Source organism: Protopterus annectens, chromosome 17.part0, assembly GCF_019279795.1.
Source record: "Protopterus annectens isolate FY-2018-M chromosome 17.part0, PAN1.0, whole genome shotgun sequence".
In the NCBI taxonomy this organism is placed as follows: domain Eukaryota; kingdom Metazoa; phylum Chordata; order Ceratodontiformes; family Protopteridae; genus Protopterus; species Protopterus annectens.
In genome coordinates this window covers 718,794,221-718,866,309 of record NC_056751.1, presented here as the reverse complement: position 1 = coordinate 718,866,309, position 72,089 = coordinate 718,794,221, and positions in this window count along the sequence as shown.

Sequence of the window (72,089 nt, the reverse complement as noted above, 5' to 3'; positions counted from 1 at the left end):
GAACTCAGATGGGGGTGGCTCAGGCTTGAACCCTGTACCTTGGGTGCAGGTAGCAAGAGCCTGCATTCCCTACCCACCACCATCTGTGAAAACTTTGCAGATTTTGCCTTATATATTTATTCTGTTCTGTTCCTCATAAAATCTGTGGATTTTTAATTCAGTACATAGTTGATGGTGCAGTGGTAGCATTGCTGCCTCACAGCTAGAGGTTCTCTAGTTTGATTCATGGCTGGGGTGCCTTCTGTGTGGAGTCTGCATGTCCTCCATGTGTTTGTGTGGGATTCCTCTGGGTGCTCTGGTGTCCTCCCATGTTACAAAGGCATGTGTCTGGAGTGTTTCTCCCTGGGCCTCTGCTGAAAATTGGCTTTTGCTTCAAGTCAGACTTTCCTGGTTAACAAATATTAAATAAATAAAAATGACAGGCATTTGAATTTCAGACTTCATATTCTTCCGAAAGTACACCGTAACACAAAACCTTTTATTCTAGCAATTTTCTAAGTTTATAAGATGAATATTTGAAATCTGTCTCTATTTTTGGGACTGTATTCCCCCATTATTGGCTTCGTCCAGGTTTTTTGTGCTAAGGTTGAGAGCTATGGTGAGAACTGAATTTACTGAATATGTTTGGGGGCTGTATTCCCCCATTACTGGCTTTGTCCAGGTGTTATGTGCTAAGAGGTTGACAGCTATGGTGAGAACTGAATTCACTAAATGGTAGCCATTTACGTTTCAGTCTTCCTCTCTTTCACAAAACAGCTGATATGGCATAGTAGTATGTTGCTCTGACTGTTTTGCACAGGGTCCTGGCTTCAAGACTTGGTAGTGAAATGTATGGTAGTAACAGAGCATTTTATTCTAGCAACTTTCCAAGATTAAACAAGCAATGTTTAAAATATGTCCCTGGTTTTGGGGCTTTTGTCCCCCCCAATAAATTTTGGATTTTTCCAAATTTCTTGTGCTGGAAAGTTGAGAAATACAGCTGAGTGTCTAGTAGGTTTTACAAGGAGCTGAGAGCTGCAGGGGAAGAAAAGTTTAGTGCTGCTTATGCTGATTTGGCTTGCAATGTTAATAGTACAACAGGTAGTGCACTTGCTTTTGATGCAGAAGGCTGTGGGTTCCACTACCACATTATGTAGATGCATTGCTGATGCTGTGTTGTAAAGAGGGTGGATGCTGCAGTCCTTTTTGGCAAAGATACCTAGTATCTATGAAGCTGTTATCAGTTTTTCATCCATTCTCTATTGCAATATTGCTACCTTATCATTTTTTAATGTAACATAGGCAATTTATTCCTCAAGGGCAACAGGCACTTTATTCGTAAATGAAACAATGAAATATAAAGTTGCTAGCAGCAGCCCCTTCATTAGTTTCAGATCTATTTCATGTGGAATTATTTAGATGACATTTACTTCTTCAGAGATTGTGCATATTTACTGATACTGGTGGATTGTTGAAGTTTGAGTAGACTTTTATGATGGAAATGTTCTAAATTGGGCAGTTTTGTCATTATTGGTGCATGCATTTTGTTTCATTGTTTACTGGAAAAATGTTCAAAACAATACATTTAAAATGCCCTCTAACAACTGTACTGTATTATACAAGGAATGTTATTTAAGACAATCAGGAAGGAGTATCAAAGAACACATGTACGTTTCATATGCAAGGGGCCTATGATTTGAAAACAGCCCAAAGTTAATCTTTATCTGCCACTCACAAAATGTATTTTCTTTGAATGTGGGTTTCAATGCTGATTCAATGAATGTGAGTTTCAAGGGCAGAGAAGTTTTAATGCTAAATCTATTTTCATTGTGAAACTTCATTGCTTTGTTTAGCAGGTCTATTAGTGTTTGTGCTGTAAAATGCAAAATAAAACTTTCAAATTAAATCCAAATCATCACAGAAGTAAAGCGGTATGCATATTACAGTGTTTATGGTAAATGGGGTGAAATAGCCAAGTAATGGAACATTGGAATGGCTGCAGGGGGTGGCTCCATTCAACCATGATTTTATGAGAGGGGGAAGGGCGGCAAACTCAAAGACAGCCCCAGCTGAACTATACCTCTGAACTGTCCAGATTTCTTGCAGAATGAATAGATTTTTGCTTCTTATTTTTGGTTTGTTCCTCATAAAATTTGTGGTTTTCTGTCAAATCATTTAGGAATTAAGTCACTAAATAAGGACAGATCTTGAGTTTCAGACTTCATAACCTTCAAAAAAATGCATGCTAAAGCAAGGCCTGTTATTCTATCAACTAAGTTTATACAAGAGAAATTTTTAATACTGTTTGTATGTTCCCCCAATATATTTGGCCTTATCCAGATTTCCTGCATTAAGAGGTTGAGAGGTTCGTGCAAATAAATCACTTTATAGAATTAGGAGTATCCAAACGTCTCAACTGTCCCCAATTTTGGCTCAAAATATCACTCTCCCCTAATAATTTCTCTCTGCAAAATAGCAATTTTGGAAGAAAACGTGGAGGGTTTACAATTACAAATAACTGTAGTGATAAGCGTTATAGATTACTTTTATTTCAGAAATGCATGTAGATGCTCTTATTTTGTCAGTTGTTCAAGTTAACAGTACTAATATTAAAAAAGTGTCCCTTTGACAGGTTCCCAGCTGTATTGTGTGGCAATTTTATATTTTTGCATCACATTTTTGGTCCATTTTTCATAAAATTGTGGTTTTCTGGCAGATTAGTGGCAAATCATTAAAGATTGAAGTTAGAAAATAATGACAGACATCTGAGTTTCAGATTTCATATCCTTCAGAAAATTCATGCTAATGCAAGACCTACTATTCTATTATCTTTCTAAGATTATAAAAGCAATATTTAAAAATTGTCCTTATTTTTGGGCCTTTGTCCTACTTCTATGTATGGCTTTGTCTAGATTTCTTGCTCTGAGGTTGAGAGGTATGACAAATGTGTCAGAGCCATCACCATCAGCCAGAGACATTTCAAATTGTGGCATACTTGTTGCACCCCACTCCCCCATGTAGTGACTCCGGATGTGTCCAAGCAAGGCAAGGAGCAGTTATGCAGTGTAAGTGTGCAGAGTATTCCCCCATCCAAGGTACACTTAAGTACGACAGTGGCTTTTCATCTGTCCTTGATTTTGCAAAATGTTCTGATTTTCATATTACTGTTGATTTATGCTTATTATTCAGAAAATGCATGCTGTTGCAGTGCCCTGTTGCTCTGTGTTTAAGTAGCTATACTTTAATGACCATCAGCTAAGCTTGTCTGAAATTGCAAGATGCAAGTAAGCTTTAATAAGAATGGTGCACATACATGTTACCATACGCACACATACAGCTTTGCTAAGATGTGTTACAACATCTGGAAGCTATAAAACCATTTAAAAAACTCCCACCCTTCCAGGGTAGCAATTAGTTCACCACTAAGAACAATACAGTAGGATTCCTAGTCCTGTTTTTCACAGCCATTTTGTCTCTGGCTGCGACTAGAATTGTAAGACACAATATTTATGGCCTAAACCAGGTAATTTAATTCCAGATTATTTTTCAAAGTTACCTGGATTGAGATTAACCTCTTCTCTTCCAGCATCCTCTGTTACAATATATTCATTTCAACAGTTACAATACAGTCTGACATATAGGTGCATTTCTGTTCTGTCCAGCAGGACCCGCTGTTAACTACAAGGCACCATTTATTTGTAACTGGTAAATTTAATCTGTTATAAAGAGCTTTGTATTTGAGGTATACTAAATACCTTAAGCTGACAACGTTAGAATGGAGGCCATTTTTTACCCTTACTTCAGTCATATATATGCACACCACAACATTTTATTGCTCAATAATTCTAGACAAAGCCAAAAATAATGAAAAGATAAAAAAAATGTTTTTTCATGAACATGCTTATTTTTAAACAGCATACAGTAGGAAACTCTAATAGTTTGCATTATTGACCAACTCTAATCCTCCACGTTTTACTAGAAAAATAAAAAAAATTAGAAGAAACTGTGACAGAATATAAGGCAGGGGCAGTGTTCGTCACAATCACTGCTAGAATAGCCTTAGATTTGTGTTCTATACCCTGCCAAGGATTTAACAAATGACCAGTCTTCCAAAGCCATGGGCTTTTTTCACATGCTTGCAGTACACTCACTGAATTTATACTGCTCTTCTCAACACATTCAGCCATTAGGGAGTGTGGAAGGTACCTTAAAGCTTTGGAAACTAACCAGTTGTTATATCCTTAGCAAACTATAACCCCATATAATGATCTGTTCAAACATTTACTGTTATAATAAGCTAACGTGCACAAGTGTACTATACCAATAAATGGAGAAGACAAATGCTTGTGGGGATACATAGATACTGAAAATAGTACTTATCTCCTTTACCTCAGTATCAATGAAACACACCACATTCCCACGTTTGTAGAATTTAATAAAACTAGTAACAGCAAAGCTTTCAAGACACAGGCTCTTTTTCAATGCATAAAACACATCATGAAAACATCCTTATTTAAATAGTCATCCAGCCAATAATTACACAGCATAAAACATGTGACTAAATTAAAGCAATATTAAAAGGAATTATTCTATGCCATCAAAGTAACATCATACATAATGTTGTAAAAACGGTTATAAGACATATTTGCAAGCCATCAAATAATTTCTTGCTTGGCTCTCAAAACAGGTTTAATAGTATTAGTTGAGTTCAAATCAGGTAAGGTATCAGACCTAAAGTAGTTTATCCATTTATATTCAGCCAGCTCTGTGGCATTTATAGCATCTCCACATGCAAATTTAGAGATATATTTTGCAAAATTCTAAACTTAAACTTATGTTGTGTCGCTTTTGCTGGTATGTGTTTAAGTAGGGCATTAGTTTCCACAACCTATGGATGTCAGAAATAAATGTCACATTTGTTTTACCTATATAAAAACACTGGCATTCAGCACAGTTAGCAATATACACTATGTTTTCTGTATAACAGGAGACAGATGCTTTATTCTCAAAGTTTTTCTTTACTGGATGTATGAAATTAGTGTCAGTGTTTATTTCACTGCAGTGAACACAGTTAAGGCATGGAACTGTCCCAAATCTATGAAATGCATTATTTTTAGCAAAAGTTGTTCTCATCTCTTTATTACAAATAATTTGTTTTAAATTCTCTCTTTTATATATATAAACGTAGGTCATTCACCAACTATATTATTAACTTCAGAATTAGATTGCAAGATGGACCCATTCCTAGTAATATTTTTAATCATATTCGTGGGACTGTTGAATTTCAGTATATAGCCCAATTGATGTTCTCTCCTTCTGTAAATAGGCTGATTACTATTAGCATGCATATTCGTTTGCAAAGAACCAGATCTGTCTTACTACTTGACTTTTTATATTGTCAGTTAAAGTATCTGTATAGCCTCTACTCCGAAAATCATTAACCATAGTGACCAATTCATTATTAAAACTCACCTCCCCAGTATTTAACCGACTTGCTCTTATAAACTGACTTTTTAGTACACCTCTGTATATATGCCTGGGATGCATACTTTCATAATGCAACAACCTGGTAGCTTGTACATCCTTTGTATTTTAGTCTCAAATGTGTTAGTATGCATATTAATACTGATGTTAACATCTAAGAAATTAATATTTTTACATGAAGAATTTATGTCAAATACTAAGAAATTAGCACTCTCTTGTACTGCATCAACAAAATTTCTAAGGTTAACAGAGTCACCCTTCCACAAAAGAAACACATCATCCATAAATCTCTTCAAAAATAGGAGATATGTATTCTTAAAGGTTCCATCAGCATTGTGGATGTCAATTTCCTCCTATCTGGCCAGTACCAGGTTAGCATACGTATTGGCTACAGGGGTGCCCATAGCAACCCCTGAGCGTTGATGGAAGTATTGACCGTTAAACGTGAATAAATTATTATTAAGTACATCTATCATGATACAAAGTAATTCTATCTTACTATTAGAGAAAGTACTATGAGTATGTAAAATTTCTCTCTGGGCTTATAAACCAAAGTCATTGGGTATGGCTGTAAATAATGATTTTATATCTAGTGTGACCATCATAATATCATTAACACTATTATAGTCAGCCCAACATTTAAAAAAAAATGTCTAGTATCTTTTATAAAGCTCAGACTAAATTTTAACAGAGGTGAAATTTGATTCTCTAAATACTTAGAGATACCAGCAGTAATCCATCAGCCCCCCATCCAATACAATTGGCCTCATCAAGGGTAGTCTCAGGTTTTTGTGGATTTTTGATAATCTATATAACAAAGGCACCACTGGGTTAGCATTATACAAATAATTGTATGTTTCAGGTGTTATGGACCCCTCCATTAATAAGTCATAGAGGAAAGATTTAACTACTTATTTGTGGATAGGATCCTGACAAAAAATACAAAAAAAAAAAGACTTTGAAATTTATTGGAGTAATTACCACTGTAAAATAAAAGGCGATTGGGGTGGAGGATGGTACCTGAACTGAAAGAAAATTCTAGGGAGCACATACTTTGTAATTATTTGTACCTTTGTTTGAGTTTCCATGTGTTAACATTTTGAACTGTCTAGTGGCTTGGCATTCTTATCAGTCAATAATTTAAGATGACTCCTTAACCATGTTTCTGGATATTGACATTCATTAACCTTCAGTTCCTTATGTTTTGTAAATCTGTTCCTTAAATGTTAAGCTCTCCAGGGAGTTTTTGACAAATGAAAAATCATACTTTTAGTTTCATTGGTACTTCAGTGTGCTATTATTTAAATCCCTTTAAACAGAGTCAGGAGTTTGCGTAACTGGCATCCCAGGTCAGAAATCCATAAGGTAGCATTGTCTGCAAACCAAGGAGATACTAACCTTTTACCCCATGGAAGGAGTTAAAGTGGTGCTTAATATAAGAAGTTATAGTTTCCATAGAAAGAGTAAAAAGCAAAGAGGATAGTGGACAGCCCTGTCTCATTCCCCTTACCAAGTAGTTTGGCTGAGATAGGCATTCTAACATTGCTATTTTGGTGGTGGGGTTATGGTAAAATAGTTTGCATTTAGTTATAAACTCAAACAGAAAATCCATGTGTTTTAAAGTGACCCATATGAACTCCTGCTCAATGTAGCTGAAAGCTGTGTGAAAATCTTCAAATATTGCTACATTATTATTTTCTATTTGGCACCAGTTTAGTACAGCCACCCATAGTCTAATTAAATCTGATGTACAAGTTCCATCAGAGTGGACAGTCAGTTTGTAATCTTATTAGCTAGCATTTTTGCATACATTTTAAGATCGAACTGCAAAAGAGAGAGAGTTCTATAATGTTTAAGGTGTAGTTTATTTTTATTGGACTTTGGGAACATCATCTTAACTGTTAATGATTCGTCAGGAAAGTCTCCTGATTCTTCCACTTCATCATAGAATTCCTTAAGATAAGTGGCTAGTTCTAACTTAAATTCATTTAAAAAATCTGGGGGTAAGCCCATCATGTCCCAAGGTTTTTTCAGCTTCTAAATCCTCAATAGCGTTTTAGATTTCAATGCATGTTATAGATTCCTACAGCTATTCTTTATCAGCATTTGACATTTTTTTTAGTGATATTTGTATAAGAGACCTATTTAAATTTATGAAAACAATCTTGGAATCCTGTCCATAATGTTTTGAATATTCTTTTGCCAAAACTGAATTTATGGTAGGTGGATTCCCACAAAGTATATCATTATTATTGAACAGTCCAAGTGTAGTCATATTCTTGGTTGCTTTAAGTTTAGGGAATATTATGCCTTTCACCCAACAAAAGGATTTATACCTTTCATATTTTCATTAATTTTTGATGGGTAGTTCACGGAGTGCTTTTTTACAATCATTGGCAGATTTTATTAGTGATAAATTATAGTAATTATCCATTTTGTACTGTTGCTCTAATTGTAGTAAAAGTCCCAGTAATTCTCTAATTGTTTTTTTACAATATTGTTTTATTTTTCTTTCTTTTTTTTTTTTGTTATTCTTATTACCAATTACTGTATTTTGCTGTTGTGACAGTTGAACATGTCTGGCTCATAATGTCTCCCAAAAAGTTACCTATTTTCTGTTTTCACATTGCATTATTGTTTACTCTCTTCATAATTAAAGGATCTAATCTCCAACTTTTTACTCCTTGTCCATATATACCAAATGTTAATTTGCAATGTTCTGCTTTGTGGACAGACCATATGACTGAATTATGTTGTGCAGATAAAATGTATTTGCACAAACCTCTAGAAAATAACCTCTAGTCTAGTCTGCTGGCTGTTCTTTGTTTTTGGTCTAAGTAAGTTGTCCTTTTCTAATGAGTGAAGCTGTTGGCAGCTATCTACCAGATCTAAAGAGTCTAACACTGCATTTATTAGCTGTGTAGTTTTAGGCAGTCTGCTGGTCCCTGATGGAAGCTTGTCAATGTCCAAGTTTAATGTTACATTAAAGTAGCCTCTTATGATAACAGGGATGTTCCTGTCTCTGAATAGTTTTAATTTACTAAGAATAAAAGTCGGGTAATGTCTGTATATTAGGACCGTAGTAATTCACTTCTAGAAGTACTCTGTGTCTTGTTTGAGCCAGAACTGTGGTCCATCATCCTTCCTTGTGTACTCATCCATGAATTTTGGACCATCCTATTGTTTTATGAACCAGGGTACAAATTTCTCATTTAGTTGTGTTACATCAGCTCAATAAACCCCATCCCCCTTCTGCTTTATTAGGTAATTGGCATATAGGCTCATAGGAGGTTACTAGGCTAACAGCCCTAGAGCCCTTGCAAGCTCAGCCACATTAATCCCAAATTGTCCCATTTGTCCTTGTCCTGAGTTGCCCCAGTTGTCCTTGGTTAGATGGCTGACATTCACAGAGCAGGTCTATGGTCATTTTTTTGTTTCCTGCAAACAGATTATGCTCTGTTAAATATTCTAGGATGACTTTCCATCTATGATGTGTGGCAGTTCTGCTAACATTCAGTGATAGACAATGAAAAGTGTCAAATTGTTCCTCCTTCTGAGAGTCCAACCCCCCCCCCCGATCCCCTGGGATATTTGCTCTTTTCTGAAATGATGTATGAATCAGAGATATGTCATTATATTTCTATGTTCCATGACATATAAACCATAAGAAGATTCTGTCTATATCTGTAACACTGAAATTATAGCACTGACTTAATTAGGTTCATAGGTTCATAGGTTCATACTAGGCTATCTGCCCTAGGGCATTTGTAAGCCTAGCCAGCGTGTGTTTGGCTTTCGCCACCCATTTTAAATGTTTTACTATGCCCTTTTTCGAGGTTAGTATACTGTGCCTCTGTCTAGCAGTGATGCAGAAGTGATACCCGGGGTAAACCTACGATCTCCCATCCACTCATCAAGATTTCTCTTGAAGAGAGTCAGTGAGGGACTCTGCCTAACTTGGACTGAAATTCTATTCCACAGTGAAGGGAGCCTCTGGGTTATGAATCTGTCCCTCCAGCATGTCCTATTTATTTCAGTGCTGAGGTTCAAGTCCCTCAAGCGCGTAGCTCGATGGGATTTGGATTTTCTGAGGTGCAGTAGTTCCATTAATTCCGGGTTGGACATGGCTTTATATGTCAGGCACAAATCGCTTCTAAGCAGGCGGTATGCAACCGAGTAGAGCTGGAGTTTCTTTAACCAGGCAGCATAAGGCATCTATTTGAGCCCCTTGATCCTCTTGGTGAGGTACTTTTGGGGTCTTTCTAGTTGCTGCAGGTGTCGGGTAAGGTACATCCCGAAAGGGGCATTGTATTCAATTATGGGCCTGAGGAGGGATGAGTAAAGAGGCACAATGAACTCCCTTGATTTAGATGTGAATCCCTTCATGATTAGGTGGGCTATATAGAAAGTTTTTCTAACCACTTTGACCACATGGTTGTCAAATGAGAGATTGCTATCAACTTGGGTCCCCAGGTCCCTAATTACTTCTTCCGTACTTAATGGGTTACCACCTATGTGGTAATTTGTGGGCACTTTGTTTTTGCCAAAGGGGATGACTATACACTTTTTGGCATTTAGCTTGAGGCCATGGCTCTGGCACCAGTTATCCATTTCTATGAGACCCTTTTGGAGGATGCTTGTGTCACCTGGAGAGTTGATTATGGCGTGCAGTTTGCAGTCATCTGTGAACTTGGTCAGCCACAGTCCTTCCGTGCTGGCCTGCACCTCTGAGAAATATATGCCGAACAAGAGAGGTCCCAGGACTGAGCCTTGTGGGATGCCACTTGTAACTGGTTTGGAGTCTGACATGGCTCCAGCAATTCTGACTATGTGGGTCCTGTCCTTGAGCCAGTTTGCAACCCATCTAGTGACATAGGGGTTTATATTTAAGCTGGAGAGCTTATCTATGATGCCCGAGTGGGGTATTGTATTGAAGGCTTTTGCGAGGTCCAGGTAGGCTGTGTGGACCACTTTCACCTCATCAATGGCCTTTGTGACTGTTTCAAAGAAATCAGCCAGGTTTAAGAGGCAGGATCTGCCCTTAACAAAGCCGAACTGGGTAGGATCCAGTGTCTGTAGGTCCCCAATATCTTTATTTATGAGATCCATGATGATTCTCTCCATAGCTTTGCAGACCAAGCTAGTTAGGCTTATGGGGAGATAGTTTCCAGGATCTGTTGAGCCACCACCTTTGTGGAGAGGGGCCACTGTTGCTGTACACCATTCTTTGGGTACATATCCTGTAGTAAGGCTGAGATTGAACAGTAGCTTTATGTTGGGGTTCAGCTCTTCTTGGAGTTCATGTAGGATGCAGCCTGGGACACCGTATGGTCCCATTGATGCTGTGTTTTTTGCTTTGGAGAGGACGGCTCTTACCTGAGCATCTGAGATGTCAGGGGGGCAGCACTCTGCTGGGATAGAAAATTGCTCCTTTGGGGGGGAGGGGGAGGAGAAGTTTGCGCTGAACCTGTCAGCCAGGATGTTGGCAATGTCTGTGGGTTCAGTGTATTTTTTGTCATTTTGGACTAGCTCTGAGCATATCTGGGAGTTACCACCCAGGTTCCTAATATAATTAAAGAAAGCCTTGAGATTATCTTTAGTGTCCTGTAAAATTTTTCTCTCGAAGCTGGCCTTTGATGATTTTATGAGTGCCCGTAGTTTTTTGCTAATGCTGATCAGAGATGCCTCCCCTTTTAGGGATTTTGCTCCATCATGCAGTAGCTTCCTCCTTTTATTGTATAGTTTGTTTATGGCTGGGGTCCACCAGACAGGTCGCCTGCCTTTGGGGGATTGGGTCTTGGTTTTATTTGGGCTTGCATGATCCATGCATTCCTGAAGGTGTTCATAGAATGGGTTTATAAAGGATTATGCAGTTTGGGCCGTATTTTCCACAGGCCCAGGGGTTTTGAAGGATTGTACCTCAGTTTTGAGGAGTATGAAGTTTGCTTTAGAGAGGTTTTTCACTGTGGTTTTCTGGGCAGGCGGTGGGGTAGGGGTGTAGATATCCAGTGAGATTAATTTATGGTCTGATCTTACCAGTGAGGGATACACTTCTGGTCTGGAGCATAGAGCCCCCATGTTGGTGATGATCAGGTCCAGTATGTTTTCCCCTCTTGTGGGAGTGGTGACAATTTGTTCCATAGCATTTGAGTTTATAAATTCTAGGAATCTTTGGGCTAGGGTGTTGGAGCTAGAGTAATGCTCCCAGTCTATGTTTGGGTAGTTGAAGTTGCCCAATATAATGGTGTTTGGGGAGACCTTCATATTTTCCAATGTTCTCAGGAAGGTTGAATGGGGTTCCTGGGTTTGGGAGGGTGGTCTGTAGCAGGCTATAAACTGGAAGGCAGTTTTACCCACTGTTAGTTGCACATGGATAGTCTCCGATGCTTCGTGCTGTGCCACCAACCTGGAGGTATGGGTATCTTTGACGAATATTGATACTCCCCCTCCTTTTGTGGTTCGGTCCGAGTTTTGGGGCCGAAAAGTATGGTATGAGGTATAACCTGGTAGTGCTGGGGTGCTCTCGGGAGCCTTGAACCAGGTTTCTGTTACTGCACAGATATCGATGTTCTCCATGCTGAGGAGAATTTTGAGTGTGTGCATCTTGAGGTTTAGACTTCTGGCGTTGAGTAGCATTACCCTTAGTTTCTTTTCCCTTGTGATACCTATGGAGATGAGTTTGTCTTTTGAGCCTTGCCTAAAAAAGGCACTATGGGGGGTGGCAAGAGCCTTTGCCAATATCCAAAAGCCCAGGGGTGACAGGTGCAAGCCATCCCTAGTGAAGCAACGTGGTTTCTCGAGCATGTCATCCCAGGCTAACAGGCACTGGATCCCCTTTGAATGACACCAATACTTAAGCCAATTGTTGAAATTGATCATCTTGTCTTCATATTCTGGCATCAATCTTGGTGAGGGTAAGATGCTACTCAAGGTCAGGGTCATACCAGCCTGGGCTACATGCTCAGAGAGCTCCTCTATGTCTCTTTTCATGTAGTCCAGGGAGGTACGTCTCAGGTCATTCACACCAGCATGGACAATGACTGAGTCATATTTGTACTTGCCTTGGAGTGACCTGAGTGCTTGTGTTATGTGGTGGATCCTAGCGCCCGGCAGGCAGCTCACCGTGACCTTCTCCTTGTTCAGCCTGGTGAGCGGGATGTCAGTGTGCCTGACGATAGAATCACCTATTACAAGTGTATCAGGTGTTGTTATCAGGTATGTTGTTTAGCCTTAAGGGCAGTGACTGTTCGGCACACTGGCTTTATGAACTATGTGTTGCACATGTTTTGTTTTGGGGTAGCGGTTGCTTGGATGACTGCTTTGGAGGTCTCTGCTGCTTAGGCCGATTGTTATCTAGAGCCTCAGAGTATGTTTTTGTGTGTTTATGTGTTTGGTTTGCTGTTGCGGTAGGTCTATGTGAGACTGGAATTGTAGTGTGTGTGGTTACCTTCTCCTACTGACTGGTTACGCCAGTACTGAGTTGAGAGAGATTAGCCTCCAGTTTGGCTATATGGTTGCATCTCTCACATATGTTGGAACTTGTTGGAAGGAGGAGAGGGTTGTCTGTGTACATGAAGCAGTTGTAACATTGCCTCAAGATTCCCAGATTCACCAGCTGGACTGGAGAGGAGATTGACAACTGACCTCTGGACATGCTAGAATAGTATAAAGAACTCTTTTATAATTGAAAAAAGGGCCAATGGGGAACAGTGTACTCAAGGGGAGTTTGTGAGGATGAATTGCTTTTTATTTTTCAGTGCTGACTTATATAATTGATTTACTGAGCAAGTGCCAGACTTTAGATTAGGAATAGGGTGTTTATTTTGAGAGCTAGAGCAGTTCTAAGGGAAAAGGTGAAGAGCAGACTTTGTGGAGCTGAGAATGGTTTAAACCCAATTAAGCGGCGCAGCCCGATGCTGTGCTATGCGCAAAATTGCGCAAAACCGCGCTAAAGCGGGTTTTATACAGGGGGATTTGAAAGAGCTAGAAATTGGCCCAAAACGGCCAATAGACTACCATATTCTTGTGCTGGGAACACTCCTCCAGGGATAGATAGGCTGCTCTAAGCTCCCCACTCCCACTGGTGAACAAAGAAGCCTCCTTTTATCCAAGTAAGTAAATGGGCAAAACAGGAACTTTCCAAAAGTCCAGAATACAGCAAAGCCTGTATTTGGACTACTCTAGGTCAGGAAAGGCGGGAAACAAGGATTATTTTTTTTTGTTTTTTTCTTTTTTTACAAGCAAACAGCAGAAAAATGCAATAAATATGTAACACAGGCTAGCACACTTGAGTGTGTAGCCTCAACAGGTAAATGCAACAAACAGGACAATCTTTAAAAGTGCAGGTGAATAAACAGCTTTAAACAGTTCAAAACAGGTAAAGGAGCAGAAATACTTGCTTTTCAGCTAGATTGGACAGTCGCCCAGGTAGTAGCAGAAAAAAAATCACTTTTATCAGGTAAGCAGTCATTTTTTTGCCTCTCTGCTGCTAGCACCACTCTGCAGGACCACGAGGAGCTTGGCTGAGTAGTATCAAGTGGAAAAACCACGCCAAAGCGGGTTTTATACAGGGGGACTTGAAAGAGCTAGAAATTGGCAAAAAACGGCCAATAGACTACCAGATTCTTGTGCTGGGAACACTCCTCCAGGGATAGATAGGCTGCTCTAAGCTCCCCACTCCCACTGGTGAACAAAGAAGCCTCCTTTTATCCAAATAAGGAAATTGGCAACACAGGAACTTTCCAACAGTCCAGAATACAGCAAAGCCTGTATTTGGACTACTCTAGGTCAGGAAAGGCGGGAAACAAGGATTTTTTTTGTTTTTTCTTTTTCTACAAGCAAACAGCAATAAAAATGCAATAAATATGTAACACAGGCTAGCGCACTTGAGTGTGTAGCCTCAATAGGTAAATGCAGCAAACAGGACAATCTTTAAAAGTGCAGGTGAATAAACAGTTTTAAACAGTTCAAAACAGGTAAAGGAGCAGAAATACTTGATTTTCAGCTAGATTGGACAGTCACCCAGGTAGTAGCAGGAAAATAAAACACTTTTATCAGGTAAGCAGTCGCTCTTTTGCCTCTCTGCTGCTAGCACCACTCTGCAGGACCATGAGGAGCTTGACTGAGGAGTAACAAGCGCAAAAACTGCGCCAAAGTGGGTTTTATACAGGGGGACTTGAAATAGCTAGAAATTGGCCCAAAACGGCCAATAGACTACCAGATTCTTGTGCTGGGAACACTCCTCCAGGGATAGATAGGCTGCTCTAAGCTCCCCACTCCCACTGGTGAACAAAGAAGCCTCCATTTAGCCAAGTAAGGAAATGGGCAACACAGGAATTTTCCAAAAGTCCAGAATACAGCAAAGCCTGTATTTGGACTACTCTAGGTCAGGAAAGGCGGGAAACAAGGATAATTTTTTTGTTTTTTTCTTTTTTTACAAGCAAACAGCAGAAAAATGCAATAAATATGTAACACAGGCTAGCACACTTGATTGTGTAGCCTCGACAGGTAAATGCAACAAACAGGACAATCTTTAAAAGTGCAGGTGAATAAACAGCTTTAAACAGTTCAAAACAGGTAAAGGAGCAGAAATACTTGCTTTTCAGCTAGATTGGACAATTGCCCAGGTAGTAGCAGGAAAAAAAATGCTTTTATCAGGTAAGCAGTCATTCTTTTGCCTCTCTGCTGCTAGCACCACTCTGCAGGACCATTGCCTCTCTGCTGCTAGCACCACTCTGCAGGACCACGAGGAGCTCGGCTGAGTAGTAACAAGTGCAAAAACCGCGCCAAAGCGGGTTTTATACAGGGGGACTTGAAAGAGCTAGAAATTGGCACAAAATGGCCAATAGACTACCAGATTCTTGTACTGGGAACACTCCTCCAGGGATAGATAGGCTGATCTATGCTCCCCACTCCCACTGGTGAACAAAGAAGCCTCCTTTTATCCAAGTAAGGAAATGGGCAACACAGGAACTTTCCAAAAGTCCAGAATACAGCAAAGCCTGTATTTGGACTACTCTAGGTCAGGAAAGGCGGGAAACAAGGATCATTTTTTTTGTTTTTTTTTTCTTTTTTTACAAGCAAACAGCAGAAAAATGCAATAAATATGTAACATAGGCTAGCGCACTTGAGTGTGTAGCCTCAACAGGTAAATGCAGCAAACAGGACAATCTTTAAAAGTTCAGGTGAATAAACAGCTTTAAATAGTTCAAAACAGGTAAAGGAGCAGAAATACTTGCTTTTCAGCTAAATCAGACAGTCGCCCAGGTAGTAGCAGGAAAAAAAAAACACTTTTATCAGGTAAGCAGTCGCTCTTTTGCCTCTCTGCTGCTAGCACCACTCTGCAGGACCACGAGGAGCTTATCTGAGTTGTAACAAGCGCAAAAAACGCGCCAAACTGGGTTTTATACAGGGGGACTTAAAAGAGCTAGAAATTGGCCCGAAACGGCCAATAGACTACCAGATTCTTGTGCTGGGAACACTCCTCCAGGGATAGATAGGCTGCTCTAATCTCCCCACTCCCACTGGTGAACAAAGAAGCCTCCATTTATCCAAGTAAGGAAATGGGCAACACACGAACTTTCCAAAAGTCCAGAATACAGCAAAGCCTGTATTTGGACTACTCTAGGTCAGGAAAGGCGGGAAACAAGAATATTTTTTTTGTTTTTTTCTTTTTTACAAGCAAACAGCAGAAAAATGCAATAAATATGTAACACAGGCTGGCATACTTGAGTGTGTAGCCTCAACAGGTAAATGCAACAAACAGGACAATCTTTAAAAGTGCAGGTGAATAAACAGCTTTAAACAGTTCAAATTACGTAAAGGAGAAGAAATACTTGCTTTTCAGCTAGATCAGACAGTCGCTCAGGTAGTAGCAGGAATAAAAATACTTTTATCAGGTAAGCAGTCGCTCTTTTGCCTCTCTGCTGCTAGCACTACTCTGCAGGACCACAAGGAGCTTGGCTGAGTAGTAACAAGCGCAAAAAACCGCGCCAAAGTGGGTTTTGTACAGGGGGACTTGAAAGAGCTAGAACTTGACCAAAAACTGCCAATAGACTACCAGATTCTTGTGCTGGGAAAACTCCTCCAGAGATAGATAGGCTGTTCTAAGCTCCCCACTCCCACTGGTGAACAAAGAAGCCTCCTTTTATCCAAGTAAGGAAATGGGCAACACAGGAATTTTCCAAAAGTCCAGAATGCAGCAAAGCCTCTATTTGGACTACTCTAGGTCAGGAATGGCGGGAAACAAAGATCATTTTTTTGTTTTTTTCTTTTGTTACAAGCAAACAGCAGAAGAATGCAATAAATATGTAACACAGGCTAGCGCAATTGAGTGTGTAGCCTCAACAGGTAAATGCAACAAACAGGACAATCTTTAAAAGTGCAGGTAAATAAACAGCTTTAAACAGTTCAAAACAGGTAAAGGAGCAGAAATACTTGCTTTTCAGCTAGATCGGACAGTCGCCCAGGTAGTAGCAGGAAAAAAACACTTTTATCAGGTAAGCAGTCGTTCTTTTGCCTCTCTGCTGCTAGCACCACTCTGCAGGACCACGTGGAGCTTGGTTGAGTAGTAACAAATGCAAAAAATGCGCCAAAGTGGGTTTTATACAGGGGGACTTGAAAGAGCTAGAAATTGGCCCAAATGGCCAATAGACTACCAGATTCTTGCACTGGGCACACTCCTCCAGGCTTAGATAGTCTGCTCTAAGCTCCCCACTCCCACTGGTGAACAAAGAAGCCTCCTATTATCCAAATAAACAAATGGGCAACACAGGAACTTTCCAAAAGTCCAGAATACGGCAAAGTCTGTATTTGGACTACTCTAAGTCAGGAAAGGTGGGAAACAAGGATCATTTTTTTGTTTTTTTCTTTTTTTACAAGCAAACAGCAGAAAAATGCAATAAATATGTAACACAGGCTAGCACACTTGAATGTGTAGCCTCGACAGGTAAATGCAACAAACAGGACAATCTTTAAAAGTGCAGGTGAATAAACAGCTTTAAACAGTTCAAAACAGGTAAAGGAGCAGAAATACTTGCTTTTCAGCTAGATCGGACAGTCGCCCAGGTTGCAGCAGGAAAAAAAACTCTTTTATCAGGTAAGCAGTCATTCTTTTGCCTCTCTGCTGCTAGCACCACTCTGCAGGACCATGAGGAGCTTGGCTGAGTAGTAACAAGCGCAAAAACCGCGCCAAAGCGGGTTTTATACAGGGGAGTTGAAAGATCTAGAAATTGGCCCAAAATGGCCATTAGACTACCAGATTCTTGTGCTGGGAACACTCCTCCAGGGATAGATAGGCTGCTCTAAGCTCCCCACTCCCACTGGTGAACAAAGAAGCCTCCTTTTATCCAAGTAAGGAAATGGGCAACACAGGAACTTTCCAAAAGTCCAGAATACAGCAAAGCCTGTATTTGGACTACTCTAGGTCAGGAAAGGTGGGAAACAAGGATATTTTTTTGTTTTTTTTTTGGCTAGCACACTTGAGTGTGTAGCCTCAACAGGTAAATGCAACAAACAGGACAATCTTTAAAAGTGCAGCTGAATAAACAGCTTTAAACAGTTCAAAACAGGTAAAGGAGAAGAAATACTTGCTTTTCAGCTAGATCGGACAGTCGCCCAGCTAGTAGCAGGAAAAAAAAACACTTTTATCAGGTAAGCAGTCACTTTTTTGCCTCTCTGCTGCTAGCACCACTCTGCAGGACCACGAGAAGCTTGGCTGAGTAGTAACAAGCACAAAAACCGCACCAAAACGGGTTTTTTATAGTGGGACTTGAAAGAGCTAGAAATTGGCCCAAAACGGTCAATAGACTACCAGTTTCTTGTGCTGGGAACACTCCTCCAGGGATAGATAGGCTGCTGTAAGCTCCCCACTCCCACTGGTGAACAAAGAAGCCTTCTTTTATCCAAGTAAGGAAATGGGCAACACAGGAACTTTCCAAAAGTCCAGAATACAGCATAGCCTGTATTTGGACTACTCTAGGTCAGGAAAGGTGGGAAACAAGGATATTTTTTTTTTCTTTTTTTACAAGCAAACAGCAGAAAAATGCAATAAATATGTAACACAGGCTAGCACACATGAGTGTATAGCCTCAACAAGTAAATGCAACAAACAGGACAATCTTTAAAAGTGCAGCTGAATAAACAGCTTTAAACAGTTCAAAACAGGTAAAGGAGCAGAAATACTTGCTTTTCAGCTAGATCGGACAGTCACCTGGGTAGTAGCAGGAAATAAAAACACTTTTATCAGGTAAGCAGTTGCTCTTTTGCCTCTCTGCTGCTAGCACCACTCTGCAGGACCACAAGGAGCTTGGCTGAGTAGTAACAAGTGCAAAAACTGCTCCAAAGTGGGTTTTATACAGGGGGACCTGAAAGAGCTAGAAATTTGCCCAAAACGGCTAATAGACTACCAGATTCTTGTGCTGGGAAGACTCCTCCAGGGATAGATAGGCTGCTCTAAGCTCTCCACTCCCACTGGTGAACAAAGAAGCCTCCTTTTATCCAAGTAAGGCAATGGGCAACACAGGAACTTTCCAAAAGTCCAGAATACAGCAAAGCCTGTATTTGGACTAATCTAGGTCAGGAAAGGCGGGAAACAAGGATACATTTTTTTTCTCTTTTTTTACAAGCAAACAGCAGAAAAATGCAATAAATATGTAACACAGGCTAGCGCACTTGAGTATGTAGCCTCAACAGGTAAATGCAGCAAACAGGACAATCTTTAAAAGTTCAGGTGAATAAACAGCTTTAAACAGTTCAAAACAGGTAAAGGAGCAGAAATACTTGCTTTTCAGCAAGATCGGACAGTCACCCAGGTAGTAGCAGGAAAAAAAAACACTTTTATCAGGTAAGCAGTCACTCTTTTGCCTCTGTGCTGCTAGCACGACTTTGCAGGACCACAAGGAGCTTGGCTGAGTAGTGACAAGCGCAAAAACTGCTCCAAACTGGGTTTTATACAGGGGGACTTGAAAGAGCTAGAAATTGGCCCGAAACAGCCAATAGACTACCAGATTCTTGTGCTGGGAACACTCCTCCAGGGATAGATAGGCTGCTCTAAGCTCCCCACTCCCACTGGTGAACAAAGAAGCCTTCTTTTATCCAAGTAAGGAAATGGGCAACACAGGAACTTTCCAAAAGTCCAGAATACAGCATAGCCTGTATTTGGACTACTCTAGGTCAGGAAAGGTGGGAAACAAGGATAATTTTTTTTTTCTTTTTTTACAAGCAAACAGCAGAAAAATGCAATAAATATGTAACACGGGCTAGCACACATGAGTGTATAGCCTCAACAAGTAAATGCAACAAACAGGACAATCTTTAAAAGTGCAGCTGAATAAACAGCTTTAAACAGTTCAAAACAGGTAAAGGAGCAGAAATACTTGCTTTTCAGCTAGATCGGACAGTCACCTGGGAGTAGCAGGAAATAAAAACACTTTTATCAGGTAAGCAGTTGCTCTTTTGCCTCTCTGCTGCTAGCACCACTCTGCAGGACCACAAGGAGCTTGGCTGAGTAGTAACAAGCGCAAAAACTGCTCCAAAGAGGGTTTTATACAGGGGGACCTGAAAGAGCTAGAAATTGGCCCAAAACGGCTAATAGACTACCAGATTCTTGTGCTGGGAAGACTCCTCCAGGGATAGATAGGCTGCTCTAAGCTCTCCACTCCCACTGGTGAACAAAGAAGCCTCCTTTTATCCAAGTAAGGCAATGGGCAACACAGGAACTTTCCAAAAGTCCAGAATACAGCAAAGCCTGTATTTGGACTAATCTAGGTCAGGAAAGGCGGGAAACAAGGATACATTTTTTTTCTCTTTTTACAAGCAAACAGCAGAAAATGCAATAAATATGTAACACAGGCTAGCGCACTTGAGTATGTAGCCTCAACAGGTAAATGCAGCAAACAGGACAATCTTTAAAAGTTCAGGTGAATAAACAGCTTTAAACAGTTCAAAACAGGTAAAGGAGCAGAAATACTTGCTTTTCAGTAAGATCGGACAGTCACCCAGGTAGTAGCAGGAAAAAAAAACACTTTTATCAGGTAAGCAGTCACTCTTTTGCCTCTGTGCTGCTAGCACGACTTTGCAGGACCACAAGGAGCTTGGCTGAGTAGTGACAAGCGCAAAAACCGCTCCAAACTGGGTTTTATACAGGGGGACTTGAAAGAGCTAGAAATTGGCCCGAAACAGCCAATAGACTACCAGATTCTTGTGCTGGGAACACTCCTCCAGGGATAGATAGGCTGCTCTAAGCTCCCCACTCCCACTGGTGAACAAAGAAGCCTCCATTTATCCAAGTAAGGAAATGGGCAACACAGGAACTTTCCAAAAGTCCAGAATACAGCAAAGCCTGTATTTGGACCACTCTAGGTCAGGAAAGGCGAGAAACAAGGATAATTTTTTTGTTTTTTTCTTTTTTACAAGCAAACAGCAGAAAAATGCAATAAATATGTAACACAGGCTGGCATACTTGAGTGTGTAGCCTCAACAGGTAAATGCAACAAATAGGACAATCTTTAAAAGTGCAGGTGAATAAACAGCTTTAAACAGTTCAAATTAGGTAAAGGAGAAGAAATACTTGCTTTTCAGCTAGATCAGACAGTCACTCAAGTAGTAGCAGGAATAAAAATACTTTTATCAGGTAAGCAGTCGCTCTTTTGCCTCTCTGCTGCTAGCACTACTCTGCAGAACCGCAAGGAGCTTGGTTGAGTAGTAACAAGCGCAAAAACTGCGCCAAAGTGGGTTTTGTACAGGGGGACTTGAAAGAGCTAGAAATTGACCAAAAACTGCCAATAGACTACCAGATTCTTATGCTGGGAACACTCATCCAGGGATAGATACGCTGCTCTAAGCTCCCCACTCCCATTGGTGAACAAAGAAGCCTCCTTTTATCCAAGTAAGGCAATGGGCAACACAGGAACTTTCCAAAAGTCCAGAATACAGCAAAGCCTGTATTTGGACTACTCTAGTTCAGGAAAGGTGGGAAACAAGGATACATTTTTTTTTTGTTTTTTTACAAGCAAACAGCAGAAAAATGCAATAAATATGTAACACAGGCTAGCACACTTGAGTGTGTAGCCTCAACAGTTAAATATAACAAGCAGGACAAACTTTAAAAGTGCAGCTGAATAAACAGCTTTAAACAGTTCAAAACAGGTAAAGGAGAAGAAATACTTGCTTTTCAGCTAGATCGGACAGTCGCCCAGGTAGAAGCAGGAAAAAAAAAACACTTTTATCAGGTAAGCAGTTACTTTTTTGCCTCTCTGCTGCTAGCACCACTCTGCAGGACCACGAGAAGCTTGGCTGAGTAGTAACAAGCACAAAAATGCCAAAAGTGGGTTTTATACAGGGGACTTGAAAGAGCTAGAAATTGGCCCAAAACGGTCAATAGACTACCAGTTTCTTGTGCTGGGAACACTCCTCCAGGGATAGATAGGCTGCTGTAAGCTCCCCACTCCCACTGGTGAACAAAGAAGCCTCCTTTTATCCAAGTAAGGAAATGGGCAACACAGGAACTTTCCAAAAGTCCAGAATACAGCATAGACTGTATTTGGACTACTCTAGGTCAGGAAAGGTGGGAAACAAGGATAATTTTTTTTTTTCTTTTTTTACAAGCAAACAGCAGAAAAATGCAATAAATATGTAACACGGGCTAGCACACATGAGTGTATAGCCTCAACAAGTAAATGCAACAAACAGGGCAATCTTTAAAAGTGCAGCTGAACAAACAGCTTTAAACAGTTCAAAACAGGTAAAGGAGCAGAAATACTTGCTTTTCAGCTAGATTGGACAGTCACCCGGGTAGTAGCAGGAAATAAAAACACTTTTATCAGGTAAGCAGTTGCTCTTTTGCCTCTCTGCTGCTAGCACCACTCTGCAGGACCACGAGGAGCTTGTCTGAGTAGTAACAAGTGCAAAAACTGCTCCAAAGTGGGTTTTATACAGGGGGACTTGAAAGAGCTAGAAATTGGCCCAAAACAGCTAATAGACTACCTGATTCTTGTGCTGGGAAGACTCCTCCAGGGATAGATAGGCTGCTCTAAGCTCTCCACTCCCACTGGTGAACAAAGAAGCCTCCTTTTATCCAAGTAAGGCAATGGGCAACACAGGAACTTTCCAAAAGTCCAGAATACAGCAAAGCCTGTATTTGGACTAATCTAGGTCAGGAAAGGCGGGAAACAAGGATACATTTTTTTTCTTTTTTTACAAGCAAACAGCAGAAAAATGCAATAAATATGTAACACAGGCTAGCGCACTTGAGTATGTAGCCTCAACAGGTAAATGCAGCAAACAGGACAATCTTTAAAAGTTCAGGTGAATAAACAGCTTTAAACAGTTCAAAACAGGTAAAGGAGCAGAAATACTTGCTTTTCAGCAGGATCGGACAGTCACCCAGATAGTAGCAGGAAAAAAAAAACACTTTTATCAGGTAAGCAGTCACTCTTTTGCCTCTGTGCTGCTAGCACGACTTTGCAGGACCACAAGGAGCTTGGCTGAGTAGTGACAAGCGCAAAAACCGCTCCAAACTGGGTTTTATACAGGGGGACTTGAAAGAGCTAGAAATTGGCCCGAAACAACCAATAGACTACCAGATTCTTGTGCTGGGAACACTCCTCCAGGGATAGATAGGCTGCTGTAAGCTCCCCACTCCCACTGGTGAACAAAGAAGCCTCCATTTATCCAAGTAAGGAAATGGGCAACACAGGAACTTTCCAAAAGTCCAGAATACAGCAAAGCCTGTATTTGGACCACTCTAGGTCAGGAAAGGCGGGAAACAAGGATAATTTTTTTGTTTTTTTCTTTTTTACAAGCAAACAGCAGAAAAATGCAATAAATATGTAACACAGGCTGGCATACTTGAGTGTGTAGCCTCAACAGGTAAATGCAACAAATAGGACAATCTTTAAAAGTGCAGGTGAATAAACAGCTTTAAACAGTTCAAATTAGGTAAAGGAGAAGAAATACTTGCTTTTCAGCTAGATCAGACAGTCGCTCAGGTATTAGCAGGAATAAAAATACTTTTATCAGGTAAGCAGTCGCTCTTTTGCCTCTCTGCTGCTAGCACTACTCTGCAGAACCGCAAGGAGCTTGGCTGAGTAGTAACAAGTGCAAAAACTGCGCCAAAGTGGGTTTTGTACAGGGGGACTTGAAAGAGCTAGAAATTGACCAAAAACTGCCAATAGACTACCAGATTTTTGTGCTGGGAACACTCCTCCAGGGATAGATAGGCTGCTCTAAGCTCCCCACTCCCACTGGTGAACAAAGAAGCCTCCTTTTATCCAAGTAAGGCAATGGGCAACACAGGAACTTTCCAAAAGTCCAGAATACAGCAAAGCCTGTATTTGGACTACTCTAGGTCAGGAAAGGCGGGAAACAAGGATACATTTTTTGTTTTTTTTTTCTTTTTTTACAAGCAAACAGCAGAAAAATGCAATAAATATGTAACACAGGCTAGCGCACTTGAGTGTGTAGCCTCAACAGTTAAATGCAGCAAACAGGACAATCTTTAAAAGTTCAGGTGAATAAACAGCTTTAAACAGTTCAAAACAGGTAAAGGAGCAGAAATACTTGCTTTTCAGCTAGATCGGACAGTTGCCCAGGTAGTAGCAGGAAAAAAAACACTTTTATCAGGTAAGCAGTCGTTCTTTTGCCTCTCTGCTGCTAGCACCACTCTGCAGGACCACGTGGAGCTTGGTTGAGTAGTAACAAATGCAAAAAATGCGCCAAAGTGGGTTTTATACAGGGGGACTTGAAAGAGCTAGAAATTGGCCCAAATGGCCAATAGACTACCAGATTCTTGTGCTGGGCACACTCCTCCAGGCATAGATAGTCTGCTCTAAGCTCCCCACTCCCACTGGTGAACAAAGAAGCCTCCTTTTATCCAAATAAACAAATGGGCAACACAGGAACTTTCCAAAAGTCCAGAATACGGCAAAGCCTGTATTTGGACTACTCTAGGTCAGGAAAGGTGGGAAGCAAGGATCATTTTTTAGTTTTTTTCTTTTTTTACAAGCAAACAGCAGAAAAATGCAATAAATATGTAAAACAGGCTAGCACACTTGAGTGGGTAAATGCAACAAACAGGACAATCTTTAAAAGTGCAACTGAATAAACAGCTTTAAACAGTTCAAAACAGGTAAAGGAGCAGAAATACTTGCTTTTCAGCTAGATCGGACAGTCGCCCAGGTAGTAGCAGGAAAAAAAACACTTTTATCAGGTAAGCAGTCGCTTTTTTGCCTCTCTGCTGCTAGCACCACTCTGCAGGACCACGAGAAGCTTGGCTGAGTAGTAACAAGCACAAAAACCGCGCCAAAACGGGTTTTTTTACAGTGGGACTTGAAAGAGCTAGAAATTGGCCCAAAACGGTCAATAGACTACCAGTTTCTTGTGCTGGGAACACTCCTCCAGAGATAGATAGGCTGCTGTAAGCTCCCCACTCCCACTGGTGAACAAAGAAGCCTCCTTTTATCCAAGTAAGGAAATGGGCAACACAGGAACTTTCCAAAAGTCCAGAATACAGCATAGCCTGTATTTGGACTACTCTAGGTTAGGAAAGGTGGGAAACAAGGATATTTTTTTTGTTTTTTTTTTCTTTTTTTACAAGCAAACAGCAGAAAAATGCAATAAATATGTAACACAGGCTAGCACATATGAGTGTATAACCTCAACAAGTAAATGCAACAAACAGGGCAATATTTAAAAGTGCAGCTGAATAAACAGTTTTAAACAGTTCAAAACAGGTAAAGGAGCAGAAATACTTGCTTTTCAGCTAGATCGGACATTCACCCGGGTAGTAGCAGGAAATAAAAACACTTTTATCAGGTAAGCAGTTGCTCTCTTGCCTCTCTGCTGCTAGCACCACTTTGCAGGACCACGAGGAGCTTGTCTGAGTAGTAACAAGCGCAAAAACTGCTCCAAAGCGGGGTTTATAGAGGGGGACTTGAAAGAGCTAGAAATTGGCCCAAAACGACTAATAGACTACCAGATTCTTGTGCTGGGAAGACTCCTCCAGGGATAGATAGGCTGCTCTAAGCTCCCCACTCCCACTGGTGAACAAAGAAGCCTCCTTTTATCCAAGTAAGGCAATGGGCAACACAGGAACTTTCCAAAAGTCCAGAATACAACAAAGCCTGTATTTGGACTACTCTAGGTCAGGAAAGGCGGGAAACAAGGATAATTTTTTTGTTTTTTTCTTTTTTTACAAGCAAACAGCAGAAAAATGTAATAAATATGTAACACAGGCTAGCACACTTGAGTGTGTAGCCTCGACAGGTAAATGCAACAAACAGGACAATCTTTAAAAGTGCAGGTGAATAAACAGCTTTTAACAGTTCAAAACAGGTAAAGGAGCAGAAATACTTGCTTTTCAGCTAGAGTGGACAATTGCCCAGGTAGTAGCAGGAAAAAAAAACACTTTTATCAGGTAAGCAGTCATTCTTTTGCCTCTCTGCTGCTAGCACCACTATGCAGGACCAGGAGGAGCTCGGCTGAGTAGTAACAAGTGCAAAAACCGCGCCAAAGCGGGTTTTATTCAGGGGGACTTGAAAGTGCTAGAAATTGGCACAAAATGGCCAATAGACTACCAGATTCTTGTACTGGGAACACTCCTCCAGGGATAGATAGGCTGATCTAAGCTCCCCACTCCCATTGGTGAACAAAGAAGCCTCCTTTTATCCAAGTAAGGAAATGGGCAACACAGGAACTTTCCAAAAGTCCAGAATACAGCAAAGCCTGTATTTGGACTACTCTAGGTCAGGAAAGGCGGGAAACAAGGATCATTTTTTTTGTTTTTTTTTTCTTTTTTTACAAGCAAACAGCAGAAAAATGCAATAAATATGTAACATAGGCTAGCACACCTGAGTGTGTAGCCTCAACAGGTAAATGCAGCAAACAGGACAATCTTTAAAAGTTCAGGTGAATAAACAGCTTTAAACAGTTCAAAACAGGTAAAGGAGCAGAAATACTTGCTTTTCAGCTAAATCGGACAGTCACCCAGGTAGTAGCAGGAAAAAAAAAACACTTTTATCAGGTAAGCAGTCGCTCTTTTGCCTCTCTGCTGCTAGCAGCATTCTGCAGGACCACGAGGAGCTTGGCTGAGTAGTAACAAGCTCAAAAACCACGCCAAAGTGGGTTTTATACAGGGGGACTTGAAAGAGCTGGAAATTGGCTGAAAACTGCCAATAGACTACCAGATTCTTGTGCTGGGAACACTCCTCCAGGGATAGATAGGCTTCTCTAAGCTTCCCACTCCCACTGGTGAGCACAGAAGCCTCCTTTTATCCAAGTAAGGAGATGGGCAACACAAGAACTTTCCAAAAGTCCAGAATACAGCAAAGCCTGTATTTGGACTACTCTAGGTCAGGAAAGGCAGGAAACAAGGATCATTTTTTTTTTCTTTTTTTACACGCAAACAGCAGAAAAATGCAATAAATATGTAACACAGGCTAGTGCACTTGAGTGTGTAGCCTCCACAGGTAAATGCAACAAACAGGACAGTCTTTAAAAGTGCAGGTGAATAAACAGCTTTAAACAGTTCAAAACAGGTAAAGGAGCAGAAATATTTGCTTTTCAGCTAGATTGGACAGTCACCCAGGTAGTAGCAGGAAGAAAAACACTTTTATCAGGTAAGCAGTCATTCTTTTGCCTCTCTGCTGCTAGCACCACTCTGCAGGACCACGAGGAGCTTGGCTGAGTAGTAACAAGGGCAAAAACCGCGCCAACGCGGGTTTTATAAAGGGGGACTTGAAAGAGCTTGAAAATGGCACAAAACTGCCAATAGACTACTAGATTCTTGTGCTGGGTACACTCCTCCAGGGATAGATAGGCTGCTCTAAGCTCCCCACTCCCACTGGTGAACAAAGAAGCCTCCTTTTATCCAAGTAAGGAAATGGGCAACACAGGAACTTTCCAAAAGTCCAGAATACAGCAAAGCCTGTATTTGGACTACTCTAGGTCAGGAAAGGCGGGAAACAAGGATAATTTTTTTTTGTTTTTTTCTTTTTTTACAAGCAAACAGCATAAAAATGCAATAAATATGTAACACAGGCTAGCGCACTTGAGTGTGTAGCCTCAACAGGTAAATGCAACAAATTGAGTAAAAGAAACTTCTGGGCTTACGACAAGAAAACTTATAATCAATCTGTATTGCGGTATGGTCTTTCTGCTGAGTCCCTCAACAATTTCTCATCTCCCTTTGGAGCTCATCCTTTCTAGTCAGACAGGAGCTAAGGAGATTTGATTTGTTCATCAGTATTTCCATGTTCATATCTTAATTCCCCTATAACTATCCAGAGTACTGAATTAGATATAAAATACCATACATCATCCAGAGATAGCCTTCAGAACATTCCCAGCTGTATTTCCTTATTTATAAGGTTCAAGTCTGTTAGATCAATTAACAGCAATGACCCATAATTAGAGAACCAAAATAATAATGGAACTAAATTTAGCCAATATCTTAAACAATCTGTATGTTTATTTAAGTAGATACCTACCTTCCATAAACACTCCTGATTTTTGCTGAATAAAGAAAGAAATAGAAAAAAACAATATTAAAATGGCAAGGTATAGGTGTTGCATTGCAGTACCTCCCCATAACTTTATTGCCATTTTAAATGTAAATAGCTTTATTACATATACAATCAGAAATGTCAGCATGGTATTTAAAACATGCTTCTTTAATCATTTATTTTTATGTAATGCCGCAATGCATAAAGAAATATATAAGAAATATTCTCCCTTTAGTTGTGCATAGCTGTAGCAAAGCACACACATACATTTAAAACAGGGTGGGGGGGGGGGTTCCTGGTCAATCCCCTAAGTGTAAGTCAGAATTTTTAAACTAGATTCTCCACTGAGTACTTGCTGAGTCTAATTATGGTGGCTTCCAAAAAAGCAATTACTAGAAAATGGAAATCAAAGTGTATACCAACTTTACTAGAAGTAGTGAATATAGTAACAGATATAAAACAACTTGAATTGGGATCTTTAGAAAAGTGAAGGAGCAAACTACATAGGAAAAATGGGATTTGTGGGAACGATATATGCTTCATAGGTTCATAAGTTGGTACTAGGCTATCGACCCTAGGGCCTATACAAGCCTAGCCATAACAATTCCCTGGCTATTTCTTCCCACAGTATTTACTTCCCTGGACCCCTGTCTATCAGGGTGACTGACATGATCCCCAGGGGGAATTTCCTATCTCCCATCCAATCATCAAGGTTTCTTTTGAAGAGAGCCAAAGAGGCGCTCTGCTTGACATGTATGGGCAGTCTATTCCAGAGTATGGGGAGTCTCTGGGTCAGGAACCTATCCCTCCAGCATGTCTTGTTCATTGTGATGACAAGGTTTAGATCCCTGCAGCGTGTGTCTCTGAGGGATTGGGATATGCAGAGAAGGAACAAAGTTTAACAGGAGGATTTGAATGAGCCATATAATGCTTAATTGATAATGACTGAACAGATTATAAGTGACATATAATGTTTGCAACTACAGTTGTTACAATTGTGCCTGTGATGTATATTGGTTGCAACTAAAGTGGTGTCAATGTTGTTTGTTTTTCATTTATATGATTACAAGACTGCATATATCATACATGAGACTTTAATAAAGATATTTATTGAAAAAAATAAAGAATGAGCCAGGGATAGATAGGCTGCTCTAAGCTCCCCACTCCCACTGGTGAACAAATAAGCCTCCTTTTATCCAAGTAAGGAAATGGGCAACACAGGAACTTTCCAAACGTCCAGAATACAGCAAAGCCTGTATTTGGACTACTCTAGGTCAGGAAAGGCGGGAAACAAGGATCATTTTTTTGTTTTTTTTTTCTTTTTTTACAAGAAAACAGCAGAAAAATGCAATAAATATGTAACATAGGCTAGCGCACTTGAGTGTGTAGCCTCAACAGGTAAATGCACAAACAGGACAATCTTTAAAAGTTCAGGTGAATAAACAGCTTTAAACAGTTCAAAACAGGTAAAGGAGCAGAAATACTTGCTTTTCAGCTAGATCGGACAGTCGCCCAGGTAGTAGCAGGAAAAAAAAAAACACTTTTATCAGGTAAGCAGTCACTCTTTTGCCTCTCTGCTGCTAGCACCACTCTGCAGGACCACAAGGAGCTTGGCTGAGTAGTAACAAGTGCAAAAACCGCGCCAAAGTGGGTTTTATACAGGGGGACTTGAAAGAGCTAGAAATTGGCACAAAACGGCCAATTGACTACCAGATTCTTGTACTGGGAACACTCCTCCAGGGATAGATAGGCTTCTCTAAGCTCCCCACTCCCACTGGTAAACAAAGAAGCCTCCATTTGTCCAAGTAAGGAAATGGGCAACACAGGAACTTTCCAAAAGTCCAGAATACAGCAAAGCCTGTATTTGGACTACTCTAGGTCAGGAAAGGCAGGAAACAAGGATAATTTTTTTGTTTTTTTTTTGTTTTTTTACAAGCAAACAGCAGAAAAATGCAATAAATATGTAACATAGGCTAGCGCACTTGAGTGTGTAGCCTCAACAGGTAAATGCAGCAAACAGGACAATCTTTAAAAGTTCAGGTGAATAAACAGCTTTAAACAGTTCAAAACAGGTAAAGGAGCAGAAATACTTGCTTTTCAGCTAGATCGGACAGTCGCCCAGGTAGTAGCAGGAGAAAAAACACTTTTATCATGTAAGCAGTCACTCTTTTGCCTCTCTGCTGCTAGCACCACTCTGCAGGACCACGAGGAGCTTGGCTGGGTAGTAACAAGCTCAAAAACCACGCCAAAGTGGGTTTTATATAGGGGGACTTGAAAGAGCTAGAAATTGGCTGAAAACTGCCAATAGACTACCAGATTCTTGTACTGGGAACACTCCTCCAGGGATAGATAGGCTTCTCTAAGCTCCCCACTCCCACTGGTGAACAAAGAAGCCTCCTTTTATCCAAGTAAGGAAATGGGCAACACAGGAACTTTCCAAAAGTCCAGAATACAGCAAAGCCTGTATTTGGACTACTCTAGGTTAGGAAAGGCAGGAAACAAGGATAATTTTTTTGTTTTTTTCTTTTTTTACATGCAAACAGCAGAAAAATGCAATAAATATGTAACACAGGCTAGTGCACTTGAGTGTGTAGCCTCAACAGGTAAATGCAACAAATTGAATAAAAGAAACTTCTGGGCTTACAACAAGAAAACTTATAAGCAATTTGTATTGCAGTATGGTCTTTCTGCTGAGTCCCTCAACAATTTCTCATCTCCCTTTGGAGCTCATCCTTTCTAGTCAGACAGGAGCTAAGGAGATTTGATTTGTTCATCAGTATTTCCATGTTCATATCTTAATTCCCCTATAACTATCCAGAGTACAGAATTAGATATAAAATACCATACATCATCCAGAGATACCCTTCAGAACATTCCCAGCTGTATTTCCTTATTTATAAGGTTCAAGTCTGTTAGATCAATTAACAGCAATGACCCATAGTTAGAGAACCAAAATAATAATGGAACTAAATTTAGCCAATATCTTAAACAATCTGTATGTTTATTTAAGTAGATACCTACCTTCCATAAACACTCCTGATTTTTGCTGAATAAAGAAAGAAATAGAAAAAACAATATTAAAATGGCAAGGTATAGGTGTTGCATTGTGGTACCTTCCCATAACTTTATTGCCATTTTAAATGTAAATAGCTTTATTACATATACAATCAGAAATGTCAGCATGGTATTTAAAACATGCTTCTTTAATCATTTATTTTTATGTAATGCCACAATGCATAAAGAAATATATAAGAAATATTCTCCCTTTAGTTGTGCATAGCTGTACCAAAGCACACACATACATTTAAAACAGGGGGGGGGGGGGTTCCTGGTCAATCACCTAAGTGTGAGTCAGAATTTTTAAACTAGATTCTCCACTGAGTACTTGCTGCGTCTAATTATGGTGGCTTCCAAAAAAGCAATTACTAGAAAATGGAAATCAAAGTGTAGACCAACTTTACTAGAAGTAGTGAATATAGTAACAGATATAAAACAACTGGAATTGGGATCTTTAGAAAAGGGAAGGAGCAAACTACATAGGAAAAATGGGACTTGTGGGAATCATGTATGCTTCATAGGTTCATAGGCTGGTACTAGGCTATTGACCCTAGGGCCTATACAAGCCTAGCCATAACAATTCCCTGGCTATTTCTTCCCACAGTATTTACTTCCCTGGACCCCTGTCTATCAGGGTGACTGACATGATCCCCAGGGGGAATTTCCTATCTCCCATCCAATCATCAAGGTTTCTTTTGAAGAGAGCCAAAGAGGCGCTCTGCTTGACATGTATGGGCAGTCTATTTCAGAGTCTGGGGAGTCTCTGGGTCAGGAACCTATCCCTCCAGCATGTTTTGTTCATTGTGATGACAAGGTTTAGATCCCTGCAGCGTGTGTCTCTGAGGGATTGGGATATGCAGAGAAGGAACAAAGTTTAACAGGAGGATTTGAATGAGCCATATAATGCTTAATTGATAATGACTGAACAGATTATAAGTGATGTATAATGTTTGCAACTACAGTTGTTACAATTGTGTCTGTGATGTATAATGGTTGCAACTAAAGTGGTGTCAATGTTGTTTGTTTTTCATTCATATGATTGCGAGACTGCCTATGTCATACATGAGACTTTAATAAAGATATTTATTGAAAAAAATAAAGAATGAGCCAGAGATAGATAATTACCCATGTTCCAAGTATTTTTTCATCTGTTTTAAAGTGGGTTTCTTGCAGAAATACCACCTATGTTTTATTATTATTCAGATATCTCATCAAGTTAGATATTTTACTTGGATTATTTAACCCGTTAACATTTAAAGGCAATAATGTTGTTTCCATTTGTAACTATAATATTTAAATTTAATTCTAGCTGTTGGAATCCAAAATCTCTCCTCTACACAAGAAAATGAAGAAGTATTTAAATTTTAGTTAATAAAAAATAACAAGAAGGAAATTATTACTGGAAATTAAAAAAAAATAGTGAACCAGGCCAAAATGAAAAAGAAAGCAAAAATAGAATATAAAGCCTTAAATTAACCATGAAAGTATAAATTTTTAATATGCATGGAATTATCAAAATTTCTAGTCTAATAGACATAGTAACATCTATTAGACTACCCTTCATGACAACAGACTATGTCAGGAAGAGCTGTAAAGGATTAGGCATAAATTAAAGACTATTTGAAGTAAGCAGAAAACTAACTGATGATGCAACTTAAATAAACTAGGAAACAAATTGTCAAGTTTCTGAACTACTATAACAATTCATGTAGGAAGAACATATCCCTTAAATGGATGTGTAAGTCTCTGAGTATCCATTAAGAAAATGTCATAGTTAAAACCTAATAATTAGCATTTAGATATTTGACTAGTTTGAAGTTACGAAAAGAAATTTGTCATAAATAGATATCTTTTCTACAAGGACTTAACATATGGAAAAAAATGAAGTCTGGTTTCACACAGTGGTGACATTTCAACTTTCTTTGTCTTAGAGTAACTGCTTAACAATTTATCTATATTGATTATACATGAGTAAAGTTATGGTATGTCAGTGGTTAAATGGAATTAGAAAGTAGAAACAGACATACTAGATTATTGATTTGTATGTTAAGTGATTTGAGGAACCAGAAAAATTTAGAAGTATCCTAAGAAGGTAGTTTTAAAGTTTCTGAAATATACTAATTAAGATGTTTACGTAAAACATGAGATGTGTTTACCAATGTATATGCATAACATCACTATCCAACCTTAGAAACACATTAGCCTCTCCCTCTGCACCATGTCTTGACACACAAATAAATGAATTATTACATCATCTAATCATTTACTAGAAAGTACATTTATATTCAATTTTTTTCTTTTCCTCTTCTTTTTCTTTTTTTCCTCTTGCTTTTTTAAAAAAGAACAATCTGAGAGTTTTAAGTAAATATGTTAGGTAAGAATCACAGTGATATACATTACTATGAACGTGTATGCTAACATCAAAAAGTAGGGTGCGGTTCTAAATAATTCTTTGAGTATAAGCAATATTTGTGACCCAAAAAAAATGCAGACTTAACCCTCAACATATTACACCACACTATATTATTCAAAACATTGATTTTTTCCCTTTATTTCTCTCTTCCCCTTCCCTTTTCGTCTGCAGATTGTTTATACTATCTTTCATCATCTGACTGCATTCTTGGATGACACTATAGACTCTGTAATTTAAGGCAGTGACATGGAATTTTGAAAATTTGAATATGTCTCCACCAAATTATCTGTATCAAATGCCTATTAATAAACGTAGGTGGAACCAAGGAAATTACTTCCATCTGTGATGGTGAAATAGTAAAGGATTAATTTCAAATCTCTAAGAGTAAAAAACTGTACAATCTAAATATGAACTGTGTTCAAATTATATAAATGTCACAACTTAGATCTGAGTTAATGTTCTTTAAATTTGGCAATTTTTGTATTTTACTGTGTTTTATGTCAGAAAACCTGCAACCAGTATATAAGGACCAAATCAATAACTCACACCACTAGAAATAACAATGACTGAGAATAATAAAAAATATATTTTGGGTGAGTTACAAGATTATTTCAATATGTATATTAAGAAGTAATGTTAAAAAAGCCTTTATTTGTTGGGATCAGAAAGGTGTTAAGATATTTAATAAATGAGTTATTTCCTTCCTTCCTACAGGATATGCTGACCTTCCTCAGTTGTATAATATGACTATTGTAGCTGCAGACACTAATAGTTTTGCTATTTGTTGTCATAGTGATATCAAACTTCAGACAGGTAACAGGTCAAAAATGGGCCAGAACAGCTATAGCATACCCTTTTGTATACTTCCCTTTGCATGTTCAGAATACATTTAACTAGATGTTATTTCCTATTCCAATTTCCTCAGAGTTGCATTTCCCCATGTGTTAGTAGGAGAATGAAAGACTACAGTTCATGTGGTCCCTCTATTATAAGGTTTATCTCCTTTCTCCTACTGTTAATTGACTGTGAAATTAGAGGCAGCCATTTGTGGTCAGTTTCATATATGTGGATTTTAAGAGTTAGTCAGTCATAAGTAAAGCTGTATTTCTTAATGGTTGCCACCATACCCATATGAGTTCCTAAAGTTGGAGTGAAGATGGTTCCAATGGTTAAGTAATCACTCCTCATCCATCATTCTTTACCAGATGTTTGACTGATTTGTCCTTTCATGTTTTATATAATTTTATGCCACATAACTCTCCAGCTACACTGCTGTGAGTCAAAATTTCTTAAATGTAGGCATTGTGGTACCCTAATATCTTAAATTACTGCAGATGGACTGATTAACCATTAGGGAAATGTTATTAAATTCAGAAATTTGTATTGCCAACCTTTATGTAGAAATAATGAAGGACAAAATGCAATGTATATGTATTCTATAGAAGAAAATTAATATGTAAATTGGCTTGAGGATGTAAAGACGATTGATATCTTACATACCTCATTCCTCTTGGAAAGTCTTGTGCATTTATTCGCTCTTTCTGCAGTGTTCCCCACATATTTGAGGAAGTATTTCAACCAATGAAACATAGAGGTGATGTGATACTTTTTTGTTACACAAAATGTAAGATTCACAGTCAAGCTATTTGAATGTTTTCACTAATGTGAGACCTTCGACAGGAGTTGATAAATAATATTGCTAAGTGCAGTGTTTTAATACTCACTTATACCTATAAAGAGAAAACACAGCGCGCCATATCTTTCTCACTGGTTAAAAAGGTACTTTAAAAATACTAGGGAGAGAAAAGAATCATATTTTAGACCTTGGGTACTTAGATCCATGACACAGATGCTCTATATACCATAGAAATGCACTGGGATTTAGTTGTGACAGTACTGAAAAAAGTGCAGATACTGTAATCAAGTTTGATTATGAAGTAATATGGTCCATTTATTTTGTATCATACATCTATGTGTTTTACTGTAGTGTGCATATCACAAAAATGTTCTATAGATACATTAAATCAAAAATTATGTTACTTGGTTCATAGGGGGAATGAGAACTTCACAAACCACATGCTAGGGAAGAGCACTACAGTATACAACTTCCTCTAATCACCACAAGACAAGGAAAGTATCAGCCCCACAATTGTGAGTGAAGAAAACCAGTCACTGTGCATGCTTGTGAAGATACTCACGGTAATTGAGATAATTGAGAAGTTTTACCTGGTATTGTACTGGGAAACAACTAGAGCATTGAAACAGACTTTTTTTTTTTAAAAACATCCTACAAAATGAGAGAGAAGAAAAAAATGTTAGCATAACATACAAGGAGTAATGCTAAAGGCTAAATCTACCAGACACTGTATTCTCATATAACTTTACACTAAAACCTCCTCTTATAGCCAAACAAAATCATTTACATAGACGGCACTGCTGTATATCTATGCAATAAAAAACTGTCAAACATATTATCAAAGGTTTCCCAAATGCCACCTATCTAAAAAAGGAAATTTAAACATGAACCGCATGGCAGAAACAATTCAAACACAATGAACAGCCCAAAGGCTGCACTATTTAACCATTACATAAGATAAGAGACCCCTGTGAACTCCATGAAGAAAACAATAAGACAAAAACAGAAACATTACTTGTGAAAAGCATTTATATGTTGAGCAGCTATTGTAAGGTGGCAGCAAGTAACTTGAGTAATTCACTCGATGTGCATGAGAAAGTAGTGCTTAACAAGTAGAATTAAATGGTGGATGCATATATTTTTTTCAAATATACCTATAAGAATTAGTTATAGATAAATCATTTGCAGGTTGTTGCTTTGAGAGATTTAAGTGTTTATACGTGTGGAATCAGTCTTTTGTTTCTTCTTTTTTAAGTCAGACCCATGATTTTTTTTTTCAGAATGATCTTTTCAGAGAGGTAGAAGACCAATTCATATCATCAGGGAAGGAAATTGTATTATTATTATTATATTATTGTTTCTGATGAAAGAAGATGCTTCCTCTAAATTACTAAAGGAAGGTTCTTGTTTCATTAAATAGATGGATTTTTATTTTTATTCTAGCTGGATAAATTATTTGAGTTTTGATATTATTTTGTTTGAAGAACTTGTCGAAGGTCCAGCTTTTCCTTCTCATGTCCGTAACTTTAGAGAAGTAATCATTATCAAATATGACTGGATTCTGTTTAAACTTCAAAGGGGCTTTCATCCAGGTTGTTTTTAATGCAACTTCTTTGTCTGTATAAGATAGAAATATTACTACAATAGATCTTGGTGGGGAAGAAGATGTCAGTGCTAATGGTTTACCTATGGCTCAGTGAGCCCTCTCAATACCACAGGAAAAGCCTTCCTGTAAGCCCAAAAGTTCAGGGATCTGAAATTTTAGAAGAAAAGCAATCATGTCTTCCCCTTCAGCTTTCTTTGGAAAACCAAAAATTCTGATATTACATCCTCTCTCATGATTCTCCAGATCATCAATTTTGTTAAGAAGCCAAGTGTTCTATTTGAGAAGAAAGTCAGTTTGAGATTCCTCTTCTTTCAGTCTTCCATATATGTCATTCAATAAGGTTTATATGTCAGAAATGTTGGTTTGATGTTGCTGAAATTCTTTCTTAAAGACATCAGCTTGTTTAAGACAATTTTCTCTGAGAGTTTCCAGATTTTCTAGAAAATCATCCATTTTTAAAGACAGGTCTTGGAGAGTAGATTTAACTAACTATAAATCTTTCACCCAAGGATGTATCAGTATGAGTATGCTCTGAGCTGCTCATTTTCAATTAGTAGGATAATTTCCAGCAAAATTTGACATGAAAATTATTATATTTTTCCACCAAAGTTGAGATAAATGAAGAGTAGACTATTATTGTTGTATTTGTTGAAAAATTATTTCTTTAAATTGAGTATTTTCTTGTATTTGAGAATAATTCTGCAGAGCTCTGGATTGTTGCTGTCTTCAGTTTGCCATCTTGGCTGCACCCTACAGAATCTGCTTTGTGACATGGGTGAGGTTTCACTCATGCAGAAAACATGCATACCATCACCAATATGAATTGTAAATTATGGACCTTTAGCATTTGGACAAAGTCCAGCTGCAGATTTACAAAAGGTCCCCAAGGTGGTGGTAAGCACCCAGCTCTAATGTTTGCAATTTTGCTAATGTTATGTTCTAGGCATATTGTACAATTATTAACATACTGAAATATCAAAGAGGAGGCATGAGGAGCATACCAACTATGGGTAATTTGATTAAATAATGCTGTCTTACCTGCATGGGCTGGTAAATGATATGTCCTTACCAGGTAAAGTAGCAAGAAGGCAGGCACCACCAGCTGGCCATCCGGATGTCACCATAGCCCATAGTTGGATTTACTGTACCTGTCTTTAAATCACCTATGAACTTTTCCCTGTGATCCTGTGATGCTTCAGTTTAGAAAACTGATACTTTCTTAAAATCAAACACATCATCATCATAGATTCTTGTAATAACATCACATGAAATTTTGCACAAATTCCTTCTACAGCTTGCTTAGCAGCTGGACCTGCCAGATTATTTCCCTCTGGAACAATAGCCATACCCTTTTTAATGGCATTACATTTAACTGCTGCTAATTTATCAGGTCAGTGGTTCCCAACCTTTTTTCATTTATGTACCCCTTGGCAGTCCATTTCCCTAAACTGTACACCTCATATCTTTGTAATGTATTTACTTGCTTTTATGCCAACATATGTGTTGTAACCTTAAGTAAATAATAAAAAACAATCTAATATTAAAGTGAACAAAGAGTGAATATATATTTTTATTTCCAAAACTCAAAAGATAAATGTAGATAAGTTATAAATTTATCATAAAATTAAATATTTCACTCTTATTAAACATTTCAAACTACAGAAATAAATAATTATAAGACTTTAACTTAAAACATATATTCAGTGCGATTCTTCTGCTTGTTTTGAGGCACATAGTTTTTTGAAATTGGGTTCAACTGATGCAAGGTGTAACTGTAAACCTGGAACTGCATTCAGCTTATTACAATATTTGTTTTTAATAAAGATATAAGAAGAGAAAACTCTCTCCACCAGTTCCATACCTGTAAATTGAACAGAAACGTAAGGGCCTTGTCAGAAATCTGCTCAAATTCTCTGCTGATGTTTGTCCTAAAGTTAATAAGAAATTGTCCTTTAAATTTGGCTTTTAAAGTAATATTGGTTGAAAGTTCAATCAACTTCTCTTTCTCTTTGACTGATAATTTAGCTGCCCAGATGTATTGTTCTTTAAATGAATTTGAAATCCAATAGTTTTCTTCTTCAGGTTTGGGGAAGTACTCAAAATCTGATTTTAGCCTTTTCAAATGTTCAATTATTTTCTCAGTTATTTCCCAGGAGAGGCAAAGCTTGTTTTCATATAAGAAATTATGCAGAGTTTCAAATACCTCAGGTTGGCCATTTTTGAGTAATGACCTCCCAAAATCAATTTTTTTAATCATAGATTCAATTTTGTCTGAGACATTGAAGATTGTTATGGAGCTATTCTGAAGTGTTAAATTTAATTTGTTTATATTTTGGAAACTATCCGATAAATACGCAATCACCTGAAGCCAATTACAGTCATGTAACTTAGAAGCAAGGCAGAAAGGATGGTGTTCAAAAACATGTGGACTACATATCTAAGTTCAAACAGGTAGGTAAATACTTTACCACAAGAAAGCTGCCTTACTTCTGTATGAAGGAGCAGAGTAGAATGATAACTCATCATCTCTTCACACAGAGCTTTGAAAATTCTTCTGTTTGTGGACTTTGACTTTATAAAATTGCATTAATATCATGCTATCGAAAGATGAAAATAGCGAACGCTATTTCATCAAACCTAAAATATCTAAACCACAAAATATCGAACATTCAGAACAGCAAATGTTTTCCCATGGAAAAAATTTGCTATTCTGAAAAACATACACACAACACAAGCACACCAAAAAAACAGCAATCCAACCACATACGCTTAAAATCCTACATCTAACCCTGCACTAAACTGTACATGCACTACTATCTATCCACTTACCTTAACCCAAACCCTAACCCTAAGGTCCGTCACTATCGCACACTCACCTAACCCGTGCCTTTACCCTAACTCACTTAACCCGCCCCTAACCCTAAAGTCTGTCACTATCGCACACTCACCTGACCTACGCCCTAACCCTAACTCACTTAATCCGCCCCTAGCCCTAACGTCCACACAATGGCACACTTACCTGAACCTGACCCGTAACTTTCCACCACAGCACTGTAAATAGCAAAGCCACAGAAATGGCCAACCGAATTCTTTCCCTAGGAAAAAATTTGGTGTTCTGCAGCTTCGCTATTTTTAGCGTTCACTGAATAGGGATCGATATTAGAACATTCGAAGTTTTAAAACTTCGATGTTCTGATATAGACCCATAAAATTCACCACTTTCACAGCTTCATCCAAATCAAGTTTTAATAAACCAAGGAAGTTCTTACATGCCAGGCTTTGTCTGGGGATGCAGCAGTGGCTCCAACTTATATCGTGAGCTACCTTCATGACAAGACCGAGAAGACCAGAGTAAATACCTGACATAGACTTGGCATCATTGGGATACAATCCACAGCAATTAGACCAATTAATTTCCTTTTCTTTGAAATAACAGTCAGTAACATTAAATATATCCTCACCTCTTGTGAGTTCTGACAGAGGATGAGAAAGCAAAAGGTTTTCTTATACTTCATTAACTTTCAAATACTTTGCAATAAGAAGCAAAATAGCAAAATTAGTAACATCTGTGCTTTCATCAACTTGAATAGTGAAAATTTTACTATTTTTTATTCTACCTATTACTGTCATCTCAACATCATCAGACATATCTTTAATTCTTTGAGATATTGTGTTGTTCAAAAGAGGGATAGTGTTCATTTTCCGCACATGTTCTTCTCTCAGCATACATTGAACGGCACCTTTTATACAGGAAGATATTAGATTCTCAGCTATAGTATGATTTTTACCACATTTAGTGATACAGTAACTAATATGGTAACCAGTCCAAAAAAGATTGACTCCAAATGGAAAGGCAAAGCAGTTTAATAACATTTGTATGAACAATAAAGGTTAAGCGCTTTCACCCAAAACAGTCCCAGGCTTCTTCAGAACAATTCTACATTACAAAATGCACTTGTTTAAAAGAACCAGCAATCACTGAATGACACGTTCTAAAACCCTCCCAAACCAGCACTGCAATGTTAACCCTTTCAATCTCAGGGCAAACCAAATAAAATTGACATTGTGCCTAAAATATAGTGATTAAAATATATCATTGAACAATACTGTATTAATAAAATCATTCACAATTTAGGTTCTTTGTTATAGAACAAGTTTTACATGACCCCAGGGGTGGTGCTTGGGAAGCCAGATTAGAATATAGGGAGTTATTCTGGCAGATTAAACCGGACACAGGCAACCCCCAGGGTTGAATGATTATATTAGTATTAACAGCATCCTTAAAGTAAGGGCTGCTAAATTGTGAATGATTTTATTAATACAGTATTGTTCAATGATATATTTTAATCACTATATTTTAGGCACAATGTCAATTTTATTTGGTTTGCCCTGAGATTGAAAGAGTTAACATTGTAGTGCTGGTTTGGGAGGGGTTTTAGAACAGGTGTCATTCAATGACTGGTAGGTTTTGATCGCTGGTTCTTTTAAACAAGTGCATTTTGTAACGTAGAATTGTTCTGAAGAAGCCTGGGAGTGTTTCAGGTGAAAGCACTTAACCTTTACTGTTCATACAACTGTTATTAAACTGCTTTGCCTTTCCATTTGGAGCCTCTCTTTTTGGATTTTTTGCCCTGCTTCTTGGAGGTTTCTTAATATGGTAACTAGCTTCAACAGCAGTACAATGTCAAATTCAATCTTTTTTATTTTCCAATAAATATTTAAAAAAAAACGATATTACTTGTTTTTATAATTAGCATGTTTCATGTTTAAATGTCATAAAAGTAAGGAAGGTTTCATGCTGCCATTTGACAGCACCCCCCCCCCCCACACACATACACACATACACAGGGGTTTAGAAGAGTCTTCAACTCCCACATATGAAAATCCATATTTCATGTATTCATCACAGTATTTTCTGCTTTTCTCTCTTTAAGGAAATAAGGACTGTGCCTGGTTAGTGTTTTGCACCAAACTGTTAGACATGTCTCGAGAAGTACTTGGTAATTGATCACTTTCTGCATCATGCTTCAGCTCTTTTCTTCTGACAGGTTTCAGCCACCCTAAATTAAGAAATTAATTTAAATATTACATTTAAATAATGATAAAAATTACCATATGTTAAGAAGATCAGGAAAAACTCACTAATTGTACACTGTTGAATGGGCCCAGCAACAGCCAATGCACAGACTAATACATGTGAGGCCAATGAGGTGGTAAAGTAGGCTTAGTTCGGTGAGCCATCTGCAAGGGACAGTGGAGCGATGGGGTAGGTCTGCCCATAACAAATCACTCTTCCTTTGCTCTTTACTTATATCTTATTTCCTTTTTTTGTGTATAAACATATAGTCTTATTACTGTCTTATTACTGTAGAAGTGTAAAATAGAGAAAATATGTCAATGTTCGATTCCTTTGAAGGGGAAAGTACCCTTGAGTAAAGGAAAGAGAATTTTTTTGAGGCTTGCAACAGAGCCACATAAAAGGAGTTTCCTAAAATGCCAGTACAGAGCAGCTATGAAAAGTTAGTTTGGTGCTCATTGAGTTGCAGACAACAAACACACCCAAATCTAATCTGTCAATGTGACTCCCAAGTCTAAAGAGGCAAGAAGCCTTAAAAGAACATTAAACTACAATTATTGGTTTGTTTGTGGTGGGGCACTCCACTGAATAGTTAAATATCCAAAATAACAAAGAGAGGAAATGTGAGTTTTTTTGATATTAAAAATACCCTTTTCCCCATTATTAAGTATTTTTCCTGTACCCCTAAATGGCCAAGTGCATACCCCTGGGTGTACTTGTACCCCGGCTTGTGAATCACTGCTTTAGGTAACAAAAGAACCTCTAACAGGCTATTAACATGAAAATGATTTTTAATCTGAGTTCCTGCTAAGGTTAAAAATCCTTTCTGTTTCCAAAGTTGCCAAAAATCATGTACTACACCAAAAGCATAGTGACTGGCTAGCTCACAAGCCCTTTTAGAGCCAGTAACTCAGCTACTTGGGCAGAATGTATGCCCTCTAGTCTTTCTTGAAACAAAACATCATGATTGCTGCAGACAGTGCGACCAGATTTCCATTTCAATCTCTTCTGTGTTTAGGAGTGTCCTTTAAGTCCTTCCTAGGAGAAAGCAGGTAATTAGTCACACTCACACAATCATGCTCTTCACCTTCCTCAGCAGTAGGTAACAGAAATGCAGGATTTAGAACAGAACAGCGTATGAATATACGTTCATATTTAGTTAGATGTGCAGTTAAGAGGGGTTGTGTTTTCATTTTAAATAAGAGAGATGATACAGAATGAGGGGTAGTTATCATCAGATTGTTTCTGAGCACCAGTGATTGCACAAGATCAATTAGAATGCTGTCAGTGGCCACTGCCCTTAAACATGGTGCAAATCCTTTTGCAACAGAATCAGGTGCTGTACTGTAATAAGCTGCTGGATAATAGTTGACCCCATGTTTTTCTGCAAGCACCCCTAAGAAAATCCATTTCTTTCATGACAAAATAAAATAAAAAAATCCTATAATTTGGTAACCCTAAAGCTGTGGCAGTAGCTAAAGCTTGCTTTAAATTTTGAAATGAATTTTCCTCCTCACTATCCCAAGGAATGGGCTCTGGTGTATCCTGTTTTAAAAGATTTGTCAAATGTTTAGCAATTTCTGCTTAATTTTTCTTTTGACACCTGTGTCCTTTTTCTGCAAGAATAGTTAAAAGATGTATTGTATCTTGCTGACACTGCTGAAAAGAGTCAGATGCTATTAGTAAATTTATTTTATTTATATTATTTATTAACATTTGTTAACAGGGTTAGTCCAACTGAGCCAGGGGCCCATTTTAAAAAATGGAGACCCGAGAAGAAAAACTCCAGAGGATTTACAGTCTTATAATAGGTAAGCAAAAAATATAAAATATATCATCTACATATTGCACTAGCACAGACCCACCTTAAAATGTCACATCTTCCAAATTTTTTTTTGTAGAATTTGAGAAAATAAGGAAAGAGGGTCAGTGTATCCTTGTGGCAATGGTGTCCATGTATACTACTGTTCCTTATGAGTAAAGGCAAACAGAAACTGACTTTCAGGGTGGATAGGTATAGAACACAGATTTGTCACAGAAAAAAATAGTTTACTGTAGGTGGTATGCAACTCAGTATTATTGCTAGATTTGGAACCACAAGAAAAGTTGGTAATATTGCATTCTTTATAGCCCTCAGATCTTGCACAAGCCTATAAGCATCTTTTCCTGGCTCCTTTATGGGGAAAATATGAGAATTACAAGGACTTTTAGCTGGCACTATTATTTCTTGTTGTATCAAGGACTGAATTACAAGTTTGATTCCCTACTCTGCTTCTGGTTTTAGTGTATACTGCAGAACTCCAGGGAAAGGTTTAGATTAATTAAATTTTATTTTTACTGGTTCTGCAGATTTTAGTATACTTATTTCATTAGCATGTTTAGATCATAACTTAGCATGTACCTGCTGCAACAGTTTTTCAGCTGTCTGTATACCTTCAACAGGCTGTTCCTCAGCTTCTGCTAAGACTGCCAATACTTCCCCCTCTGATACTGTTGGAACATCCAAAGACATCCCTTCTGGTGTAAATAGTATAGCCCAGTTTGCATAACAGGACTCTCCCTAACAAATTTACCAGGGCAGAAGTATTCAAAAGAAAAGAATGCCTGCCTTCAATCGGTCTTAAAGAAACGTGTATAGGTTTAGAAACAGGATACATAACAATAGCATTTATTACTCCAACTGCTTTTACTTTGTTTTGCTACTGGTATATGACTATCCAAGGTAACTTTTAATACAGACCTAGTGACTCCAGCGTCCACCAGAAAAAACAATTTCTTTGAATTTATTTCTGCCTTAACATAGGGTCTCTTGTGATCTATTGGAAGCAAAAGATCAATAAATATTTCTGTTTTATTACTCTGAAATAATCAGTACGGTGATTCCTGACTCCTTCCAACTTGAGGAGGTGGTGGTGGAAATGCAGCATTGTTATAATTCAGCTGCCATTCAGTTCAGGTATCTTGGAGTCAATGCATTCACTTGTGTGGGCATTCTTCTCTCCAGTGTCCTGCTTCACCACAATTGAAACAAGATCCGTCAGATGAAGCAGGAGGCGCGCTGCCAGCTCATTGTTGCCAACCAGCTGCACTTTGTTCCCCTTGACCGGCACTCTTACTAAATCACCTAACAATTCCTCTCTCCCTTCCTCTGCTTCATCCCCTTGGGGCTTCTGGCTGCCTTATTTGCAAAGTTAACAGCCTATCCTCAGTATCATTTTCTTGTTCTCCTGATATTCTGTACAGTGATTTACAGCACTTAATAAGGACTCTAAGTCCTTTCCCTGCCAGTCTATAAGCACCTGTTTTATTTGATTGTGCACAGGGGCTTGCAAACCCTGCACAGAAATAGCTGCAATAGCTGGCTTAGTTTGTTCTTCTGGATTGGGTATTCCTGAATGTCAAGCAAACACTGCTTTGAGATGACTCAAATAATCTGCAGGGGCTTCCCCTTTTTTGTCTACATGTCTGTATCTTAGACCAATCTATCCTAACTTGACACACCTCTGGATTTTTATTTAACAACCCTATTCTTTTGTCTATTAGTGCATTCCCTGTGAGAGTAAATCTGTTATTTTCGCCTTTTCAAGTTACTGTATTGTTATTTCATCTGAAGTAACTATCCGAATCAGCTGGTTTAAATCTGTCAAAATAGGGTTGTCACATTCTATTATACTTTTTAATTTCTCCTTAAACTTTAATGGAGCTTCTCTAACATTTGGAAAACTTTTAGACATAGTATGTAAATCAGCAAGGTCCAAGGGCGATGAACAAGCTCTCTATTATTAGCGCTAAGTATTTCTCTAAGAGGTGCCAAAAAATCCTCTCCAGAGGCAATAGCATCTTGTTCTACACTATTATGTGAGCATGTGTGATGAGCCACAGGAGTGTCAAACACTAGCGCTCCTGTTGGAAAGGTAGAAGCTTGTTGAGAATGACAGGAAGAAGGAGAAACCTTCCCAGCTGCAGATGCGTGTTCTGAAGATGAGGGTTGAAGAGGGAAACTAGGCTGAGATGTAAGTACCATGCTGACCTGGTGTCCAGTGGACAGTTGTCTAAAATACAGGGGTCTGAAAAACAGCCAAATCTTGTGCAGGAGCCATCTGTAATGATACATATGGGAGTGAGGGCACAGTAGCTATTGGAGGATTATCACCCTGTTCTGAAGTTTCTGCTTTTTGGCCATCCCCAGTTTTTTCCAGACCTGCCAAGACAAGATGAAGGGATTTCTTTTTACTGGTCTGTACTGCCTTCTTAACCTCTTTCACCTGTTGTAGCAACTTCATATAAGTATTCTGTACTCTCCTTAATGCTGATTCATTTTCCCTTTTAAGAACTTCAGTATATCAGGAATAAAACACTGCCTTTTGTTCCCGACTAACCTTGTTTTTCTTTTCTTCCAAAATATCCTTCACATTCTGTTATTCTTATCATAAGTTCGATTTAATGGGAATACTTTGCCAGAAAAATTTTTAGTAAACTGAAACCACTCATTCAAATACTTACAACTTTCCTTGCCATAGTTATGATACATAAAATATGCAGGTGTTCCCTTTGCAGGGATTTGATCCGGCCTGCTTACCTTTGTTCCCATTTTCTCTAGTAAGACTTACCTTGTAGATCCTGTATCCTGGTAATTCTGGAAAGAAAAAAGTCTACATCAATTTAACACACCATTCAGGGAGGAAAGGGTAGGGATTTTGTTGATGTTCAATGAGAGAGGAAAGGTTTTTATCATCCTTTTCCCACAGCATCCCCTTGGTTTTGTCCCATCATGAGCTCAAAATGTACAGCTCCAGCATGGTGATCAGAATAACAGGGCAGATAGTTACTGTGTCCAGAACTGACCACCCTTTTGGTCCCTCTGAGGGTACTTTCACATAGTTGCACCTACGTCCCAATGGGCTTTGGGCTCATGAACTTGATTTAGCAGTACACACACCTATGTCCCAGCATGCTATAAATTCATGAACGTGATTTATCAACACACACACACACACACACACACACACACACACACACACACACACACACACACACACACACACACCTATGTTCCAACATGCTATAGGCTCATGAACTTGATTTAACTATAACTTTTTGTCTCTCTCTCTCTCTTTTCACTCATACATTAAACAACACAAAACATCTCTCATACCTCTTACCTTTTAGTCTTGAGGGTACAGCCCTCGACACAAAGTGCCTCCTTGTGTTAAATTTCCCTTTTTATTGTATACACATACATATTAATAAACTTTTCCTTATTTGCTGTGGGGTCCTCCTACTATTACTTTACATATACCTAACAAGCAAACTCAGTCATTCAACAAAACAGTTTTTCACTCATTCCACTCGTTTAACTACATTTATCTAAGAGAGAAAGAAAAAAATATTTTCCACAAATCCATTTTTCCCCATTTTTAGTCTAGCATGTTTCAACAGCCTGAATAGTTAGGTATCTAAATCTTTGACTATCCCATACAAAACAGTGTGGAATTCATAGAAGAACTTTCTGTGCTGGACCATTGTAAGTTTTTCCACACTGCCCTGCAGCAATATCAAAGTTCAGAATCCGAGTCACAGAACCAAAATTTTAAAGCACAAATTAAATAAACAATTTTACCTTTTAGTCTTGAGTCAAGAATAATGCCTCAGAATGTGCAAAGTACTGGTTTATTCCATAAACAGTGCTGGAAGACTGCCTTCTTAAATTTTCAGATCAGTCTCAAAGCTCAAGGAAGAAACACTACATATATTTTTTTCTTATCAGTTTCATGCATGTAGAACTTTGACGTAATATTGCTTTCATCAGATTATTTTGTGTCCCTGTGATTCTTGCTTAGAGCTTCATGTGGACACTCACAAACAAATATATTTCTTTTAAAACATAAACCACCTGGTCTAATAATTTATCTTTTAACCTTGTAACATTCAGTTTTAGTGCACACTATCTCACAGACATCCTTACAAAGACTTATCCCCCAGCCTGAGAAGATCAGAGCATACTGCTGGTTATCTGGTTTCCAAAGATACCTGGCACATTTTTTTACTAGCTTTCTGAAACTAGACTCTGTGCATAGTATAACATATCATAACATCCATTAACTCCTTCAGCACATACTTTGCTTTCAGTTGCCTGTTAGTACACTATAGATTGCTAAAAACATGCACTTGTGAGACACTTGAAAATATGAAGCTACTACTTATATAAAAATGTCTATTGCGTAATTATGCATCTGTTTTTCAATTTTCCTTTGACATAAACATATTATAAGCATATTAATTGATTCATCTGCAAATAAACTACAGGCTAATATGCATTTTGTGAAGAATAAACATGAGACATTATAACTTTCCATAATTGTAGGAAATCTTACTCCCTCCACTGGTGTTTCAGCCCCACTATGTATGGCAGGGGAGTGGAGTGACTCTGAGCGGAATGAGGACAAACAATCATTTCCCACCCACCCCCACTTCATCTACATTTATAACAATCCTGCCACGCCACCTATAACTTCTCTTCCTATCAACTCTCAACTCATAAAACAATTAAATACATCTGCCATTCTCTCTTCCTCTGTCCTCCGCATACTAATAGCCCAACCTTCTCCAGTCTTTTTAATATCTTTCACTACTCAGAAGCAACTTCCACTAAGTGCCCCGCTTGCAATCAACAGCTAATATTACTATAACCTCTAAACCTATTTCTTGCATCTAATTATATTATTCCCACTTTCTTATAAATCATGCTGCTCACCTCGAGCCGTACCTTATTCTATTATTATTTACTCATATCACATGTTTACCAACCAGCTCTTAAAAATATACCTCAACTTACCTCCCCAACAGTCTCTAATACATCTTCTGACAGTTTCTGTATCTCCTGAGTTTTTCACTTAAGTGCTCTCTTCTTCTTCTCTAAAGTCAAATTAATTAGCAAATGATATCCTAATCTGAAGTTAACGCTCTTAACCTCTAACATTCATAATGTCAATAACTTCCTTCGCAAACACGTTATCTTTCTTACATTCATCAGTGCACTGGTATACATCCTAATGCAAATCCAATACCCCAACCTTGCTAAAACCCTAAACCTGGACACAGTAAACCTGCAAAGCTTATGTAACAAAATCAACCATTTCCACTCCTATATAAGCCATCCTAGCAGCTATTATTGGGACTTGATTTATACCAAATATTAATGATACAGAAATTATTTTCCCAGGCTACAGTATAACAAGATGTGATAGAATACAAAAGAGAGTGGCTGGAATATTTTTACTCTTCCCCAGTACCTATATTGTAACTCCCAACTGAAATACCATCCCAAAATTCAGCACATCTAAAATTCTTGAAACCTTCCTAAAACTTAACAGCACAAAAAGCTTATTTGTCACACTAGGACAAAACATTCCTGTCCCTGAAGAAATATTATCCTAGATCTCTCTCACTATAAACAATGAAACTATCATTCTAGGTGACTTTAATATTGACTAGCAGAATGTATCATCTGACTTTCCATGAATCTATTTGGGTTCACAGAAGTTATTAACTCTCCCACCAGATATAATAAAACTAACAATCATGGCTCCACACTTGACTGAATAATGGTTTCCAACTCGGACAACAATACTACAGCTGGTACAATTCCAGACACCTTAAGTGATCACCTACAAGCTTATGTCCACAGAACTAGTTCACAAGTAATTAAGGAACATAAATGTAAAACCACCCACAACCCCACAAAATTTAATCAGCAAGTTTTCTTTAACTCACTAAAAGCAATAGGCTAGTCAATCCTGAAAATGCTACCCCGAGATAATGCAGTAACCTACTTCAATATAATAGTCCTAAATACCCTGAATGCCCTAGCCTTTTGGTGTACTAAGAGAATAAAACAAGAAAAAAACTTATGAAAGAAAGAGACAAAACATGGTATGAATGCCAAAGCACTAACTCCATCATAAACATACATTTCAGGCAACTCTGTAACAGGGTTAAAAAACAGACAGGGATAAAAAGAGTATTATTTTTATCTTCTATCAACTCCCTGTTCAACCCAGGGACAAAGAAAGACCCAAACACCTGCCCTAATACTCCTCCCCTCAAACAGCAAGCAATTTAATTCTTATTTTATCAACTTTATAACCAGTTTAAATACATGTCCCACACAAACATCCCTCTCCCCCACCCAAAACTCCCTCAGCCCTACTTCTAAAATGTACAACTGTTCTCTTTCTGATTCCTTCATGCCAGTCTCCTCTCCTAGTAATCCCAATTTTCCCATATTGACTCTGCAACCCAAACCCAGTAGTATTATAAAGAAAAACATATTTTACTTAAACTCAAACTCTGCTCTATCTCCTCAGATCATCTCACATTGTCTAAAACTTGCTACGGAGGCCACAGTCTACCTTGTTAGTATCCTTATCAATAGATCTATCTCTGAATCCTAGACACCTAACGTATGGAAAAAGTCTCATGTAAATCCACTGCATAAAGGAGGTACTTCCAAAGCATACTTAAACTTTAGTTCCATAGCCATTCTGTCTCTCCTCTCTAAACTTCTAGAAAAATGTGCACATAAACCACTCTTAAACATTCTCCTTCAAAATAACTTATTAACCAGCATTCAGAATGGCTTTTGGCCTGACTATAGTACTGCAGCTGTCTTACTATCCTTCCTTGACACTATAAATAACACTATATATTCAATACAACTCACATGGTATCATATAACAGACTTCTTCAACTTTCTACCCTTTGTTTGTCATCTTACTCTCATGGTTCATCAGCTACCTAACAGGCAGCAAGCTGTAAAATGGCAGGGTTCCACTTCTCTTACATACCCATTACAACTGGTGTCCCTCAAGGATCCATCCTTGGCCCCTGCTCTTTAATATCTTCATAAATAATTTGCTTACCTCTTCCCAGCAAAGTACACGTATCCAATATGCAGATGATTCCTCTATCATCTGCACTTCAGACATTGCCAAATCTTCAGCAAACCATTCAAGAAACCTTTTCTTCTGTTGAAACCTGGCTTAATAATGTCTAAGTATTACTAAATCCTTAAAAAAACAAGTTCTTCCTCTTTACTCCTAAATTTCTCACTGACAAAACCAAGTTCAAGATTCACTTCTTAAAGTGTACAGAAATAGAAGTAGTTTCCCATACCAAACTTTTAGGGGTTACAATAAATAAAAACCTTAAGTTTGACCTGCGCATATAAAGCTACATCAGAAAAGGCTACAAGAAGCGTGGCATGCTCTTCAGGAATAAACACTTCCTAAATACATCTACCAAAACCACTTTTGCTATGACCTACCTGCTACCCTCACTCCTATGCTGGGCTCCAATTCTAACTAACCTACAAGCTTCACTAAAAGCAAAACTCCAAATTTGCTACAAGCAAAGCTCCAAATCAGCTATAATAAGATTGCTAAATTTGCTTCTGCAGCAACTTACCACTCCCATCAATGCACAGCCTTGCAGTCACTTAAATGGCTTGAACTTTGCCACCACTCCTTCCTACAACTTATAACTGCCCACAACATCATCTAATAACTAGCATCCTGCCCTGCCCTAAGCTTAAGACTCAGCATATACTTAGCTAAAAGATCTCTGTGACTGCATGGTAAATTACTCCTTTCCCTTTATAAACTTGCCTTAACCTGTACTTTCACTCTTGTTACTAAAATCTGGAACTCATTACCTCTGTCCATTAGGAATTATCCTAACCTCCGAACATTCAAACAATTCCTGAAGGAATTTTTATCAAAATCGTGGATCTGCTCACACTGTAACCTAAGCTGATACCTACAAGCATATCCATCTCACCCTATACCCCTACCTTACTCTCACCCTTTCTCTGTAACCCCATACCTCATCTACCGCCCTGCCCCTCCTATCATCTCACTCTACTCCTACTCTACTCTTACCCCTTCTCTGTAAACCCACACCTCATCTACTTCCCCATCCCCTCCTATCATCTCACCCTACCCCTTCCCTTCTCTCACCCCTTCTCTGTAACCCCACACCTAATCTACCACCCCTGCCCCTCCTATCATCTCTCTATTTCTCATTCATTACTCTGTCATCCCATATCCCAACTTGTACTTTCATACTACTACCACACCTTTATATATTGTTCTATTCCCCACATATTTTACACTTTTCTCTGTTCTTGACTACACACTACCACTGCTCATTCTAGTTCCTTTTTTCACTGACCTTTCCCTCCCTCCCAGCCTCTTACATCTCTTCTGCCTCTAGTCTTTCTATAACATTTACTCATCATTTTCTTTTTCTTGTAATTTGCTTATGAACATAAAGCTGTTTACTCAATTCTTAACTCTCCTTATAAATAGGTTCATAGGTTCATAGGTAAGAACTAGGCTATCTGCCCAAGGGCATTTATAACACACAAATACAACCACCAACCAAGAAACCTTCACTTGACTTCAAATAGTTATGGTTCCATTGAAGGCGAATGGCCGAGGTACCAGAACATATGATGGTACAATAAAAGAAAATCTACATTTTTTGAACATTGTTCATCTCTGGTTTTACTTCTTTTGATGTTTCTTTGAAGTCAAGGGCATTTATAAGCCTAGCCACAGTGTGTTGGCTTTCACCACCCCCTTAGATTAGTTCCCTGCACCTCTGTCCAGCAGAGCCACTGCAGTGATCCCCGGGGTAAATTTTCTGTTTACCATCCACCCATCAAGGTTTCTCTTGAAGAGTGCTAGTGAGGGGCTCTGCCTGATGTATATTGGAATCTTGTTCCAAAGCATGGGGGAGTCTCTGGGTCAGGAATCTATCCCTCCAGCACGTCCTATTTATCATTGTGGTAAGGTTTATATCCCTAGACCGTGTGGCTCTCAGGGATTTGTTTTTTTTTTAGGTGGAGCATATCCATCAATTCTGGGTTAGACATGGCCTTGTATGTCAAGCAGAGATCACCTCTGAGTAAGTGGTATGCAACCAAGTACAGCTGGAGTTTCTTTAGTCGGGCTGCATAGATCATCTGTTTGAGGCCAGTAATCCTCTTGTTGAGGTACTTTTGTGGTCTTTCCAGCTGTTGCAGGTGTCTTGTAAGGTACATCCCAAATGAGGCGTTGTATTCTATAATGGGTCTAATAAGTGATGAGTAGAGAGGCACAATAACCTCTTTTGTTCTGAATGAGAACCCTTTTGACTTTAGGTGGGCCACGTAGAAGTATTTTCTAACCACCTTGGCAATATTATTATCAAAGGAGAGATTGCTATCTACTTGGGCGCCCAGATCCCTTATTACTTTTTCTCTATTTAGGGGACTACCATCTATGTGGTAGTTTGTGGGTACTTTGTTTTTTTCAAAGAGGATGACTATGCACTTTTTGGCATTCAGCTTGAGGCCATGATTTTGACACCAGGTATCTGTCTCAGTGAGACCCTTCTGGAGGGTGTCTGCATCAGCCAGAGAATCAATTATGGCCCCTAGTTTGCAGTCTTCTGTGAACTTGGTCAGCCAAAGTCCTCCTGTGCTTGCCTGTACTTCTGAGAAGTATATACCGAACAGGAGGGGTCCTAGGACTGAGCCCTGGGGAAGCCACTTATAACCGGTTTAGAGTCGGACCTAGAGTCTACAACTCTCACCGTGTGGGTTCTGTCTGTGAGCCAATTTGCAACCCATCTCGTGACATAGGGGTTAATGTTCAGGTTGGTGAGTTTGTCTATAATACTAGAATGGGGAATGGTGTTGAAAGCCTTTGCGAGGTCTAGGTAGGCTGTGTGGACCTCCTTACCCTCATCTAATGCCTTGGTAACTGTCTCAAAGAAGTCCACCAGGTTTAGGAGGCACGATCTGCCCTTAACAAAGCCAAACTGGGTAGGGTCCAAAGTTTGGAGGTTCCCAATGTCTCTGTTAATGAGTTCCATGATGATGCACTCCATAGCCTTGCAGACCAGGCTAGTCAGGCTTATAGGGCGATAGTTCCTGTGGTCCGTTGTGGCACCACCTTTGTGGAGTGAGATAACTGTTGCTGTGCGTCACTCTGTGGGTACATAGCCTGTAGAGAGGCTGAGTTTGAACAGTGTGTTTAGGTGAGGGGTTAGTTCATTTTGGAGCTCTTGTAAGACACAGCCTGGGACACCATCTGGTCCCATTGAGGTTGTGTTTTTGGCTGTGGATAGGGCTGTTTTAACCTGTGTGTCGGTGATTGCTGGGGCCTTACATTCTTCTGGTATGGTTATGGGCCCTTTAGGGGGTGAGAGGGGTGTGAAGTTTGCACTGAACCTGTCTGCCAAAATGTTGGCAATATCAGTCGGTTCAGTGTATTTTGTGCCATTCTGAGAGTTTCCACTTAGGTTCTTGACATAGATAAAGAACACTTTGTGGTTATCTTTGGAGTCCTTAGCAATTTTTCTTTCGAAGCTAGCCTTGGATGATTTAATGAGGGATTGTAGTTTCTTGCTGATACTGATCAGGGATGTCTTTCCTTCTAGGGATTTTGCTCTTATCTGTACTAGTTTCCTCCTTCTATTGTAGAGCCTTTATGGCAGGGGTCCACCAAACTGGTTTCCTTTTCTTGGAGGAGTGAGTCTTGGTTTTATTGTATTGTATTATATTAAATGTGTATTTCAACAACTACTCTCACAATATATATAAAACTCAAGTGAATTGCAATACAATATATTAATTTGCTTCTGTATATATGCTTAATACTATCAGGACCTTCTTTGCAGTTGTATGAATCTATATTGTATGAAAATGGAGCTTGTATAAATCTGTATTGTATACAACTGGAGCTTTTCTCCCCAGCATCCACTGAGCTCTCCCAGTAAACAAATGACAATAAATAATAAATAAATAAATTATAATTTTTGCTAAACTTTCACAAATTATCATATCGTGGAAGCTGTGTAACCTAGACATATATTGTTAAAATATTTTTGTTAACCAGACATAACTTTTCACACGACAGCAAGACATTCCTCCATAACAACATGCTTATTGAGGTGTTTAAGGAATATGAAAACATGTGCTTAATTGTATAATCAGCAGTGTAAATAACACTGAATATCTCTTAGGATATTCAACTTACAGTACACATTTCATACACAGTTTTCTTAAAAAAATCTTAGGTTTCATGTGATGTCATGCAATGGTTTGTAAGTCATTTCGTTTTTAAAGTATTATGTATGTATGTATGTATGTATGTATGGCAATATAGCTTATTTTCATATCTACTAACAAACAAATGACTATATTGCAAGTACAACATGACATAAATGGACATTGACAATGAATTTCCCTCTCTCCCACCCTGACATTTTATACCATAACCCTCAATGGCATGTAAAGGTCATATTTATGAAAATACAAACATTAATATGAAAATATAAGTAATACACGACAAACAGTGATTAATTTCTGAACTGCAGAGCATCCTAGATCAGCAGTCCTAGTGTAAATTTGTTAATAAATTCCTCCTCTTTCTAATACTGTGTATTATTACCTGGTATGCCACTTAGTTAAAGAAGACAGACCCCAAATAAGGTCTGGATGCCATAAGCAGCTATGTTGCTGGACGCATACAAAAGGCACTATAGGCTTACATGAGTTACATAAAGGGTATTTAAATAAACAAGTCACTTCCCACCACACCATCACAATATTAGCAAAAATAGTGACCTCCGCAGTAACTGCTTTTATTGGGGGTAACAGGTGTCATTGTAAACCAAAAATGTTGTGTAATAATAATTCAAATAACATACACAAAAGTGTTAATGTCACTAGTAGAAAAAGTAGTTCCACTGCTATTTCACTGGCCACATGACCCTGTCCATGTTTCTGGATAGCAGAGTTAATCACCTAAGCAATCCTGGATCCCTTTATATTGGAGGAATTTCTTAATATGCACCACAGATTCCTCAAGCACCCTGAAGTAGTCATCCTATATTAAGCATCTGAATGATGTCAACAGAAAGAGACAATGAAGCCAATTAACTTTTGAAGGAACATCTTCACACTATCAAGTGGATGGTGGATGGGAGGGCATTGTTTGGTCCTGCATGCATAATATAGTCAAAATATTTGGTTGCTCCAGCCTTAACCTTTATCAGCACTGTAGTCAAATGATGAAAAAGGTATTTATTTATTTATTTATTTATTGACATTTGTTAACCTGGTTTGTCCAACTGGGCTTGTGGCCCATTTTCAGTGGAGACCCGAGGAGAAAAGCTCCAGTAGTACATTTTTAAACAAATACAATTTTAAACAATATTGATATAATAGCAGTTATAGCAAAACAATTCACATATGTTGGGTTACATGCATAAAGTTAAAGTTGCATTAAAAAGAAGCTAAGTAACAATTTTACATTGATATAGTTCAATAGGTCCACAATAAACATTTTTTGTTTGTATAAAATTGTGCAAATGCGTAGTAGACACATTGGAGAGAGAGGTGTAATGAGGTACTAAGTATGGTCCTTTTGAGGGTACATAAATGGAAGGAAGGCTAGGTAAGGTCATGGCAAGGGTAGGTTCTGGAATTGAGAAAATAAGCTTTTAGTTCATTTTTAAAGTGTGAGGTGTGGGAGACTGAACGTAAGTCAAAGGGAAGCTTGTTCCAAGCATGGGCAAGGGAGTGTTTGCAGAGTAGTTTGCCTACTGACCTTTTTGGGTGGTAGATATCAAGGTTTTTATTTATTGTAACCCCTAAAAGTTTGGTATGGGAAACAACTTCTATTTCTGTACACTTTAAGAAGTGAATCTTGAACTTGGTTTTGTCAGTGAGAAATTTAGGAGTAAAGAGGAAGAACTTGTTTTTTTAAGGATTTAGTAATACTTGGACATTATTAATGGTTAGAAGTACGGAGGGTCCGGGATGGGATGTAAATGGAGACTAAGGAAGATAGAGATGGACAGAAGGAGGGTTTATAAAGAATAGAGTGTAGCATATGGAATTGATAAGATAGCAGAAATTGGGGAAGTTCAAGTAATTGAAGAGAGTTTAAAGAAATGCAGTGGTGTGAGTTGTATCGGGAGTTAGTAATGAATCTGGCTATTTTATGGTAAGTCTGTTGGAGTTTGTTTAGAGTGGAGGCCTGGATATTGGTAAGAACTGGGGTGGCGTATAAGAGGGAGGGGAGGAGGAATGCCTGGCCCAGGGTTAGTCTAGATTCAGGGGTTAGGAATTTTTTGTTCCGTTATAGCAGACCTAGTTTCTGTTTTTTTTTTTTTTTGATACATTGGAGTATGTGTAGGTTGAACTTTAGTTCATCATCAATAATGACCCCTAGGAGTTTTGTGTGGGTGTCAGGTTGGATAGTTGTATTGTTTAATAAAAAAGGAGGTTTTGTGATGAGAAAGAGAACAGGGAAGGAAAAGTAGGAGTTTGGTCTTTTTGGGATTTAGGATCAGTAGGTTGTGAGAGAGCCATTGTTCAGTGGATAGTAGGGCTTGTTGGGTCAGGGAGAGTTGTTCAGGAATGTTATTTGAGATGGATATAAGTGTGGAGTCATTGGCAAACTGAATAAGGGGGCATTGTTTGCATGAGGTGTAAAGATCATTGGTGAAGATGTTAAACAAAAGGAGTCCCAAGATGGAGTCTTGGGGAACACCAGTGGAGATGGGAAGGAAAAGTGAGGTGGATGAGAGCAATTTGACAGATTGTTCCCTGCCAGATAGGTAACTATTAAACCAGGCAGGTGCAGAGGGGGATAGGTGGATATTTGCAAGTTTGGATAGTAGTAGAGGATGAGAGACAGTATCAAAGGCTTTGGAGAGATCTAGAAAGAGACAGGAAATGAGTTTATTGTTGTCTAGGGCCTCTGCAATGATATGAGTGAAGGAGAGGAAGCCAGTGATGGTGCTGTGGTGAGGACAAAATCCATGTTGGGTAGGGGAACGCAACTGGTGCATGAGGAGGTGATTGAGAAGCTTTGAGTGAATACATTTTTCTAATATCTTGGAGGGGGTGGCAGAATGGCAGTGGGTCGGTAGTTTGAGGGGTCAGTGGAGTTTCCATCTTTATGAAGAGGGATAGTAAAGAAAGATTTCCAAAGGGTGGGGACAGTTGATTCCAGAATAGATTGATTAATTAGTATAGATATAGGATAGGCAATTGAGTCAGCAGCAAGTTTGAGGAATGTAGGACATAGATTGTCAGTGGAAGGAGAGCAAGGTTTTAGCTTGAGTAGTAGAGATTTGATGTAAGTAATGGGAACTGGCTGAAAAGAAAACAAAGTTGTGTTAGTGGGACTTGGAGGGGTGGGTGTCGAAGTAGAGTTTGACTTAGAGGTTACCAGATTTTGGATGGAAGAGATAAAGTGTTTATTCAGGAGGGTAGCTGTTTCCTGAGAGGAAGAATTAGGGTATGGGGAGGGATTAGAGGGCTTTCCAGGAGAGAGGATGTTGTTGAGAACTGACCAAACTTTTTGAGGATTGGATTTGTTGTTAAGCTGAGCAGAGCTATAGTATAACTTTTTGTCATTAGTTGTATGTTTTTTTGCAAGGTACCTCAGTTGCCGTATTTTTGAAGAAGAGGTGGTTGTTTAGTTTTAGTCCAGGTTTTCAAAGCACTATCTCTTTGTTTCATAAGGGACCTAGTCTCATTGGAGAGCCAGGGAGCATGATTTGATTTTACTCTGATCTTCCTAGAGGGAGTTAAGGAGTTTAGAGTACTCATGAAGATGCTATTGAAAGTGCTTACAGCATCATTTAGGGGGAGGTGTTTTAGGATGAACCAATCTATGTTGTGGAGAATGAAGTTAAATTGGGATGAATTGAAAGTCGATAGTTTTCAACAGTCTTTGATAAGGTGAGGTTTAGGAATATGGGAGTAGTGTCTTAAGATGGTGGTAGGGAGATGATCACTGAGGGAGTCAAGTAAGGTGGTGGGATTGTGGTATTGGTGGGGGGAATTGGTAAGGATCCAGTCTATGATGGAGCTGGAGGTGGAATTGTTATGGAAGCGAGTGGGAGATGTTATAAGTTGGTGGAAGCCGTGTAGATGGATACTAAGTTGGGGGAGTCATTTGTGAGTTTGGACCAATCAATGTTGACATCACCAAGGATAAGTGTCTCATGTGGTATGTTGTGGGAGAACCAGGATAGGATGTTTTCAATAATGGTCAGATTGTTACTAGAAGGAAGGTAGATAGAGGCAATTGCAAGTTTTTTTGTGGGGATTCAGATGGCAGTTAAGGATGATGATTTCAGCTGGGAGGAAGTCAGGAATTGGGGAAGGGTATGGTGAGAGATTAAGGTTGTTTGAGTAGAGGATGGCCATGCCACCCCCTTTTTTTACAGGTCTATCAGATCGGAAGATAGTATAACCTGGTGGGAGTATTTCACTATTTGAGATTTGTGGCTTGAGCCAGGTTTCAGATAGGGAGAGGATGTTAGGGGTACTGAGAGCTATCCATGAGTGCAGATCAGTAACTTTATTTATTTGTTTGTATAGTAACTCCATTTCTACCTAAATCAGCCTAGGTTGCTTAGGCTGATGTACAACAGAAAATCTGGCGTACACTATCCCTGTAAGACTTGGAATGTAGTTGGCATCAATCCTCGGTTCTGTAATAAATATCTTGTCAGTACTTTACAGCAAGTTGGATATATCTGTGTGTGTGTGTGTGTGTGTGTGTGTGTGTGTGTGTATGTGTGTGTGCGCGCGCGCACGTGTGTGTGTGGACTTTACAAAGACATTCCAGTACCCTTTTGCTATTCATCAATCATCTTAACACAATGATGCATGGTGCTCTAGCATAAAGACTTGCAGCCCTGTGTAGGGCTGGCCCAGCAGCTGTGCTGAATGTTAATGACGCAGTCCAGGAGAGAAGCATATGATTAGCCATGTGCACTCTCACGCAGGACACACCTCCTGGAAGGCATCATCTACACAACTAGCGGTCTTGTAGATCAGAATGGCTGTCCCCAGCACATTACAATATTGAACACTGTCAAAAGGCCATATTCATCTGCATACAATGAACGTGGTACAGGTAACAGAGGGTGAGGAGAGCCATTAGACATTGGGATGACTATATACTTAAGTGTGTTCATGACAATGACATCACTGCAGGGATTGGGAGTGGGAAGAACTAGTAGACACCAGGGATACAGTGTACTTAAGTTCCATAACAGCACTAGTATCAGTATGGGGATTGGGGTGGGGTGGGGAGTAAACACCAGGGATTCTACAAATGTGTCATAATGGCAAATACACTATTTTTGGTGGTCAGGAGTGGTAGAACTATAGGAATAAAGACAAATCACTGGATAGATATGGAGATATGGGGACTGTGATGTTTGTGTGTGCATGTGTGTGTGTGTGTGTGTGTGTGTGTGTGTGTGTGTGTGTGTGTGTGTGTGTGTGTGTGTTTGTGTAGATGTGTTTGAATTTTTATTTGTGTGCGCAGTAGAGTGATGAGGGGGATGCCAATTCCTACACTAATGGCAGTCTACTACTGCAACATGCAGATTAGCAATGATTTGCACATTTCAGTAGGAACTGCAATTCAGAGACATGCAAATTAGCCTATAATGAGGTCTTCTGTCATCATGGATAACATGTGTCTGAATTGAAAATTACTGTGTTGTGGTAGCAGGGCCTTTCTAGCACAAGCTGTATGGCTCACAATAGGCCCTTAAATGAATTCCCAGGTGTATTTGAGCATAACAGATGTAAAGTACAATACCCTTGTTGGGGCTATAGAAGCACAGGTGCCACTTACCTGCCACAAAGACACAAAAGCATCATAGGTGCAAACAATAGCAAATATGGGCTAGAGCAATGTTTTGGCTACAACGTTTTGCATGCCAACGTGTCTAAAGTTGAAATGGCTCTTTTACAGGAAGCATTTTTTTATGGTTTTTGCCTTTTTTAATTTCTCCAAGTCTTTTGGGTTTCTAATACCATGATGGGAATGGACCACATTCCTAAGTCAAAGTATGATTAAAGTTCATGAAATTAGTATTGTTTCAATCTTTTATGTCAACTAGTACTGCTCTTCACAGCACCCGCAATGTGCCCAGTAATGACTCCTTCTGCAATTCGTATGGGGTTACATGGATTGGTAACATATCCAAATACAATTGTTCATTCTTTTTTATAAGACCAGTTGCTCCTACTATTATTGGAACTGTCTGGGTATCTTTCTTCCACATGGCTTTCATTTCTGCCTGCAGATCCTGGTATTTTATGACTTTGTGTCTCTTTATACACAAGACACTGTAGTCACTGGGTGTGGCGATTTCAATGATCAATGCTACTTTTGTCTTCTTTTCTTGGACCACTATATCTGTTTTTCTACCAACTATTTTTTGAACTATTGGTAATGGGTGACCCCATGTGATATAAACTTCATCATTTTCTATCTTGCTTTGTGGCTTATGTTTCCAGTGTTTTTCAGCCACTTCGATACCATAATGTCTGCACAATCCCCAGTGCAACAGTCTCGCCACATTATTATGCCTTTCAGTATACAGTCCTTCTGCCATTAGTGTGCTGCAACCAGCAATAAGGTTTGTGACTGTTTCCAATTCGGTTTTACAAAACCTACATTTGTTCTGTTTCTCCCACATGTTCAATGGACTTTGTAAACCAGCGTGTACATAGCCCACTATCTTGGGCTGCCAATATTAACCTTTCATTTCTTGGTTTGAATTCGCCTCTCTTTAACCATTCCTGCATTTGTTCTTGATCAACATGAGACTCTTCCAGAAGTTTTCTATACTTGCAACTATATTTATGTTTTTTCCACATTTCTTGCCTTCTCATCTGGTCCTTTACCTTATATTATTTATTTTGTTTTTGGCACATTCAGTTGCTGCCTGGTTTTTATCCACTTCTGGTTTGATTTCCATTCCTGCTTGATGTCAATATGCTTCTGCTAAATTAAGCAGAGAAGTCATCTTAGATTTATTCTCCTCATGTTTCAAAACTTTCACTACATTTGGATTGTGTGAGGTCAGTAGATAGGTATGGAGTGCCATGATTGCAGATCTATACATATAATCAATTTCAAGGAGGCCCATCCCTCCTTCGGAACGGGGAATATATAATTTTGGTATACACTGATTTTTATAAATCATTTGGTGAGCATGAAGCATCCTTCTTGTTTGAATATCTAATCTATCCAACACTTTTGGGGGCCAGTCAATCATTCCAAAACTACAAGACAGGAAGAGCAAATTGATTTATGGCTTGGATCTAGTTCCTAGATGTTAATGCTGTTCTCAGGATTAATTTAAGTCTTTTAAAGTATTCCTTACTGAGTTTTATTCCCATTTGTTTGTGTTTTATTGCTGATCCTTCATCAATTCCCAAGTATTTATACACTTCCTCCTGCCCAAGTTCTTTTATATCACACTCTTGTCCCAAACTGATGTTTTCCTGGTGCTGCAGTTTTCCTTTTTTAAAGGTTGCTTTTGCACATTTATCAAGACCAAATGACATTCCAATATCATCTGAAAAAGTTTTGACAACCTGCAGCTGTGCTTTCAGTTCTTCAATTGATGAGCTATACCGTTTTAAATCATCGACAAAGAGAAGATGAGAAGTCATTAGACTTTGTTGTTTTCTAGGAGCCAAATTGTAGCCATGGCCTAAACTTTTAAGTAAACAGCTTAATGGATTAATGGCAAATAGCAACTGTGACAGAGAGTCACCCTGGAATATCCCCCTTTGAATTTGTATCCCTGGGATAGTAATCTGTCCTTTATCATGGCTTAATTGCCGTTGTTTCATGGTTACTGTAATGTAGTCAATCAGTGTAGGGTGTATCTTATACATGTTTAAGCACTCTTTTACACATGAATGTGGGATACTATCAAATGCTTTTTTGCAGTCAATCCATACCATACTTAGGTTCTTCCCCTTTTTACAGTTCTCCATTATAACTTTATTTAACAACAAATGATCCTTTGTTCCATGTGACTTTCTTTTATTGCCCTTTTGTTCTACTGCCATAATTGAGTTTTTTTCTGAATATCTATAAACTCTGTCGGCATCAATTCCCGTGTGTAGTTTATACGTCCTTGGAAGACAAGTTATTAGTCTATAATTTTTATGGTAGCTTGCAGGTTCACTGCTAAGTAAGAGCATTGTTTTGCCTGTTGTTAACCACTGTGGTGTCTGTTCAGGGTGCACATATAAATAGTTCTTAGTCATGGCAAAATCCTCATGCAAAGATGTTAATACTTTTAACCAAAAGTTGAGTACTGCATCTGGGCCTGGAGTTTTCCATTTAGAGGCCTTTCTTAACTTTGCCTCAATCTCTCTGGCTGTTACTTCATCCCATTTCATATCCTGTTCCTTTAAACTTCTTATTGTTTCTTTTACTTCTTCTATCCATTTAGCATCTTTGTTATGTTCCACAGGATCTTCATAGATACTTCTCCAAAATGTATCTACTTCCTGCTTTTTTGGCGGTCTTTTAATTCCTTTTACCTTATTTCCCAATTCTCTATAAAACTTTTTGGGGCCATCAACAAATTGCTTATTTTGTACTTTTCTCTTATATTTATCTGTATAGCTTCTAAGTTTTTCCGGCTGTTTGTTTTATGCAGGGTAAGTATAGTGATGTTTCAGTATGGCACATTGCACCATAAAATAAAAGCTTTTATCTAGTGCCACTTGTAAACAGTAGCAATTTGATAACGTCACATTTGAAATAAACAAACCATAGTCAAGAAGAGAATGTGTGATACCTTTATTGGCAGTGTTTTTAGTCTATGGTATTAGTATTTTGGACATTTTAATGTCTACTAATGTTTTATCTTTATGTATTATGAATGATTCTTGGGTGCCTCACCAAGTGCAAACATATTTATATAAATCTGATGTGGCAAGATTACCCTCAGTAGGTAATGCTACATCCCAAGGATGTTGAATATAGAGAGGTATTTAAGTGTTCCAAACAATATAATCTCAATGTTGCTGGAAGTTAAAATAAAGCCCATAGGGCTATACTAATTAAGTTTCCTAAATGGTAACCAGGTCAGAACATAATTGCATAGAAATAGTAATTATAATAGGAAGTGAAATTTCAAAAGGAACTAATGACAATAAGTAATAGTGGGCCTATTAAGTAGCATTGTGACACACCTCTGTCCAGTGGTGCTAAGCTTAAAAGTTATTTAGTTTTGCTTTAAACTAGGGTTTAATGAATAACTTCTGAACCACTTAATTGTGGAACTTGGTAGTAATTTATGATAGCTATCAGAGTCAAAGTCTTTAACCAGATCAGTATAGATAACCTGTGTTAACTTGACATTATCCATATTTTGAAAAAATATTATCAATTAAAGCTATGATGATAAGAACATTATGACCTTTGTTAAAGTCATGCTAATTGTTGCTCTGTAAGTCATAACTTATAATGCGGTTAGATAGCACAGGATATGAAGCCCTTCCTAGAACCTAAGCAGATAGTATAAGACAGATAAGATGATACAAGCTCAGCCAATTCATGGGACCTTGCTTATATAATGGTATAATTCTAACCATTTTCCAATTCATAGGTCCTTGCTTATATAATGGTATAATTATAACCATTTTCCAATTCATAGGTCCTTGCTTATATAATGGTATAATTCTAACCATTTTCCAATTCATAGGTCCTTGCTTATATAATGGCATAATTCTAACCATTTTCCAATTCATAGGTCCTTGCTTATATAATGGTATAATTCTAACCATTTTCCAATTCATGGGTCCTTGCTTATATAATGGCATAATTCTAACCATTTTCCAATTCATAGGTCCTTGCTTATATAATGGTATAATTCTAACCATTTTCCAATTCATGGGTCCTTGCTTATATAATGGTATAATTCTAACCATTTTCCCGTTCATGGGTCCTTGCTTATATAATTGTATAATTCTAACCATTTTCCAATTCATGGGTCCTTGCATATATAATGGTATAATTCTAACCATTTTCCCGTTCATGGGTCCTTGCTTATATAATGGTATAATTTTAACCATTTTCCCGTTCATGGGTCCTTGCTTATATAATTGTATAATTCTAACCATTTTCCCATTCATGGGTCCTTGCTTATATAATTGTATAATTCTAGCCATTTTCCCGTTCATGGGTCCTTGCTTATATAATTGTATATATCTAACCATTTTCCCGTTCATGGGTCCTTGCTTATATAATTGTATAATTCTAACCATTTTCCAATTTATGGGTCTTTGCTTATATAATTGTATAATTCTAACCATTTTCCCGTTCATGGGTCCTTGCTTATATAATGGTATAATTCTAACCTTTTTCCAATTCATAGGTCCTTGCTTATATAATGGTATAATTCTAACCATTTTCCCGTTCATGGGTCCTTGCTTATATAATGGTATAATTCTAACCATTTTCCAATTCATGGGTCCTTGCATATATAATGGTATAATTTTAACCATTTTCCAATTCATGGGTCCTTGCTTATATAATGGTATAATTCTAACCATTTTCCAGTTCATGGGTCCTTGCTTATATAATGGTATAATTCTAGCCATTTTCCCGTTCATGGGTCCTTGCTTATATAATGGTATATATCTAACCATTTTCCCGTTCATGGGTCCTTGCTTATATAATTGTATAATTCTAACCATTTTCCAATTCATGGGTCCTTGCATATATAATGGTATAATTCTAACCATTTTCCCATTCATGGGTCCTTGCTTATATAATGGTATAATTCTAACCATTTTCCCATTCATGGGTCCTTGCTTATATAATTGTATAATTCTAACAATTTTCCCGTTCATGGGTCCTTGCTTATATAATGGTATAATTCTAACCATTTTCCCGTTCATGGGTCCTTGCTTATATAATGGTATAATTCTAACCATTTTCCCGTTCATGGGTCCTTGCTTATATAATGGTATAATTCTAACCATTTTCCAATTCATGGGTCCTTGCTTATATAATGGTATAATTCTAACCATTTTCCAGTTCATGGGTCCTTGCTTATATAATGGTATAATTCTAACCATTTCCCGTTCATGGGTCCTTGCTTATATAATTGTATAATTCTAACCATTTTCCCATTCATGGGTCCTTGCTTATATAATTGTATAATTCTAACAATTTTCCCGTTCATGGGTCCTTGCTTATATAATGGTATAATTCTAACCATTTTCCCGTTGATGGGTCCTTGCTTATATAATGGTATAATTCTAACCATTTTCCCGTTCATGGGTCCTTGCTTATATAATGGTATAATTCTAACCATTTTCCCGTTCATGGGTCCTTGCTTATATAATGGTATAATTCTAACCATTTTCCCGTTCATGGGTCCTTGCTTATATAATTGTATAATTCTAACCATTTTCCCGTTCATGGGTCCTTGCTTATATAATGGTATAATTCTAACCATTTTCCCGTTCGTGGGTCCTTGCTTATATAATGGTATAATTCTAACCATTTTCCCGTTCATGGGTCCTTGCTTATATAATGGTATAATTCTAACCATTTTCCCGTTCATGGGTCCTTGCTTATATAATGGTATAATTCTAACCATTTTCCCATTCATGGGTCCTTGCTTATATAATGGTATAATTCTAACCATTTTCCCGTTCATGGATCCTTGCTTATATAATTGTATAATTCTAACCATTTTCCCGTTCATGGGTCCTTGCTTATATAACTGTATAATTCTAACCATTTTCCCGTTCATGGGTCCTTGCTTATATAATGCTATAATTCTAACCATTTTCCAATTCATGGGTCCTTGCTTATATAATGGTATAATTCTAACCATTTTCCAATTCATGGGTCCTTGCATATATAATGGTATAATTCTAACCATTTTCCAATTCATGGGTCCTTGCTTATATAATGGTATAATTCTAACCATTTTTCAAAGAACAGGAAGAGTGCCAGCGCTTATGTAAAATTAAATGTGCTAAAGTGGAAGTGAGACAAATATTCCACAAGGTTCAACAAACTTATGAATTAAACTTGATGGCTTTCAGTTTATGTCTTGATTAGTAACATGAGATAAGAGAGTGGTATATAATTCCTTAAGTATGCTTCAGAGACTTCCATTAGAAAAATGAGGATAAGTGATGAAAACACATTGATTTTTAGTTGATACTGAAACATATCAGTAATTATCTTAAGATCAGAAATTATGGATAACCATTTGAAATGTCAGGGTCTGCTTTAGTGAGTCCCATAATGCTGATACTATATGGCTGAAAAAAAACAGACTTACATATACTAAATCTGAGATGACCATTTCTCAAAATAGTTTATTTTCTCTTAGGCATGGTGATCTCAGATTTAGTATATATGTGTGAGTCCTAACTAACTCTGTCAAATGGTACTCTGGTCAACATCTGTTTAATCAACACAATTTAGTCGGCCAAACAGATGATCAACACGTGTGTAAGATCGACAGTCCCCAGTTAGGAGAATATACCCTTTTCCCCAGTGATTGTGCAATCTTGGAGTTAGAATGTCTAATTAGCAAGAGGTGTGCCCCCACTGCAATAAGTGCTGCTTTCTTTCTGGTTTTTTTTTTAAGTTTTACATGAGCTGAGATTAATTCTGTGTGCGTGAATAGTAGCGAGTTGGCATACATAATTTCAGTCAATTTGTTTTGACATTATGCACATCATCATAAATGGTTTTCAGTCAATTTAAGCAGATATACTATTCCTCGAATGACCGTTTCACCGAAACTGAAACGGCCGAGCATACTTTCGTGAAAGTGCTTTTCACTGAAAAAGCACTTTCACAAAAGTATGCTTAAAAGTAGAGGAAATAGTGGGGGAATGGATGTTGATGAGATTGTAGTACAGTGGGGATAAGGGAATATTTCCTTTTCTCCACTGTAGTGTGTTCTCGGAGTGAGAATATAAAAGTAGGGGATGTGTAGGGGGCACAGCCCCCCACATGGGGGATGCAGGGGGGGGCTTTCCCCCCTACATAAATGTTAGTTGTGTGTTTTTTGTTTTTTTTCTTTTCTTTTTTTTTTTTTAATATTTTTTCAGGGACTTTAGTGAAAGTGCTTATTTGGTAAATAGCGCTTTCACTAAAGTGTGTTTGGTAGATGTGGATTCGGCTATTGAACTTTTGTTCAATAGTACGAGATCCACATATATATGAGTTCAGGAGGTGTGGAGGCTTGCCCCCCCCTTGCACTGGGGGTGCAGGAGGCTTGCCCCCTGTAAAAAAGAAGTTTAAGAGGGAAGAGTGATGTACCAGAAATGATAGGCTTAACAGAGGTAGTGAAGGATGTCCAGATGGCATTGTTGACCAACAGAGATTATGCCAAAACATCAAATCTGGGAGAAGTAGGAATCCAGAGGTAAAGAAAAAGGTGCCTGATTTCAGGTGAGAGGATTATGCTAAAGAGGCGGCGTGTGTCAAAAGACGAGGTAGAGTTCTTAGGCAAATACAGAGTTGAGCACTGTGGATCAAAACTGGAGAAGTCAAGCCTGTAGAGAATGTAATAAGGAAAACAGGGAAATGAAGCAAAAGCCAAAGTGAGTGTGATGGAATGTGAGTGACCAGTCATAAGGGCAACCAAATTGCTATACAACATGTGGAAGTAAGGAGGTATGTAGGAGAAGAACATGGAAGAGACTTAGAGAAAGGAGACAAGCAAAAGGTCAGCAAAGAAGATTTAAGCATTAAAGGCACAAACTGAAAATGAGGTAGAAGAAAGTGTAAAGAAGGGAGGAAAAGGCTTGTTAAGTATACATGAGGGGGTAGACCTTCTGAAGTATAATGGATGGAATGGAGATTGTGGAAGATAACGAAAAGTAGTTATGCACGTTGCGTGCCATGCTGGAACATGAGCAGGGCAGAGTAGAGGGAAAGCAGGATCCCCAGCCAAGGATCTTCAGTAGGTCTGTGCCAGTGCAGCTGTGACTGAGAAGAGGAAGGCAGCAAGATTAGCACTACTGTGAAAGGGAGGCAGGAAGAAGTATGGTAAAGTAGAGGTGATTAACAGAATGGCCGTGGCAGGGAAGGTCATTGAGAGAATCCACTGACAAGGCTGAATACTTTCCTAGAAGGCAGCAACCTCCAGGAAAATAGCCAGGATTTGTTCAGGGGAGATGGATCTACCAATTAAATATAATCAAGTTTATGACCTGATTTTAGCAAAATTAACAAGTGAGTTCCAGTAAATGTTGTGTACCTGAGCTTCAGCAAAGTCTTTGGTTGGGTCATTAACAGCTGGTTAATAGGAAAACTGTGGTTAAGTGGTCTTAGGTGGGGCTAAGTGTAAGAGCAAGGTTGAGGAGCAGGTTGGTGACATGGTTAGATGATATGACAGGGGGCTGTGCTGAGAAGAACAGTGTCATAGATAAGGGAAACACCTATTTCATATCCTTAGAGTCTGCATTTCAGACATATTTTATTTTACTTTTTACTTTACATTTCTTAAAAACTAGTGAACAAAATCAGCCTCTTTACTGATTATACAAATAAAGGTGCAGCAGTGGATAAGTGTAGGGGTGCATTATAAAGAAACACTTAAAAACTGTAACCATGTGGCCAGGAAAAAGTGGCAGTTGAAATTCATTACAAACAAAGTAAAATACTGGACTAGGGACACCAGGTAGTGGAAATATTGGTGACAGAGAAGGAAAAGCATCTGAGTTTGATTATGACACCTGAGCTGGATTACCACAAAAAGACTGAAATGGCTATAAAAACAGAGAACAGAATGTTGTTTTGCATCCTCAGAAGGATAGACTCTAGAAGCAAGAAGGTAATGTTCTCACTCTGCCAGACCCTTTTCATGCCACACCTTCAATACTGTGTGCATTTCTGGAGATTTTACAAAGATGGGGGACAAAAGATTGTTATGGGATTGATAGGAAAGCTGTGGGGTGGAGTGAAGATGAAAACATACATATATACATGCAGATTTTAGGTATGGGCAATAATGACCTTCTAGCCTGCAAATATTCCAGGATAATCATTCCCATAATAAGTGCCCAAGCTGTTTTAAAAATATCTAAACTAGCATTTGCTTTAATGTAATTTGGTAGTCTATTCCTTGCATCTGCTATCCCAAATGACCAATTCATACTTCTCTCATTCCTATATAATCTCTACATATGTTGTCTTATGATTCTGTACTACTTTTTGATAACCGCAGACATTTCCAGTCTTTAAATGCCCTTTATACCTGAATAAGGTCCCCTGTTAAATATCTATATAAGATGCTGTACAAGTTCAGATATTTGTAGCTGCGGTGGTGGTGCTGCGGTAGCATTGTCACCTCACAGTCAGATGCTGTCCGGTTCGATTCTCAGCTAGAGCGTCTTCTGCGTGGAGACATGCGTGAATGGGCATACCTTCGTTGAAGATTGTGCATCAGGGCTGGTAACGCGGCAGGTAAAAATCAACTACCAATCAGTAGCGGACTGGAGTTCTGCTGTGGTGACCCCTAACTGGGAAAAGCCGAAAAACACAATGACAAGTTCAGATATTTAAGTCTTTCATAATAACAAATTTTCACATTCATTGATTCCCTTGGTATATTTCCACTGTGTTCTTTCCAATTTACTCATACATTTTTTCTCATAAGGTTTCCATATTGTTATTCCATACTCAAGTTACGTCTAATGTAACTTACAATGATTTAATAATTTCTGATTTCCTAGACTTTAAAAATGTTTTATACAACCTATAGTTTTATAGTTATTACTAACCAATTGGTTGATATTAATAGAAAAACTGAAATTTGGATCTAGCTATATCCCCTTGACCTTAAATGAATTTACATTTTCAATTACTGTGTGCTGCATTAAATATTCACGCTTCAGTATATGTATTCCAAATCTCATATACTTAGTTTTTGATGTATTTATTAGCATATTATTCTTCTGTGCCCAAGCGGTCAATTTTGCCAAATTCTTTTGCGGGCATACCCTATCTGTAACACGCGTAATTAGTTTACCTATTTTCAAGTCATGTGCATACAGACTGCAGAACACCTCAGATAAAAAACAGCTGAAAGATAAAACCCAAACAAGTATTGCCCTATGACAGAGCCTTGTGGTACACCTTGGGTGTAACCTAGACTTTTACTTGCCTAATGGCGGTACGATACTTGTCATGTCCTATGTGTAAGCCATACAGCTATCCATCTTACCAATATTATTTAAATACCAATTTATTAATCAGTATTTTTGTGTATGACCCCATCAAAGACTGACATTAACCCCAGGATTCATGAACCTTGCGCCAGGCGCCCGCATAGCGTCGGCGTTATAAAGCCAAATATGGCCACCGAGCGATTCAGGTATGAATCAATCCCACGTGCACTACCGGCGTGCACCGGACCTGCGCCGCCCCCGGCGTAGGTATGCTAATCACACTGTGTGCGGTATTGCACCATGCAAATGAAGGCAAATAGCGATCCACGAAGTGGGGCAGGCGTAGCGTAAGGGCACGGCAATGTAAACCAAAAAAAAACGGTTTACATTTACCCAAACATGACGAAGGAGTAACGGAAGGCTGTCAACGTCAGGTATCATACAGGTGCAATATGCCAATGGCGAAAGGCACCGAGAATGTCCAAAGAAAACATGCACAAACTGTAAATAATGGCATAAATGTTATGTATGTAGAAACCACAGCAGAACCCCCGGATATGTGCACAGAAGGTGCAAAGCAATGAAATAATATGACAATGTCCTAAAAGAGCTGTATAATACACATCAGCTGCACAGCCACCACACACCATAGTATGTATGGAAAGCCTCAACCCCAGCGCAAGGGTTGTCAAGGAGTGGCGGCAGTGTTCGGTGCCGTAACCATGTATTAGCAGTCAATGCCATGCAAATGAGGCAGATAATAGTGAATCGCAAAACCGGCGCCGGTGTAAGGATGGAGCAAACGGCGCAGCGGTACTACACCGAGGAGTGGCCTACACGGGATACATGTCAATCGCAGAGGGGTGTGCCACTGTAGGAGGAAGCATATTGGAGGCCAGCAAACATGGGCTGTACAATGCACATCACAGCAGCAGGATCGGCGTGCGAGGAAATAGATGCGCTGAGAGTACATAATGCCCGCATAGATGCATGTGCACGAGGATGACTACGTTCCCCAACCCAGTCATGTGACGGCCTCCCCGTCAACAACCACGGATATAGGAAGGTAATGCGGAGAATATGAGGAAATGCGGAAGCAGTGTAATTGGAGCCGTAATGAGCAATCAACACCAATCAATCCAGGAAGGGCAAACGGCGGCAGCTGACAACTCTGCATGCAGACTCCTGCATAACGGGAAAGGGGAGGCATATGAATGTAAAGATAGTAGGGGATGTAGTAGAAATGCAAAGAGCAAAGAACCGAAATAGCACAGCCAAG